A 72089-nucleotide genomic window follows, 5' to 3' on the forward strand; every position below is an offset into this window, starting at 1 on the left:
GTCCCAACCCATGGACAACTCTAGTAACACACATATGGCAAAGTTATTGAACAAGCATTTAATAAGTAGCTTTCGTAATGGTATATAATAAGGGAGAACTCAGTCATGGTACTTTAGTAGGATGACTCTACGACTAATAATGTTGTAATTAATAGACAAAGAGCTGGAACTTAATTCTAATTATTTGAGTCTTAATTATATATATTCAATCGATCTGTCCTGTAACTCATTCTGTAACAGCTCGATTTTGGGTCTAGTTGAAACTGTGGTTTCGGGACCACAAATCCAACAAGAAAAATTTTATTTTTATTATATTTTTATGGTCTAAAATATTATGGGATTATTCTGTGAAAATTTCGTACAAAAATTTTGACATTTGGGCACTCAATTTATTCAAAAGGACTAAATCATAATAAGTGCAAAACTTGAGTTCTAGAAGCTACAAGTATTAAATAGCTATAGAATTTTTAGTGGAAGTCCTTATGTGAAATTAGCCCATCAATAAGTTAGTGGAAGATATTTGTTTGGTATTTTTTAAAATTAGTTTGAAAAGAAAAGGGCAAATTAGTAATTAAGTTAATAAAGGTATAATAAGACAAAACTTAAAAGCTATCATCTTTTTTTCTTTCTTCTTCAACCGTTTATGAAGAAAATGGGCAGCCACAAATGATCAAACATTCAGCCAAGCTTCTATAGCCCATCTAGGTATGGTTTTTGTCCTGTTTTTTTTTATTTTTATGATTTCTACGTTTTTGGAGTCGTGGTAATTCGATTTAGCTATTCCGTACCTTTGTTTTTCAAAACTGTTAAAGTTTAAAAAATTTTCTATTGATGAATATATGTGTATTTTGATAATTGATGATAGGAAATGCATCCTTGTTGTTAGATAAACAACATTTGTAAAGTGATTTTTGATAAAAATGTCGATTTAGGACTAAATTGAGAAATGTGATAAATTGTGTGGTAAAAGAGTGAATAAGTGAAATATGTGGGCTACTATACGCATTAAAAAGGTTCAATTAGGCATGGGTAGTAAAGAAATTGAAAGAAATTCATTTTACGAGCCTAGGGTAAAAAGTGTAAATATGACAAAGTTTAAGGGTAAAAATGTAATTTTACCAAAAATGTGAAATTGAGCTAATTTGAATAGCACGATGAATAAATAAGTCAAATGTGTTGTTATAGATCAAGGAAGACGAGATTCGGACTTAGAAAGGGGGAAAAACAAAAAAAATATGACGAATAAGTCCTTTTCACCGATTAAGCTACCGAGGTAAGTTCGTGTGTAAATAATGCAACATCACATTATTATGAATTTAATGTTTTCATATAGCATGAATTGTATAATTGCTTTGTGAATTCGATTGATGATGTTCCAATATCGATTTGAGATCTCGTATAAGACCATATATGGGATATTGCATCAATTTGAGATTTTGTGTAAGACCATAGCTGGGCTATTGGCATCGATTTGAGATTTCGTGTAAGACCATAGCTGGGGCTATTGGCATCAATACGAGATTTCCATGTAAGACCATGTTTGTAACATGACATTGGTACGATACATTATGTATGAGTTTTCTTGAGTATCCTTACTATTCCAAGTGGTTCAACAGGTAATCCAAAGATTATGTTAAAGAAAAGACAAGGTATAGTCATGTTGAAAGGATACAGGTATGTACGAAAAATTCATGATTAATGAACTCGATGTATATTGGACATTTTGGCAAGAATGTAAATGAGTAAGTCATACTTATGAGAATGATCTTGTGATGACCTTGTGATTGTAGGTCTATACTTATGAGGTATAAATATGTGGTAAATTTGATTGATGATTGTGTGAGGCTTTTAGGGCAAATTAAATCCAGACATGATATGTTTAAGTCTTTGTTGTTGATGTATAGGTGAAATTGGTCAATGAATGACATGTAAATACATGATAATTATTAGCTATTGGAATAGCTAGTTATGGATATGTTTTGGTATTATGTGTGTCGAAATAAATGTTAATACAAAGAAATCATGAAAGAGTAAAATTTGCAATAAAACAGTTTTGGATAGCATCAATTGTATAAATTTGAAAAATCACCAAAAATTGTGGGAATCATATTAGAGGTTTAATAAAACTTGAAACTAAATCTTATTGAGTCTAGTTTCACATAGAAGAAATGGTGTAAGCAAAAGAATCTCATATTATGAGATATTTGAATTTTTTGAGATAAGGTCAGAATGATCTCAGAATCCCCTGTTCTGACTTTGGAAAAAAATTAAAAATTGTATAAAAAGAATTATGGGTTATAATTTATATGATTAAAATTCTTAATGAGTATATTTTCGGGAGAAACAAACGGGAACATCATCCGAATCCCATACTAAGAGATAATTAATTTTTAGAGAAGAAATGCCAGAACTATTAGACAGCAGAATTGGGACGACTTTGAAGAATTAACTGTACTTATTGGCTAAACCAAAAATTTTGAAAATTTTATGGTAAGAAGATATGTGAGTCTAGTTTTAGGAAAATCAAGCAGATCTTAATTTGGAGTTCCGTAGCACAATATATAAATAATTTAGTGACTATGACTCGAGTAGACAGCTTGAAGTGAAATGAGTAAATAGTAGAACTATGTGTAATTATAATTGTATTATCTTGAGAGCATATTGTGAGGATTGGTAAAATCATGTTAACAGATTGCTTATTATTTACATACCAACTTACTAAGCTATATAGCTTACCCCCTTTCTTTCTTTTTCCTATAGTGTCACAGATACTAGCTCGAGTTGGAGATCGTCGGAGATTCTATCACACTATTAAGCTATTGATCGGTATCAACATATTCAATCATTTTAAGTTTATGGCATGTATAGGGACTCAGTCATTTTGTGTATGAGTTATTATGTTTTGGCCAAATGTTTTGGCTTGTAATGGTTAAAGGTTTGATTTATGTGTAGCCACGTAACTTGGCTTATATTGGCTAATTGGTTGTAAGCCTATATATATATATATATATTAATTATATGTCAACGTCTTGTGATGTGAGTTGTGTTTGCATGATACACGATGAGTTGTGGGACCCTCATTTGTTGATGACATCATAAGCAGAGAGTTACACAGGCTGAGGACACGGGCGTGTCCCAAGCCACATGGGTGTGTGACCCTTCAAAACATGAAATTTTTCTTAGTGTTCCAAAGTTTCCGGTTTAGTTCCGAACCACTTTCAACGTATGTTTAGGGCCTTGTAGGCCTTTATAAGGGACAAGATGCATGTTTATAAATAGTTTTAAACCACTGTGACCCCTTTAACCTTTCTTGGGAATTAATTTAATGTAATTTGTTAAGAAGAAGTTTTCTAATTAAGACTTAATTTTTTTTAAATTTCATTTGTTCTGTTTAAATTTTAAATTTTTATGTTAATAAAGGGGGTCAAATTTGGCCCAAGTACTAATCATTTTTTTTAAGATACAGTTTGAGTTTGAGGCTCAAGACAGTAATAATGAGGGAAAAATTCATGCCTTACCGTCACACCCATTGCTTGCCGCTCAAGTAACCCTAATAAACTTTGCTGAATTTTTGGGAAAAGATACCATGTCTCACAAAAGAACCAGGTCTTCAAAGACTACTCCTAAAACCCAATTTTGATCAATGAAGAAGTGAAAGAGAGATTTGATTCAATCTTCAAGCATCAACCTATGATGCTGGAAAAATGTTTTGACTTGAAGAGTAATGATTTGATGGTTGTTCCTATACCGATTAGAAAGAAAATCAATGCTCTCAAGTGGGACGATTTTATAATGCTTGTTCACTTCCCGATGATGAACTAGTTTGAGAATTCTATGCTAGTTTGACTACACAAGATGCTATTAAAGTTATCGTTCGAAAGAAAAATGTACCTCTTACTTCTAAGTTCATCAATGATTTGTTTGATTTACCTGATGTTGAAGAAGATGAGTACAACCCTATGATAAACAATATCAATTGAGATTTTCTTCAACAAGTGTTTGATGTTGTGACAAATTCGGGATCCCAATGGATTATAAGAAAGTATGGATGTCATTCTTGTCGAAAAGAATACTTAAAACCAGTAGCAAATGTATGGTTTTATTTTGTTCGCTACAGTTTTATGCCTATCTCACACAGTTCCACCATCTCGATGGAATAGATACTCTTGTCATATGCAATCTTGACAGAAAAATCTATTAATTTTGGGAAAATTATTCTCAAGGAGATTTATGACTGTGCTAAAAAGAAGGCAAGAAGTGTTTATTTCCTATCATTAATCACTTCACTTTGCTTAAGGACCTGTGTTAAAACACAAGCAAATCTGAAGGGGCAGTATGTCCAAGGGTGCATTACAAGTCATGATCTTGAAAGGTTAGTAGAGAGAGTGCTCGCCTTGGTTCAGCTCATTAAAACTGAAACTGAAGTTGATTCAGTTGCAAACACTGAAGAAGAAGAATCTGATAAGGAACCAAATAGTCTTCAACCAACTAAAGGAGCTAAAAACCCTGAACCTAGGGTTTATCTAGAAGAAGAACCAATCAAGCTAAGTGTTGAACTAGAATTTACAACTCCAATGCCGACTCCTGCAAGTACTTCAAAGAAATCAGAGCTGTTAATTATGATGGACTTGTGCAAGTTCATGCACAAACAACAACAAACTTACTTGAAATATGCAAAAATTAGGGATGATTCAATTTGAAATACTTTTAAAAACATCTCTAATACTTTTGTTCCTGAGTTCCCAGATGCTATCCTTGAGATGGACGAAAGATACTAACGATGCAAGCGAAGATGGAGCTAAAGAAGACAAGGGGAATGAGTCAGAAAAATAAAAGGGAAGATTCTTGTCTTGTTATTTATTTAATTGTTTTTAGGTCTTTAGGAATTTATTTCTTTAGTAATTAGGATTTAATTTCTGCAAAATAAAACATAGCAAGCATGAATAAATACTTCTTTAGAAAGAAAAAGACTAAGTGATGTGGCAATGGGAATGAACATGTTTAGGATTGGGTTATAAGGAAAGACTTGGTATGTAAGCAGTCTTATTGACTCACCTCTCTTTCTTTACAACCCTACCTGGTGTTCTTTTTTCATTCATTACTTTGTTCTTGCAATGAGGACATTGCTTCCTTTTAAAGGGGGTAAGGCAAATATGCTCAAATTTTTAAAGTTTTCAAGTATGTTTCAAATCATTTCTTTCATAAGTATGTTTTAATAAATGAATGTTTAGAGAAATTCTTTTTAATAATATAGCTTGTATGCAAGCATGAATGATGATTTTATCTGAGTGATTGTATGTTTTCATGAAAAATGGAATGTTTTTATGATCTTAGTCTTAGGTAATGTTTGCCATGAAAACTTAGTTTCTCTTGAGATTAGACATGCATGAAGGTTTATATCTTTAGAATTGACTTAGTAACTTTCTTGAGGTGAAATCCTAGGAGACATAAAAATCTAAAATGACATAGGCACCATTTTTCTTTGGATCGTTTGAGCCTTTTCAAACCCACCTTATGATATTAGACCCTTGAAACTATAATTTTGAGCTTAAAAGCCTGTTCACTGTAATAAACTTACATTACAAGCCATATCTCTATTTTTTGAAGCTATCCTAATTTTGTGCACTGTCTTAACTAAAGTTGTCTTGGGAATCAACATTTGAGGAAATTTTCATAAAGATGTATGTGTTCATGCTTAAAAAAAAGTGAAGAAAAGTTTGCTCAATCTCCAAAAAGGAAAAATGTATGAGCTTGAGTTCAAAATAAATTTGGGGGTGTTCCAAAGGTTCACTTAAAGGAAAAGGAAAAGGTTGTATTACGAGAAAACCAAGATAAAGTTAAAGGTTAAGATTTTTAAACCGAAATATCCCATCTCTTAAAATCCCTACCTTTAACCAAGCTCCATTACAACCTTATAAAAGACCAGTTGATTTGATGATTATGTCACCTACATTAGTGGAGAGGAAGTCTTAAGTTCAACATATGAAGATCATAAATAAACCTTGTGATTGTTTGCTTGATTGATAGAAAATTATCTTGAATGAAGAATATTATCTATGACTGTGACATTCATGCAAACAATGATTCATGTTGGCATATCTTGAAACTTAGAATAAAATTTTCAAAATGCTTGTATATGAGTTACTTGTTAATAAAGAAGATCTATGAGCATGAATTTATTGATGCATGATTATAGATGAATATTGATGCTACTTACACTCTTAGCTAAATTTGCCTTAGCAAGACCTTGTGATGTGCATGAACATTACTCGAGACGAGCAATGATTTAAGTTTGGGGGGTGTAAACTGAAAAATATATAGGATTTTCCTATATAATTCATCACCTTTTTACTTAAATTTGTTGTTAAAACTAAGTAATTGTTTAATAAATTAATGAAATATGCGAAAATATAAAATTAGGATATAGAAATTATTAAAATGTGATTTTATACTTTATTATATAGTTTTCATGCATAAAATGGCTTATTTTATATTAATTTAAGCTATAAAGTAGGTCATGCATGATTAAATTAAATAATAAAATATAAAGTTATATTTAACAATTCATTTTAAATATTTCATTAATAAATTGGGTTTTAATTAATTAAGTAAATTGATTAATTAATGTGGTTAAATTATATTATTTGGTCTTCTAAATTATCTACTATTTTTGGACAAGTCTGAGAGTTTTCTTCTAATTGCAAAATCGTCCAAATTGGGGACCAAGTCAACCCAATTTTCAACTGCACATGGCTGGCCATAAATCAATTTTTGGTTTAATTACACAAGGTCCTTGAAGAGTTAAAGAAATCAGAGATTTTCCCTAAGATTTGCTGGTGATCGAGTCTCAGTCCTGAGTTGTTGTGGCACCCAAATTAACCAAAAAATAAAGGAAAAATCAGCCACATTTCCTCAATTCATGGTCGGCCACCCTTGAAAGAAATTTCAAAAGATAAACACTCCTATTTTTAGCAAACTAGCACCCTTGCCTCACCTATAAATAATAGTTCATTTCTCACTTTTTCAATCATCCCATGACCCCTCACTCATTCATCATTCTCTCTTCTCTCAACTCTCTTAGTTGTCTTTCCCCTCATCATTACATAAGGATTTTTAGAAAATTAGCCTCTTAAAGAACCCTTGGTCGGCCACTTTGGAGAGCCATTAGCAAAGGAGCAAAGCAAAGGAACGAATGAGCCTCTTCAGTCAGAGTTTTGGGAGACAGCCATTCTGAATTGGGTTTAATCTTCCTTTTCTTTAATTTAATATAAAGATGTTTGCTATGTGTTATTTGTTCTTGTTTACAACAATGATAGCTTAATTTTATTTAAGCTAGGATGATTATTTTGATCAAATAATATTTATTTGATTCATACTTATAATGTTTGTGCCTCAATCGATCATGTTTTCAATTAAAATCAAGTATGTATTTCGTTCATACGTGATTGAAATGCACTTGAATTAGCTGAGCGATCCTGAACAGACGACGGCTAATGGATGCATAATTGAAATGTGCATGCTCAATTTAGATCTTGACCTGATTAAATTGTAGGCTGCATAACAACTCTGACTAAGCTCTGCTATCTGCATAGTTTTTAGATTTGTGTGATTAAAATGTCTCAAACCTGACACGTCCCGGTTACCTCACACGAATGCTAAGAAACCCTTAGTAAATAAGGATTAGTAAAATGCGTATTTACTAAGTAAAAGATTCCGAAATGACCTAATGTGGTTTCCAAATTCATGAAAGATCGATTGCCATGGAATGTTTTTCCGAATGTTATTAAGCATGTTGATAACATTGAATTTAAATTAAAGTAATTTTCCTAGTTTATTTATGTTATAATTGTTACAAATTGTGTTTAATTTGACTAAAATCTATTTCATTCATATAATTTGCATACTTAGAATAATTTGCATTAGGGATCATTGGATTTAGTTTAATATATTTTATCACCACTTCTCAACTATATTGTGTTTTTATGTTACCAAAATTTTAATATAATTTTACAAATTAAGTGACTTAGCACAAATACAATCCCTATGGAGACGATAACTTGATACTTACTTACTTGATAACGATTTTGTACACTTGCACAAACCTACACGTTACACATGTATCATTTCATATGTGGTACCTAGCACATAGATTATGATCTTTAAATTTTGTAAATCTATTTCATTAGCAAATTGTCGAACGTACATTTTACATAACTATGCACATTCGAATTATTAAGTCAAAACAAAACACGCCATACGGCTTAAATAACATCCATACATAAGACATTATCAAACATTAGCAAATGATTAAATATGATCTTGAACTTTACTAATTCATGCGCAATTTACCATTTATGTCCATACCTAGATAACCATCCGATAAATTATAAATCATACCAATATGTAAGCAATCACTTATACATAACTTAGCTTATGGGAACATATGCATTATAGTAAAAACACATCCATCAACTAAATCAATCATGCTTTTCTAGTCATTTCACATATACGAATCATGCTTCAATGTTCAACTATATCAATACCATTTATCTAATCAAATTACTAACCAACCAACAATCATCAAAATCATAGTGCACGTGCTTCATAAATACAAAGTTCGAACCATGTGACCATTAATTACATGGCATTCGAATACCTAAATCATAATCAAACATAATTCATCTCATATACCAAGCATACATTAAGACATCCTTTAGTACAATTTCATGCCTTTAACTAAATACTAAATATACTATTTTCATATGCTAAGCATCATGCCAAAATTACATATTCACAGCCAATTCGTTTATCATTTATTCGGCTAGCAAATTAGCCTCAAAATTCATACCAATTCCACCATTCAATATTAAGCTACACATAATATTTCATAACCTAATACAAACATCAACATGTCACTTATAATTATATATATATAACTAACGAAACGAACCTAAAACATAGTCATTATTCACCATATAGAATCGTACCTAAATAACCAATACTCAATCAATATATATGTTGACCATTTACCTCATTACTCAAACCAAAACATATAATCATAAAACATACTTCCCAAAATGAACTTTTACCATAACTAAATATACACAAACATTACCATCATTATCAAGCCATTTTCTCATGGCTACAAATATACAGATCAAAACGAACCATATCGAAACTAGCCTATACATGCCATATGTCAAAAGTACAAACTTTTAAAATATTGAAATAGCGATCGATAGTGTGACGACGTTCCTTGATGATCCCCGAACTCGAAACTAGCTTTCAAAATCAATAAAACAATGAAAAGACGCACAAAGTAAGCTTTGAAAGCTTAGTAAGTCATAAGCAATTAAATTATCACAAAAAACAGTAATAGTTCAATTCAAATAGGTCAAATTTAATCAATCTCATACATATATAAAATAATCTTACTTATATAATTACATATTACCACATTAAATATTACACCTACCTTAATTTTTAATGAATATATAAACTTCTCACATACTTGAACCATTTAGCACAATTTCATCTTTGGTCTCGTTTTATTAATGCCCGATAAACCATTCAGAATTGTTAAGGATACACAGAAATCTTATAAAACTCATACAATGCCATATCTCGGATATAGTCTTACATGTTAACACATTTCGATGCCACTACCCCAGACAGGGTCTTATAAGACTCATATACGATGCCAATGTCCTAGACATGGTCTCACACGTTTTCTCACTTCGATGCTAATGTCCCAAACATGGTCTTACACTAAATAATATTTCGGAAGTCCTTATGTCATGACATCAATATCCTATACATTTTGCAAGGTTTGTACGGTGCTTTCGACTTCGTGATTAAATCAATTCATGCTTGAAACCAGTCATCCAATGCTCAAATCCTATACAATTATTTAACAACTTTCGACTTTTCCCAATCTAACTCCGATTTCTTTCCTTTTTGATCTAAATCAATTCAAATTTAAATTATTTAATCATATATCCATTTAATTTCATCCAAAAACACATAAATGAATATTTTACACTTTAGCCCTTAAAATTTCATATTTTCTTAATTTAGTCCCTATTTCAAAAACAACACAAAATATACAAAATTTCATCATGCTCATGTTAGGCCGAATTTCCCCTAGGTCCCTAGTAGCCCATTAATTCCATTTATTTTAAATTTTGACCCCTCAATTTATAAATTTCACAATTTAATCCTTAATAAGCATTTTTATCAAAAACTACTTAATAAAATATGATAATCTATCAACAAATATTTATTTTTCATCATTAAACAACAAAAAGCTTAAATATTCATCAATGAAATTGCACAAAGTCATCATCAAATTCGAAAATTAAAGCATAAGCTAGCTAGAATACAAAGCAATAATATTAAAAACGTAAAAATTATCAAAAACCGAGCAAATAACATATCTAAATCAAGCTTCCAAGTGAGTCGTGCGAGATGAAAGTCTCATGCACGGTTTTGAATGAGAGAGAAGTGAGGAATCCTCTTTTCGACTCTGACTCTCCCACTCCAGTCGTTGCTTTTCTTTCTGTTACTTCGAAAGTAGTTGCTTCGGCTTCAGCCACTCGAATTTTTGATATTCCTTTTTATTTCTCATCAAACGAATGGCATCTTCTTCTGAAAATCCTAGCTATTCTTAGCATGATATTGGGGAATCTCATTGCTATTACTCAAACAAGCATGAAACGTATGCTTGCATATTCGTCCATAGGTCAAATCAAATATGTAATTATTGGAATAAATGTTGGAGACTCAAATGGTAGATATGCGAGCATGATAACTTATATGTTGTTCTATATCTCCATGAATCTAAGAACTTTTAATTGAACCAAACAAAGCAACAAGCAATGAAACCAAAATGGATAAAACACCTAAACTATAAGACCAGTAAGCCTCTCCCGACCATACAAGTGCACGGCGATCCCATGCAAAAGGTTTGGTTAAGATATGCCAGATTCCACCAAATATACAAATGAAACCTACCATACATGTCCTCCAATTATATCTTACAAATCGTCCACACTAACAATCCACCCTTCGCCTCCAAAGGACGATTTTAGTAAATAACCAAATATAACACATGGGCCAAGAGTAAAGTTGGTAATTCTTCTTACATTCCCCCTCCCGGAGCCTAGGTATCGTATACGCCCACAAAATAAAGAGCTTTGAATACTAGAAGAAAAGCACCTATACCTAGCAAAATTAAGTGAATACCCAAAATTGTGGTCATTTTATTTCTATCTTTCCATACATAACCGAAAAATGGATAAATTCTTTAAGACTTTCAGGTCCTAGAAGTGCATGATAAATACCGCCAAAACCCAATACAACAGAGGAAATTAAGTGAAGTACTCTAGATACAAAGTATGGAAAGGTGTCTGGGGCTAACCAAAAATAAGGGACCGAAGAAAATACTTCTTTTTTTTCGGAGGAAGAGGTGTATCCGAGCAAAATTGACGAAACAGAAAAGCTACGAGTGACTGGAAAGAAAAAAAAGAAAGGGCGAACTCCACTTTCGTTTTAAAGAGAGATACTCTAAAAATAGACCGGTTTATGAAACTTCTTATCTGGATGGGAATCAAGAAAGTTCGAAGTTAGAAATATTAAAAAAAAGAAGATAAATATTTATTATGGATTGAAAAACCGAATCCTTAAAGCTTCAAATGATTTTATTTTTCTTTGAGTTTCGACCAACAAGATGAACATGCATGATGTTTTATGTGTTCTTTTATTTATTACATATTAATATATAATTTACTTATTTACCCTAAATGAATAAACATAGAAATTTATAATGGATGTCCATTAATGTCCATTAATACTATCAATGGTATAATGTCATCACAAGGACTTTTAATTTAATTAATCATAGCAATTGAGCAATTTAAACAAATAGTATGCAATTTTTGTATTTTATTCGATTAAGTCATTTTATCAAATTAACTAACCAATCGGTAAAATTAAATCACGAAATTTTCACACATATCAAATAACATACTTTAAATTCCAAAAATAATATTAAAATAATTTTATGACCTCGGATTTGTGATTTTGAAACCACTGTTTCAATTTAGCTAAAACCAGGCTGTTACAAGGTAAGTCTGATTAAGGTAAATGAGTTCAATTCAGATATTTTGTTCCCTTGACCTAATGAAATTGTGAGGATCTTTGGCTAGCATGTTATGGGAATTATAAAAGATTATATGTTCGATTTGTTTAACAGTTTGAAGAAAGAAGTATTTTGATATGTATTATTCGATAGTTGAGATCAACTCAGTTGTTTTGTCAGAGCAAGCTGGTCCGTTGAAATGTAATTTGAGTTATATGTGTGTAGAGTGTCCTTAAGTATGATAATGAATTTTGGGTATTCACGAGTGTGTAGACTGACAGTCTAAATGAAGAATTGATAATCTTGAAGGCATGATGCTGAAACATATCTATCAGATTTGTTCTAATTGAATGATGTTATTATTATGGGTTAAAATAATTCTAATTGATAAAGTTATCACAATTGTGAAAGTTTGAATGGTTGGTTGCATAGTAGCAAAGTTGAATCAGTTAAAGTTATTATTAACTGAAGCTTTAGTTCTAGGTTCAGTTTGAATTGAATAAAGAATTCGTGATTTTTTTCAGTAATGTACTAATGAACGGATTAGAATATGTGTAGTTATCAATTTACCTTTGAGAAAGTAGATATAGTTACATATAATTGAACGAAAAATCCTTATTTATTTTATAAGTGTTGGTTACATGAGTCACCCTATCTAATGGTGGTCTAATTCTAGTTGAATTAAAAAGGCAAAGTGATGTTTCCTTTACGAGTTTGAGAAGCTTATAAATGTGTTAAGGAATGTTAGTCTAAATTAGTTCAGATCAAATCGACTTCGATTTTGAATTTCAGAAGGAACTCGATATTTCTGATTCTGTGTTTAGATGCTAACTTGTCAATAGGTAAAAGCCGAATATCAAAAGTATTCAGGACTGTTACAGTCAGTGATGACACTAGAGTGAGAATGAGATAGAGTTACTATAGATTTCATAACTGAATTTCCTTTATCCCAGAAAAGGAAGATGTTGTCTTGAATGTGCTTGATCGTTTGACAAAAAAATTCGTATAGTCATTTCGGTATGTACAGGTTTCTTATTTGAAAGATCAGCTAAGTTATATGTTTTTTGTGTTGTTAGCTCTCATAGAATGCCAATCCCTATTATTCGAATTGAGATCCGAGGGTTATATCGAAATTATAGAGAAAACTATAGAAAACTCTGAGTACGCAGTTGCATTTTGACACTGTAATTCATCTTTAAATTGATGGTTAGTCTGAAAGAGTACTTCATATCTTTGACGATACGCTCCGGCATTATGTTATAAGTTCAAAGGTAACTGTGAAAAAGGGATTTATGAGGTTGAAATTGATTTGTGATTCTGGGAAATAGTGAAAGTGATTCATGAAAGTTGAAAGCAACTTCAAACCGACTTATGTGGTATACCGACTTGAAACATAAGGGCATTGAATTTCAAATCGGAGACAGAGTGTTTCCGAAAGTATCACCTCGAAGAGGATTCTTCGATGAGGTATAAGAAATTTCAAGTAAATGATATCCAAACCTAAATTCTGGTAAGATTTTCAGGGATAAAAATCCTTTAAGGGGGAGAGTTGTAACAACCCGATTTTGGGTCTAGTCGGAACAGTGGTTTCGAGACCACAAATTTGACAAGGAAAATTTTATTTTTATTATATTTTTATGGTCTACAGTTTTACAAAAATATCTTATGAAAAATTCGTACGAAAATTTTAACGTTTGGGCACTCAATTTAGTCAAAAGAACTAAATCGTAATAAATGTAAAACTTGAGTTCTAGAAGCTAGAGGTATTAAACGACTATAGAATTTTTAATGGAAGTACTTATGTGATAATTAGCCCATTAATAATTTAGTGGAATATATTTGTTTGATATTTTTGAAATTAGTTTGAAAAGAAAAGGGCAAATTAGTAATTAAGTTAATAAAAGTATAATAAGAAAAAATTTAAAAGCTATCATCTTTTTTTTCTTTCTTCTTCAACCGTTTATGAAGAAAATGGGCAGCCATGGATGAGTAAGCATTCGGCCAATCATCTATGGCCTATCTAGGTACGATTTTTGGCCCCCTTTTTTTTATGATTTCTACGTTTTGGGAGTCGTGGTAACTCGATTTAACTATTTCGTACCTTCGTTTTCAAAACTATTAAAGTTTAAAAATTTTTCCATTGATGAATATATGTGTATTTTTATAATTGATGATAGGAAATGCATCCTTGTTGTTAGATAAACAACATTTGTAAAGTGATTTTTGATAAAAATGTCGATTTAGTTTTAAATTGAGAAATGTGATAAATTGTGCAGTAAAAGAGTGAATAAGTGAAATATGTGAGCTGCTATACGCATGAAAAAGGTTCAATTAGGCATGGGTAGTAAAGAAATTAAATGGATTTCATTTAACGAGCCTAGGGGTAAAAGTGTAAATATGACAAAATCTAGGGATAAAAATGTAATTTTACCAAAAATGTGAAATTGAGTTAATTTGAGTAGCATGATGAATAAATAAGTCAAATGTGTTGTTATAGATCAAGGAAGACAAGATCTGGACTTAAAACGGTGGAAAAACAAAGAATATGACGAATAAGTCATTTTCACCGATTATGCTAACGAGGTAAGTTCGTGTAAATAATGCAACATCACATTATTATGTATTTAATTTTTTCATATAGCATGAATTGTACAATTGCTTTGTGAATTCAGTTGATGATGTTCCAATATCAATTTGAGATCCTGTATAAGACCATATCTAGGATATGACATCGATTTGAGATTCGTGTAAGACCATAGCTGGGCTATTGGCATCGATTTGAGACTTGTGTAAGACCATAGCTGGGCTATTGGCATCGATTTGAGATTTCGTATAAGACCATAGCTGGGCTATTGACATCGATACAAGATTTCCATGTAAGACCATGTCTGGGACATGGCATTGGTACGATACATTATGAACGATTTTTCCTAAGTATCCTAACTATTCCAAGTGGTTCAACAAGTAATCAAAGATTATGTCAAAGAAAAGACAATATATAATCATGTTGAAAGCATACAAGTATGTACGAAAAATTCATGAGTAATGAACTCGATGTATATTGGACATTTTGGCAAGAATGTAAATGAGTCATACTTATGAGAATGATCTTGTGATGACCTTGTGATTTTAGGCCTATACTTATAAGGTATAAATATGTGGTAAATTTGATTGATGATTGTGTGAGGCTTTTAGGGCAAATTAACTTAAGACATGATATGTTTAAGTCTTTGTTGTTGATGTATAAGTGCAATTGGCCAATGAATGGCGTGTAAATACATGATAATGATTAGCTATTGGAATAGCTAGTTATGGATATGCTTTGGTGTTATGTGTGTAAAAATAAATGTTAATACAAAGAAATCATAAAAGAGTAAAATGTGCAATAAAATATTTTTGGACAGTAGCAGTTGTATAACTTTGAAAAATCACCAAAATTTGTGGGAATCGCATTAGAGATTGAATAAGACTTAAAATTAAAGCTTGTTGAGTCTAGTTTCACATAAAAAAAAGGTGTAAGCAAAAGAATATCATATTATAAGATATTTGAATTTGTGAGATAAGATCAGAATGATTTCGGAATCCGCTGTTCTGACTTTGAAAACAAATTAAAAATTGTATAAAAAAATTATGAGTTATAATTTATATGATTAAAATTCTTAATGAGTATATTTTCAGGAGAAACGAGAATATCATTCGAATCCTGTACTAAGAGATAATTAATTTGTAGAGAAGAAATGTCAAAACTGTTAGACAGCAGAGCAGGGATGACTTTGAAGAATTAACTGTACTTATTGGCTAAACCAAAAATTATGAAAATTTTATGATAAGAAGATATGTGAGTCTAGTTGTAGGAATATCAACCAGATCTTAGTTTGGAGTTCCGTAGAACAAGATATAAATAATTTAGTGACTATGACTCGAGTAGACAGCTTGATGTGAAATGAGTAAATAGTAGAACTATGTGTAATTATGACTGTATTATCTTGAGAACATATTTTGAGGATTGGTAAAAGCATGTTAACAGATTGCTTATTATTTACATTCCAACTTACTAAGCTATATAGTTTATCCCCTTTCTTTCTTTTTCCTATAGTGTCACAAATACTAGCTCGGGTTGGAAATCGTCGAAGATTCTATCACACTATCAAGCTATTGATCGTTATCAACGTATTCAAGCATTTTAAGTTTATGACATGTATAAGGACTAAGTCATTTTGTGTATGAGTTATTATGTTTTGGCCAAATGTTTTGGCTTGTAATGGTTAAAGGTTTGATTTATGTGTAGCCACGAAACTTGGCTTATATTGGCTAATTGATTGTAAGTCTATATATATATTAATTATATGTCAAAGTCTTGTGATGTGAGTTGTGTTTTCATGATACATGATGAGTTGTGGAACCCTTATTTATTGATGATGTCATATGCAGAGAGTTACACGGGCTGAGGAAACGGGTGTGTCCCGAGCCATATGGGCGTGTGACCCTCTAAAACATGAAAATTTTCTTAGTGTTCCAAAGTTTTCGGTTTAGTTTCAAACCACTTTTAACGTATGTTTAGGGCCTTATAGGCCCTTATAAGGGACGATATGCGTGTGTATAAATAGTTTTAAATTGAATAAAATTTTATGGCTCGATTTTGTATGGTTGCTTATGTTAAGATCGATAATGCCTCGTATCCTGTCTCGACGTCGGACACGGGTAAGGGGTGTTGCACAATCCAACTCTGAACGGTTTGCAATTGAATATATGTGATATATGAATGAAAACAAGGAGTTAGAGAAATAGATCACAAGCATTGCTATCTGTAGTAAATATGTTTTCTCACCATATGCAAAACATGACTTAGAGAATAAATTAATTTCTTCAAATTATTATTTAATTGTTTGAAATTAAATAATTAAAGTTTGAAGTGAAAATTAAATTAGTTAGTCACTGCGTTTTAGTGAACAAGCTAATTAAATTCATTTACTCACAGACTATAGTACGACAAAGTCTTCACGACTTTAATGGAATTAGAATTAGATTAAAAAATAATTTAATTAGAAATTTAATTAAATTAAATAATATTTTTGAGAAAAAAATTATTATTAGATTGATAAATTATATGAGTTGAATTAAAAACTAGATAACAAATATAATTAATACCTAATATGAAAGACAGGCCTAAAGGCTCATCTCAGTAATAAGGGACAGCTACCCCAAATTCTAAAAATGGGTGCAATTGCCCTATGTATTCCCATGAGAGAATATGTGTGTTTTTTTATTAAAATAATATTATTTATTTACCCTTTGTTCAACTAAGACTACTACATTTTTCTCTATATATAGAGACCATTGTTTAGGTCAAAGGCACTCCACTAAAGTGTTGATACTCTGTAACGATCTGATTTTTGTTAGTGTTGAAAAATTCGATTCAAGGTCGGTTTTAATTAAATTGATTTTATCATAAATTAGAATTAAATAATTACATGTCAGATAAATGATTGTCGAGTCGAACTATTAAGTAAAATTAAATTAGATAAGTGATTTAATAATAGTACAAAGACTAAATTGCAAGTATCATTATTAATGATATATGCTCATTATAGATTTTGATCATATTTGCTCCTTTTTGACACAATGCTTAAAACTACCCATAGCCCCCAACCAATAAATAAGAGGATAATGTGCTTCAGCGCACTCGAACCTATGTCCTCCTACATTGGCAACAATGTCCATGACAATCGAGTTTGTTGGTCCCTGGTTTACATGAGAATGGGGGAACTTTGTTCATAACAACATCTAAAAGAGGTTGGATAGGAGGTTGCCAATTCAGCGTGATGGGATCTTTTTCTGACTTTTTCACTCAAGCATTTGCCTAATTCCATTTCGAATCACTGCCCTTTGTTGATTAATACTGTGTACTCATTATGCTATAGTGTAAAGTATTTCGATTTGAGGCTTGGTGGATTTTGGAGGAGTCTCGTGAACTGGAAATTCGTTGTCTCTGGGAGAGCAATGTGGATGCAGTTCCCCATCGACTATCATTGTTTTGTTAAAGATTGAAATAAAGGGCCGCAAGTTTGTGCACTAGTCGGAATGGTGATCTACGTCGCATGCGCTCTCATTTAACAAATGTTAACATGGTAGACAAAGATGATGAGACTTTACTCGAGCTTTTGAGCACAAAAATTGAGTTGAATTTGGAGGTTAACAAGAAAGAGTTGTATTGGGAACAAAGGGCTCGAGTTAATTGGTTGAAGTTGAGGGGATCGAAATACAGGGTTTTTTTATAAATCCGGCACCCAGAGAAAGAGGGATAATAGAGTTGGTTGTTTAATTTAGGAGGATGGTCGGTTGGGTGATCCGAGCCGTGTCTTGGCGAGGTTGCTCATTGTATTACTGTTAATATGAATGTTGCGTTTATGGCTTAGTTTATGAGTGCGAATATTCTTTTTGCTTTGAAATTTATGGCTCCAACGAAGGCCTCACAATCGGATGGGCTTCCTATTTTGGTTTATAAAAAATGTTGGCATATCGCTTGTGTTAATGTTGGTGAATATTGTCATGGCATCTTAAACAGGGCATGTCTTTTGCGGCAATTAATATTACTCACATTGTTCTGATTTCGAAAGTTTTGAATCGAACCTGCAGACAACAGTTTCAATCTATTAGTTTATGTGTTTTCTCGTATAAAATCAAGTCAAAAGACCTGGTCAATATATTTCAATCAGTTTTGCACTTGTGTGTTGATGAGGTTTAAAGTGCATTCATTACTAGGAGGTTGATTACGAATAAGCATTCATTCCTAGGAGGCTGATTACGAATAACATTATTTTGGCCTATGAAATCTTTAATGTGTTTTGATGAAAAAGTAAGGGGACAAAAGGTCACTTTGCCTTAACGTTGAATATGAATAAGGCTTACGATAGGGTGGAGTGGGATTTTTTGAAGCAAATGATGTTGAAAATGGGGTTTTCCAACCGCTGGGTGAATCTTCTTCTTCATTGTGATCACTCTATTACTTACTCAGTGACCATGAATGGGGAGGTAGGCCGTCAGTTTTCCCCAGGGCGGGGACTTCGGGAGGGAGAACCACTTAGTCTATACCTTTTTCTTATCTGCTGTGAAAGGTTGTCCTCCCTTATGCAATAACTGCTACGTGATAATATGGTTCATGGGGCTCGAATTAGTCGTGGAGGCCCACTGATTTCGCACTTGCTATTCGCAAATGATTGTATACTTTTTGAGGAGGCCACGATTGGGGGTGCATTAGTATTAAAACAAATTCTTTCCATGTATGGGTGATCCTTAGGGCAGTGTCTCAATTTTGACAAGTTCGTTATTTATCTCAACTCCAATGTTGAAGAGTTTATTGCAGCTTCTATTTCTACTTGTTTAGGGGTCCGAATCTATACTGAGCTTAAGAGGTATTTGAGATTGCCTAATATGGTAGGGTGTGTTAAACAATAAGTTTTTCAAGGGTTGAAAGACTATATGCGCTCCTAAATCAAAAATTGGTGTGTCACGCCGTTGTCTAAAGGTGGGAAGGAAGTTTTTATCAAGAGCGTCTTTCAAGCTATCCCTACTTTTACTATGTCTTGTTTTCTATTACTTGCATCTTTTTGCACTAATTTGGAAAAAAATAATTAGTCAATTTTGGTGAAAGCAGAATGGAGGTCAAGGCGGTATGCATTGGTGTGCTTGGCCTAAACTATGCGCTTTGAAGCCCGATGGTGGCTTGGGATTCCAGGATTTGGAAAAGTTTAATATTGCTCTGTTGGAAAAACAAGGTTTGTGTTTGATTAAAAACCTATTTTCTTTGTTAGCTTGTGCCATAAAAGCAAAATATTACCCACGTGATTTTATGCATGCTAGTTTGAGAGCTTACCCTTCTTACCTATGGAAGAGTATCTGGTCTACGAAGGGGTTGTTGCATATGGGCCTTTGTTGGCGCGCGGGAACAGGATCCAATATATGGATCTTGGATGATGTTTGGATTTCGGGCTTGCCTGATAGATGTTTGCAACAAACTGGGGTTAGTTCCCCATATTTACTTTTTTCGGAGTTCATTAGTCATTATTCAAGGCAATAGGACGAGCAAAGACTTACCAGTGTCCTGGGCTGAGCCATTGCAAATAGGGTGTTATGTATTCCCCTTGCTCAGGATGCCCATGAAGACTTCTTAGTTGGGGGGATGAGCTTTCGGGAGAATTCTATGTCTGTAGTGGTTATAGACTCCTTATTCTTCGAACTATTTTGAGACTACAGACTCTTATAAACTATTTTACAACAAATTATGGTAGTTGTAACTTCCGACAAAAATCAAAACTATAGTATGGCGAATTTTCAACAATTTTATTCCTAACTACTATAACCTATATAACAGAAGATTGGGGGCATCCACTATGTGCCCTTGTGTCTCTGCCGAGACTCTGGAACATATTTTTCGCAATTGCCCTTCGATTTTGGATATTTGGGAGTCCCTACACATTACGTGGCCAAATGAATTATCGGATGTCTCATTTCATGATTGGCTACTGTATGTTTTCACTGTGTCTACTGGTGCGGTTATTTGGGAAATGGTGTGTACTTTGTGGTTTATATGGCATGCGCGGAATTGACAGATTCATGACAATGATATTATCCAAATGCATTTAATTGTTCGTAGGGTACAGGTCTATCTATTGGAATATGACGCGGTGAATGAGAAGTTACCTGGTTGACTGATCGGTGTTGAGCGGTGGCGGCCTCCGAATCTAACATGTGTAAAAGTGAACTTTGATGTTGTTTTCCATGCGTCTGCAAAGACTTCCTGTGCGAGTATTGTCATTAGGGATCATTTGGGCATGGTGATGGGTCCACAATCAGTGGTCATGTACCTTCGTCTTTTGCTGCAGAGGCCCTGGCTTGCTATCATGCGATTTGACTGGTTCTGGGGCTGGGGTTGCATGAGGCTATTTTTGAAGGTGATTCTCTCATGGCGATCCGCAAGATCCTATCTCCTTATCATGATATGTCGGCCCTTGGGCCTTACATCAAAGGTATCAATGCAATGGCTGTGTAGTTTCGTTGGTGTTGATTCGTGCATGTTCCCCGAGCTACAAATCAGGTGGCCCATCTGTTGGTAGCTGCGAGTCTCCCGGGAGGGGATCATGCTTAATAGGCGGGAGGGGTGCCTCTCTTTGCTTCGACAATAGTGGATAATGATAGTTGTGCCTTCCGATCGGATGAGTGTGGGAGATGAAGTATCTTTTTACAAGGATCTGATTCGGGGGTGGGGATTGGAGGTGGGAGGAGCTCAAGAGTTTGTGGAATCCGCGGGGTTGGGGAAGAGTTTGATCGTCTCTGTTGGGGTACAGGTTCTCGTTCGTTAATCAAGCCTCTTGGATGTGGTAGCTAGTGGTTCGACGATCTCTTAACGGTTACCGGAGAAGATGTTCTGATCTGTCGACATCAGTGGCGTCCCTTCAGCTTTTTTTTTTCTTTCTAGAAGGTTTAGATGACAACTCAAAATTAGGATTTGGCATTGCTGTTTTTGCCTTTTGTTTGGGGCTGTTTAATCTGGACTTTTGTTTGGGTTTTTAGGGTTTTTTTTTCTTTGTTTTTGGACTGTTTTCTGTACTAGTTTCGTTTTTAATCAAAGCCCAGTTTCCTTTAAAAAATATATATTTCATCAACTATTTGGTCATCCTATTCCTTTCTTAAACTCTCCTTTCTCATTCGCAAACAGTTGATTTGAATTAAATGTTTGTATTAAATTTTCATTCATTCAACTACAACTAGAGCAACCCACCCCTCCCTCGTGTTTCAGCCATGTTGGACCATTTAACTTTTCTTTATTTATTAGTATTATTAGGAATTTTTTTGACAAAGCTACCTAATTCTACCATATATAAAATTCATCTAGAAAATAAATAAAAGAGTCTTTATATAAAATGACAAGTTTAGCACATGTTCTTGGATAGCGGCTGCATCATCATATTGTCTATTCAAATTCCTAGGGCTAAACTAATATCTAATCTTTAAATTTAGTTTCTTTTTTTAATTTCCATCCTTTAGTTTCGGGATTGAGAATTTTTTAAAAAAATTTGATAATGTGGTACTTCCATGTAAATTATAAATATATATATAATCTAAAATAATATAAATATAAAAATTTATTGTAAAATTATAATTTTAAAAATTAAAAATTTTAAGTGATGATATGATTCAATTCCAAAATGTCTGGTCATCACACTTTAATTAGCCCAAATTTAGAGATAAATTTGAGAAAAATTACCAAAATTTAAGACTAATATGAATTAAAAATGTTCAAAGACAAATATGATAAAATTGCCAAGTTTAAAGACTAAATATTATTTTATCTCTTTTATGTGTTGACATGCCAAGAGCAAAGCCCTTTTAAATTAAATCTAATAGATTTAAAAGTCTAGTTTCAAGAAGTTTATTTATAAGTCAAATTTCAATTATTGGTTATTATAACATCTTCTACGTGTAAGTTATAGACTTTTGTCTTTACACTCTAATTTGGAGTTCAAAATTACTTTTTATAAAAATTTTATGTGATAAATATATTATCACATGTATAATATCATGTCACCTTATTATTTTCATATAATATTCACGAAAAATTTATATCATTTTAGTTAATGGATTTAAAATTATTGTTTTGGACAAGATTAAAATTTTAAAATTTGAAAATATATGAACTAAAATAACCAAATTGAAGAATATGGAGTAAATTCACAACTAATGTATAGTGCAAGGCTAACAACATAATTTGATCCTAATGAGTTTAACTATTATTGTTGTTAGGACTGAAATTGCAAAAATAAAAAAAAGTATAAAGGCTAAAACTGACTAAATTAGATTACATGGACCAAGGCGGTGACAAGGGACGGTAGGGCCCGACCCCCTAAAAAAATAAAATTTAACTTTGGCCCTTTAAGTTTTACAAGATTTTAATTTAGTAAATGATAAAATTACATTTTGACCTAAAGATGATAAATTATGATTTAATCATTTAAAAACTATAAAGATATGAAAAATTAGAATTGTGAAGTTACATTTTAACCTACATAAAAATATACCGACGGAAAATTTTCTGGCTTCACCTTTGACAAGGACTAAAGCAGAGATTTACAAATAGCATAAGGATTAATAGCAGAATTTGACCTAAATAACATCATCATGCTTAGGAGATAAGACTTCTTTGTAATTAACCGCTTCAGCAGGGACCAAAGCATATTTCTATTTTCTTGAACTGAGAATTTATATTGTCAGATACTGCCCAGAAACTGAAAGTAAACATGGAAGTCAGGCCCCCCGCCTTTACTATCAGATTTGGCAAAGCTTCAAGGTTCTAAAGATACTTGCCCCACTTACCCAATCATAATCATCCACGTGGCGTTTTCCTAGTTCCGTGCGCCCTTTCTTTCCACACTTACGTGGTCCGTCTCCTCAATTGCACCGTCGCCTCACTTTGAATTACATCGTTGTATTCATTATTTCCCAACCATCGTCGATGCCGGCACCATCGCGTTAGATATCTCCTTAGGCTCTTCCCTATTTTTTTAAAAATTAATTTTATTTTCGCATATTTTGTATGTATATAAATAATTTATATTAAAAATTAAAATAAAATGTTATCAGTTCATTGTTTCTGATTTCAAAATTCGCTCTCTATTGTCTTCTTCGTCGTCGTCGTCTTCTTCTTCTTCATAGAGTTCAAGTCACCTCTGAAGACTTTACTTGATCCTACTTACTGCTGTTCCTTCTTTCCATTTAACTGTTTTTTATTGCCGTTTTTTTTTTTGTTATTGCTTCATCGTAGTATACAAAATTAAATTTCTCTTTTTGCGGTTCTCGGGTTCACTGCACTGTCGAAATTGAATCCTGAGACTCTTCCAATTCCAAATTTGAGAATTAGGAATTACCGTTTTCGCGATTTTGACGATAAAGTGAGGGACGACGAGATATCAGAGGACTTAGGAGTTGGAAATTCTATTGGTGGTGGTTGATTTTGAGAGGGCAGGAATGTCGAAGGTGGTGTACGAAGGATGGATGGTGAGATATGGTCGAAGGAAGATCGGACGATCCTTCATACACATGCGATATTTCGTGCTCGAAAATCGGCTTCTAGCTTACTACAAGAGAAAGCCACAAGATAGTCAGGTTTTTAATTATTTTTGTTTGAAAGTTTTTAATTTTTCTTAGGAAATCAAACATGTTTTCGAAGTATTTTATGGTTCGCTTAGATTTAATTCGCCTTCTTTTTGGACTGGAGAAGGGAGAAAAGTAGCTTTTAGAACGGTAAATTAAATGCAGTTCCGTGGATTTAATTTTAATTTTAGTAATGGAACAGCCGATGCTGCAATTCTTTATATAAAATCAGGAGCATCTTGTTGATAAAAGTATTCGCTATATGTAGATTCTTACAGTTTAGGGAAAGAAAAACAGAGAAGTATTATTTCTTTTTCTTTAAGGATTCTTTCTGTTTCTTTTGACTGTTTGCTTTTCTGCAGTGTGTGCATTCCATTACTAAATGAATCCACTGCTGTTAATGATTAAAAGTTTCCACGTTTTCCAAATTTAGGTTCCTATCAAGACCTTGTTGATAGATGGAAACTGTAGAGTGGAGGATCGAGGTTTGAAGACCCAACATGGACATGTGAGATGTGTCTCCTTGTGTATATTTGTATGTATGTAATGGTAATGGCAGTGCAAAATGTTGCTGTTGGTAGCTGAGAGCTGAGACTGTTGACCACCATATATAAATAGATATAAAATATATATGTATTTGCATGTGTATATATAAGCATATCGTCAAGTTACAACTAACTAGCCATTCTCTTGTCAATGATTACTATTGTGTGTTCTATTCTTGTGATCCAGTGACTTGGGAGTGTCCTTTTTCACCAATTTAATGTTTATATTTTATTTCATACATTTACTGCTTCCTTCCAGTTTCCTTTTCTTTCTTTCGTCAAGAGACTATGCAGGCCCTTGCTTATTGTATCAGTTTATGATTGACTGTCCATGTAATCCTAATTACACACTGTAATATTCAAGTAGCACTTATCCTCTGGTACACAGTGAAATGTATTCCTTTCGATAGAACTGTCATTTATGTTTCATTTTAATTTATGGTCTATGTTTTGCAGATGGTTTATGTTTTGTCAGTTTACAACAAGAAAGAGAAGTACAACAGAATCACGGTTTGTACTTTTTGTTTTACTCTATGGAATAGTAAATGAATGTGTATTCTTAATGCATAATAATCTAAGCTTGCCTGGTTAGTTATTCAATTTGGAGAAACATGTTTTGGCATCTTCTCTCTTATGCTCTTAGCTGCCACTATGAAGGAAGGCTGTAGGAATGGACCCTTTGCTGTCAGTGAATTACTTATTGCATGTACTTTGACAAATGTACAGTGCTCCTACTGTTATTTGCTGAAGGACTTAAGTCAGATTAGTATAGATTGGTTTTGCACTTGGTTTTACCATGTAGACTATACTTGGAGTCAACTTTGATTGTTCTTGATGGTTTGGTTTTTCCTAATTAAGTTAGCCTCACAATTGCAAGGATATAATTGTTGCATAGCACTGAAAACTTTTCGTGATGGAACTAGAGTGATATCTGCTTTTGAAGTGATACTGCTATCCAGTGTCACTCTCCCATTGTGCTAGCATATCTTACACTGGCCTCGTTGAGCCATGTGTTTCTTTTCACAATCGTTGTGTCCCGTACATCCAGTTGCAAAATCTTATGCCTTTGAATTTTGGGGACCTAAAATAAATCCATGCCTGCATTCTTCTTTTTAGATGGCAGCATTCAACATCCAGGAAGCCCTAATCTGGAAGGAAAAAATAGAGTCTGCGATTGATCAGGTGCATCTCTGACTCTTTAACTTAATTTCTGCTTTCCTTCCATGTTCTAGATTGGTGTTTGAAGTTGATTCTCTTTCACCAACTTCTGTTGAATGGTATAGGGTCACAATTTTTGTGGTGAACTAAATACACTGTGTCTACGTATTAATCTGTTACCCAGACTATTAAAATTGGCTAGTCACATTTTGTTTTCTTATTCAGCATCAAGATTCACAAATGGCCAATGGCAACAAATACGTTTCTTTTGAATATAAATCTGGAATGGATAATGGGAGGAATGCTTCTTCATCAGATTATGAAAGTCAGTAAGTAGCAATTTTATCATTATTTTTCTATTTGCCATTGGCTAGGCATGTCGATAGAAGTGAATGTTTATTATTTTAGTGGTGAGACAGGCTGGCTATAGGCCAGCTACCTCAGTGCCTTGAAGTCTTTGGATCAAATCCTCTGGGTAGAGAGTAACTGTCATAAATGAATGGGGGAAGATCAGAGTAATTAGTTGTGATAAAAACAGGTATTATGTTTTATTGGATTTCACACATCTTAAATTGTCCCAAGTTTTATTTGCGACTCGTAGAAGCATAGATAAATTATAAAATATTTCATGGTTGGAAGTTGGAACAGGTAATACGTTTTCTTATTTTAAATATCATCTCAGGCCTTTTAAGTAATCTGCTGGACATAGATGATTATAAAGTGGTTAAACATATCCTGTATCATAAACGGATATTGTACATGGGTACACCATGGCACAGACATGTGGACACATCAATTTCCAAAGTAAGAAAACAACACATGGATATGAGACTTAAAAAATAATAAATATATAAATATACATATATATTAAGTAATTTTGTTATTTTTTGAATGAAAACTAATATGTGCTAAAGTTCTTTCAAATGGATAAAATTTATTTAAAATATGAATATTTTATAGTAATATAATGTATTGGATATTTAGAACAAAATTTTTCCAATAATCTTTTCATAAGCTCAAAAACCTTTTACTTAATAAAATTTTAAGTTCATCTAACCAAACACCCATTTGATCATCAACCCCATATTATACTTAAGTTCCATCAATTTTATCCATGAATTATTCTCTCTTCCTAATAATGTGGTGTCTGAACAGCCTTGTTGAATAAAACAGCCACTCATCTCCTTTCACTTCTTCCATAGATAATTTTTTATCCAACTTTTCATAAATAAATGGAGTCTCACCCACACAGATCAGATCCATCTAAGGCGAAAATACTGAAGATGGTTTTATTCTCCAAGTTTCAGTTTTTGGTTAACAATAAGAGAAGTGATTACTGGTCATTGGCCAAACTTTTGATTTCTTAATTTTTTTCCCTTAAGGTTCAGTGCCCAGGAGGATGAAGATGAAGCTCCTCCAAAAACTTTGCTTAGGAGAACAACAATTGGAAATGGTTCTCAATTGATTTCCTTTTCTCTTCTACTTTTCACTATTTTGGTCAATTTTCTGAAACTCAACATTTCTATGAAAATGCCAGGTCCTCCAGATTCAATATTGGACTGGACACAGGAATTTGACTCAGAATTATCAAATCAAAATGCCAATTCCCAAGCATTTTCTAGAAAACATTGGCGCCTCCTTCAATGCCAGAACGGTTAGTTTTTTATTGATTATTCCATTTTATTGGCTTTAAAGTTAAATCCAGGTACAGATATCTCAAAAAGAAATTTGTGGTGGAAGGGTATTTTAATTATCTCAATACTGCAGAGGTGTTGATGGATCCTGCTGAATCCGATCCTTTTCTTTGATATGACAGGACTTCGCATTTTTGAAGAGCTTCTTGAAGTCGATTACCTTGTACGAGCCTCATGCCTTGTATTTATATATATTTTATTTTTTTCCGTGTATAAAGATGTTTTAGGTGTTAAGAATCACTTACATTTTCTTTATGTAGCCAAGGAGCTGTAGTAAGGCTATGAGGGCTGTAGGTGTTGTGGAAGCTACGTGTGAGGAAATATTTGGTCTTGTAATGAGCATGGATGGAACTCGATTTGAGTAGGTTTCTTGAGACAAAAATGCAAAGCTTTATTTATCAAAAGAATTCATGGGACTTCTTAATTTTAGATATTTTGTGAGCTTGCCATTTTTCATATTTATAGTATCTAATTTCCGCAGGTGGGATTGTAGTTTTCAGTACGGTAGTTTAGTTGAGGAGGTAGATGGGCATACAGCTATACTTTATCACAGGCTTCAGTTGGACTGGTTCAGCATGTAATATTTTCTCTCCAATTTAAATTGTTTATTTTTATGCTTTCATTTTATTGATAATTTGTCTTTTGAAGCAGTGGCAGCATATTGTTCTGTTTTGGAACCAAACTTGTTAGGAGTACACAAAAGGACTTCCTTTTGGCATATTTCTTTGTTGTGATACTAACCTTGATTGTTGCCAATATATTTTATCTATTCAATGTATTCAGAAAATCCCCAAAATGGACTGGTTAAGTCTAGTATTGTTGGATGCGTATAAGCATCAGAAGAAATCGGAAAAGATGAAACTTCACTGCATCAATGAAATACAATGAAAAGAAAGAAGAACAACCGAGCAAGCAAGAACTGAAGTAAGAAAAAGGATTGAGTGAAGAGAGACAAGGATGTGCTGTTGTGTTTACAAGAACTGAAGATTTTTGCATTAGGGGTGTTGCCCCTGTAGCTTTGGTACTTTGCAGAAGTATTGGCTTGGTAATCTAGTATGAGCAGTCAATAAGATTGGTGAAGACTTAATGATCTTTCCATCTAAAATTTATTCTTCATATAAACCATGCATGGTACTTGCATGTATGTATGTACATAAATGGTTGTTTCTAGATGACAGAGAAGGAAGTTTTGAAAATTTACTGTTATTGGAGTGAACCTTCTATTGGTCTTGTCCAAGGTCTATTACAACTTTGTTCACTTCATTGAGGATTACTTATGCAACCTTGTAAAATGTTTCTAAATATTATGCTTCAGTTTCCAAAAGGAATTTTTATTTTTTCTTCCTTCACTAAGTATGGCAACTTTTTTAGTTTATGGCAACTTTTTTTGCAGGTTTGTCTGGCCCCGTGACCTTTGCTATGTGCGTTATTGGCGCCGAAATGATGATGGAAGTTATGGTAAGTCTATTTAGATTTACTTACATATTGAACTGCATGCTTATTTGTCTAGCTTCTGAAATCTCCCTTTCCTTATCTTGTTTTTGTTATTGTGCAGTTGTATTATTTCGTTCTAGGGAGCATGAGAATTGCGGTCCACAACCAGGATATGTGCGGGCTCATGTTGAGAGTAAGTTCTTTGCGAATAAACTGGTTGTGCTGAGACTAGAGAGATGAGTATTTGATTTGTTTCTAATTTTCTCAGGTGGAGGGTTCAACATTTCACCCCTGAAATCTCGAAATGGGAAGTCCAGAACGCAGGTGCAGCATCTCATGCAGATTGATTTAAAAGGATGGGGTGTGGGTTGTATTTCGGCATTTCAGCAACACTGTCTTCTTCAGATGTTAAATAGTGTTGCTGGTGAGTTCTTTTTTTTTTTCTTTTTTTCTTTTTTTTATAAAAATTGCCTGTTAAAAATTCATAGTGTTCTGGCAATTTGACATCCATTGAAATACAGGATGCTTTTTTGTTTCCATGGTTTACTTCATTTTATTCTTGTTAATTCTAATGTCAAGAAAAAGGAAAAGATCTTGTTTTTTATTGTGATACCAGTCTGTTTTGCATCTTGATCTCCCACTCCCGTCCAAATAAACAGCTTGAAGAAGAAAAAAGAAATCGTGTGAGGGGTGTGAGGAGATTTTAAGAAAATTTCACTCCAATCATGTTTGTTTTAGTCTCCGTCCATCTACCCCTTTAAGATTGTTGTTTACCTCTTATGACAGGATTGCGTGAATGGTTTGCCCAAACAGATGAAAGAGGTGCCCCTCCTAGAATCCCAGTTATGGTCAATATGGCTTCATCTTCAGTTTCCTTAAAGAAAACTCGAAAGATAGATGAGTTATCTGTTCCCCCTGCCCCCTCTCTTTATCAAATGAATGCTGCAAGCCGAAACTCTTTGTTGATGGATGAATACTCTGATGAGGACGAAGAACAAATGCTTGAGGCAGAACAAGAGGTTTTGTATTACCACAATCATTTATATAATTTCTTTTTGACTTGTTCCTAACTACGGGTTCTTATTTCCCTCAAAATTTCAGCCATATCCTACTAGAAGTGACTATCATGTCAAAAGAACAGGTGGGTCCTAATAATGTTACATTGTTTCATTTTGATGTGATTAGATAAAAAAGTTTAAACTTATAGACTGACTTCTCATCTCAAGTATACAACTTATTTATTTAATAATTAATTAATTAAATTTTTTATGAATGAAAGCCCTGGAAGAAGAACCAATTGAGAAAATTGATTTGTCATGCTTTTCTGGTAATCTACGGCGTGATGACCGTGATAACTCTCGTGACTGTTGGAGAATATCAGATGGTAACAATTTCAGAGTTCGTAGCAAGCATTTTTGTTACAACAAAACAAAGGTTCGCATTCTTGTGTTTGTTTCTTCTGATTACTATTTTTACATCCAAATTGATATGTTAAGGTCTTTGTTATGTTATCTCCCCCCCCCCCCCAAAAAAAAAATGCAATGAAGATTCCTGCAGGAAAGCATTTAATGGATCTTGTTGCTGTTGATTGGTTCAAAGACTCAAAAAGAATGGATCATGTTGCCAGGCGTCAAGGTTGTGCTGCACAAGTGAGTCTGTTACCTATTTAATGTTGTCTGCCTGTGTTTGTATCTGGTCGGTATATTAAGTGATTCCTGCTCCATTTGATATGCATGATTTGTCAGTTCTGCAATGTCGTTCAAGCCTTTACTAGGAATCATGTTGAGCATATTATTACATATGGAATCTGGTTGCACTGGAACTGATTGGTTTACTTTTTATTTTTTGAGTTGCATACCTTGCTGTAGTAACTCCACAACTTGCATAGTAGTTATTCAAATTGTATTCGGGTATGCCAGTGGCATATCAAAAATTACTTGTTAGGTCAATTAGTTAGGTTGCAAAATCGTTCCTTTGGCCACCCACTCTATTAGCATATTGGGAATAAAATCCACAACATATAAACACATCCGCATTCTTGAATAGATAAATTATACATGACAGATTCTGTACAAGCTAAACAGGATGCCTTTTTTGATGGAAATGATAAGGATAAACTTGAACCAGTTATCTACTATGAACATGATACCTTTTTCTAGAGGAAATAGGGAATGAGTAGGGAATCACATTGAACTTACAAAACCATGTTTGTCCCTGACCAAGTTTCTTTATTTGGTTGTGTTAAATCTAAACTGACGGTTCACCTTAGTTGCTTGTGAGAGCCTAAGCCTCACTTCTTCAGTTCTTGTTTTGTCGCTATAAACATTATTGATGTAGGAAATCCAATATGGAGTGTATTTTATGGGTCTTTGATTCCTCGTTGTTTCTGTCTTTGTAGGTTGCTTCAGAAAAGGGGTTTTTCTCTTTGATCTTTAATTTTCAAGTAAGCCTTCAAAATGCAGGTGGTATTGTATCTTAGACTAATGGTAATGTTGAGTGGATAATGTTGATCTTGTTTCAGGTTCCTGGTTCGACACACTATAGTATGGTATTCTATTTTGTGACGAGGGAATTAGTACCTGGATCTCTTTTGCAGCGATTTGTTGATGGTGATGATGAATTCCGCAATAGCAGGCTGAAGCTTATTCCATCAGTGCCAAAGGTATTTTTCTTCATTGTGTTCAGATAAATGTTAAAATCATGGTGATTGAGACAGTTGGAAGCAGTCTTCATTCTAATTGTGCCTCTACAATTCTTGTCTTTCATTGACGTTTGTCTATTAGGGTGCCACACCGGACTTTGTCATCTTAGAAACAATTAGTACTTTATTCAAAAAAGCTTCTGTACTTCATGAACACTAAGAATCTATTTGAGAACTTGAATTTTAAATAATAAATTTGGATCGTAAGAATAGTGTAAAATGTGTAGAAATTGCATTCAAATATAACCTTCATGATTATTTTTCAAATTTAAGGAGTTATTGAATGTCTATTTAGTATTGAATTTGTGAATTCGAAGAACATCTTCTATCTTTGAAATATATTATTATAACTAATTCATACATAGTGTGTGCATTTTATTCTCACAATTTATTTAGCAAGTGGAATCCAAATCCATAAATACCTTTGGCACTGATGCATGTTAAAATCAATTTCATGTTCCCCGACCTGGCATTATTGAATGCCATGAATCCATAAATATGCATCGGTTCCTATTCATGTTCTCAATTTATTCTCAAGCTTTTTTATTTCCTTTTATGTTTGCAAGCATGAATATGTATGCATTAAAAGACATAACAAGGTTCGTTGGTCATATTATATGTGCTTTTGCTTTATAAAAGTTTCAACCCAACCACATCGGATTTGCCTGTGTATCATACTTGAAAGCGTGTATTAAAAATCGGTCAGTGTGTTTCCAGCATAGCTGCCTTAAATTACAGTTTGGCATATTATTGTCTTTTGAAGTAGACCGTTGCTTATACAGGTTCCGTATCTTTAAAAAGTGGTCCTGCTAATACTTCCATTTGAAATAACATTTTATAAATTATTTTGTTTGTTTATTTGAGGATATATCCGGGTTAAGTACTGTATCATTACCTGAAGTCCCATTCTGATTTTACTTTTCCAATTTCAATTTTAAGCCAAATTGAGTTTTTTGGTTTTTGTTTGTTCTTTAGTTTTGGCCGGGGCAAAGTTCTCTTTAGTTGACCAAACCTGCCTTTGGTTTTTAAAATTGTCCAAAGTTGCGTCATTCCTATTTGCTTTAATGCCTTTGCCCTATCATAAATGTGAACATGGGAATTGTTTATGGATTAAATGGTGGGATTCTCTCCAGTGAGGTTAAGTTTTTCTGAAGAAAAAATGTGAGCGTTAGGCATTGCCTTAGTTCTATTTCTCTCTTTTCTCCTTTGAAACTTGTTCTCAAATCGTTCACATCGAATCTTGCAGGGATCATGGATTGTGCGGCAGAGTGTTGGTAGCACCCCTTGTTTGTTGGGTAAAGCAGTTGATTGCAATTATATCCGTGGTCCCAAGTACTTAGAAGTAAGCATCCTTAAGAAATTTTTAGTACTTCAATGTAGCATTAAATAAATGTCTTTTTTTTCCCTCTTCTTCTTAATACAAAAAAGGCGACAACATGATAATTAGTGGACTTGTTAGTGTTTGTTACTGATATGGTTTTCTTGTTTCTTTCTCACTGTAGGTTGATATTGACATAGGCTCTTCTACCGTTGCTAATGGAGTTTTGGGGCTTGTAACTGGTGTAATTAGGACATTGGTGGTTGACATGGCTTTCCTTGTACAGGTATGGTTCTAAAACATCAGTTGTCTCAAAAATCTTTATCAGAAAATTTGTTGCTTTATTATTGATTGCCAGAATATATGCTGGCTTGCAAGCAAAGAGATTTAATAGGAAACAGCACAAGCTGAAGCAATCACTGTTGCAGTACACATTGTATTCATTATTAATGGCATGTCAAAGGGCTGTCTAGGGCCATTGCTTATTGTAGCTAGAAATTAGGCATGAGGCATTAACTCACATTTGTGATTTATGGTTCACTTGGTTTATATATATGCTGGTTTAAAAGTAGTTGCATGTTCTCTTCTTTCCCCCCCTTAGGCAAACACAACGGATGAGCTGCCAGAACGGTTAATTGGTGCAGTTCGTGCTTCACATATAGAGCTATCGTCGGCCATAGTTCCAAAGCTTGATGTGGATCCATCATGATTATTTTGACCACAGCTGATTTTATAGGAATCGTCTGTTCTGATATATTAATCTCTTTGGCATTCTGTCATTAACAGTTACAGGAAGATGTCATACTTTTTTCCAAAGTAGTGAAAGGAAAATGGAATTCTGACGTCAGGAAGCTTGTTTATTCTCTCTGGTGGGCTATTTGTTAAGGAAAAAATAAATCCAAAAATATCTTCGGAACAAAATGGAAGATGATGAAGAGGATAAGAAAGGATGATGGGATTGTTAGTCATCATTTAATGTAATATATATCAAGCAAATATCAGTTTTACCCTTCTTCCAACTCTTTTCTTTTAAAGATTATGGCCATATGGGAATGTAGTAGTATCATATGTGCTGAAGAAGAAAGAGAGAAGAGGGTAACTTATTACCTGAACGAATGATGTTTATTAATAACCAGTAGCCAGTAGGGAGGCTAGATGAGGCTGCTGTTATTTCCCAAAATGAAGTTTTCAACTGTTTTCCTCTTCCAGAAAAGAAATTAATTTATTGAACATTTTCACCGTCATATTTACATCATGCTATGCTTGCTGGAGGGATACGTGTAGTGATGGAATCTGGTGGTAATAGCTGGTGGAGGGTGTAATTGATGCCACATGGTAAGCATGAAATTCCCAAATCTCAAGCAGCAGGGAGAATATCCAAAGCAACTTCCTTGAGGGATGGCATTTTCTCCTGCTGGTGCACACAAAAGTACTTATTCCCCATCCTTCTAAGCACTCTCCAAGGACCTGGATAGCACCTAATTGAAGAGAAGCACCAGTTGTTCCATTTAGCCGTGAAAAAGCTCAAGACAATTCAGTCAGCAAGAAAAAAAAAGGTTATGAAGCAAACCTGAAAAGTGTCCCTCCATTTCGTCCCTTGAAGTTATGTATGTAATATACAGTCTCCATCATGGGCAGGAGGGATTTGGTCAGTGCTGCCAGCTTAGGATAGAAAAAAGATGGATAATCTTAGCTCATTCATTCAAGGACAACAATTTAAGCTATCATTTGAAATCTAAATGATTGAAAAACTATGGATGAGTTGCCAAGGAAAGGATACATCCAGATCTGATACGGTCGAGTTCTCCATTGAATATAATCATTTTCCTGTTGGTGTTCATTACAGCTTCCTTGTAAAGCTCTTCCACCACAATCATTTCTGCATAATGGATTGCATACCTTACATAAAAGCATCATGGAGTACACATCGAAAACAATTCAGGGTGTTCGATAAGCTACCATTGACGTTAAAATAAGGATAACCAACAAGGAACAGTTCATCCCCTGGCTTTACCCTGTCTGCCATTTTCACTTTCTCACCAAAACCGAAATCCTCGAAGAAGGATGGTTTTGTTAGATAATCTAATTTGAAAGAAGCTCCTTCAAACACTTGTCTTGCAAATTTAACTTCATTTGCCTCTGGGAAAAACTGAAAACTTAACAGCAGACATAAATTATTATGAATTATATAAGCAATAAGTTAGGCCTTACAGTTGTTTTGTGCCTCCCTCTTCACATTAAATACACTTTGCTATTGGCACTTACTATTCTGGTTCGTGTAACTTTCTCTGGAGCTACCAAAATGTCACAAAATTCACGAATCAACTGCATACTTCCAGTCATTTCATTTCCTCCTTCACCGTCACCTTGTATGTGTAGTTAACATATAATATATATAAGTTCAAAAATAAAAGAGAAAAGACACATGGGAAGGGGAGAGAAGAACCTGGTACAGATCCAAGTCCAGCTGTTGGGAATTCAATCTCCTGCAATAGATATTTGTATGTCACGAACTAGATATTGAGACTGAAACATGTAATTTGCCTTTAAACTCTCCAATTATTACACAGTGCTATCTATCTCACCATCAACTGTTTGCCATCCTTCAAAGCCAATTCTGTTGCCCTTTTTGCCTGTTATTTGACACTCATATTCCAAAGGAATAATAAGATTTTACAGCAGCGATAGTTGCAAGAAATTATCTTAGAAATTGCATGACAGATTATTCTATATATATGTAAGATACAGTATTAAAATAAGATACCCAAGGCTTACTTGTTTAAGAAGGTCAATGTAATCATTGGGGAATGGAGTATCATATTCAGTCAAGGCTTCCCCCTCAGAAACTGAACGACTTATAAACTTGAGATTCCTTCTAGAACCTACTATTTGGTGCAAACCAATTTTCCCTTTTATAACCGCATTTGCGTTGGCTTCTGCTTCAGTCCAATGGCTTCTGGACTGAAAAACCTACAATTTGGTGGTTCAAACTAATTAACCATTACGCAAAAAAGTCCACATGATTTGAGAGGTATTCATCTATATACATCAAGAAATGGGATATTTCTCTAAATCAATAACCAATCAAAGAGAGTGTTACAGCTTTTCGTAGGTAGTGAGTTAATTCGAGTGGTGTGGGGGCATTGAACATTAATATTCGAAGAAACATAAAAAAAGAGATGAAGAAGCGAGTCGTTTACCATCCGATGTGGGGTTGAAGACACTGCAAAAGCAGGATTGGATAGCAGCATCTCTTTTGGTTTCGAACTACAAAGACCGTTATGTTCGTTGTTAGACGAACAACATTCTATTTTATTTTCTCATCGCCACACTGCATTCTGTATGACGTGCCGTGTTGTGCACCACTCGGTATTGTTTTTCTACTTCCTGCATTATCCTCTTTTAATGCAAGTACTCGTTTAAAGTTTATTTAATTTGTTTTTTTTAAGTTCAAACTACTTAAACTATTAACAAATTAACGTTTTGGTTACTCAATTTTAAAAAATTACAAAATGATTATTGAAAAGTTTTCATTTAATTCATTGAACTATTCAAAAGTTTTTATTTAAGTCATTAAGCTGTTAAGTGTCTTGTTTTTTTAAATCTAGTTAGCGAGCTCCAAGCAAAGATTATATGATTGGTTAAATGGATCAATATCCATCAATGAGTAAAAGAACATATCTTAGATTCAAATTGATTTGATGGTCAATGTTAGAGATTGAAAAAGAAAACTGTTTGGATTTTGGTTCGTAGATTCGTAACGTATAAAACTGTTTCATGAAAAAAAACCAAATTGTAGAAGAAAAGGAAAAAGAGAGCTTTCGATTAGTGCAGGCGATGCAAAAAGAAAAGACCATACATCAGTAATTTTAACAGCCCAACAACTTAAATGAAGACTTTCCAATAATTTACTGATTATTTTTTTAACTTTTTAAAATTGAGTAATAAAAATGTAAATTTACTAATAGTTTAGTGACTTTGGGTGTAGTTTATCCCTTTTTAAATGTTAAGGGTTAAATTTATAAATGTTTGAAAATTAAATTGTTAGCTAAATTTATTGAATTATTTAAAATTAAAGTTAATTTAATAGAATAGGCAAATGTTGAAGACTAAATATGTTATTATATTAAGTAAAAAGGTCATCTCACCATTTCCATTAACAATTTAATGGGATGTGATTAAAAGAGAAACAAAATATATTGTTAATGACAAAATTGAAGACTTTTGTAGTTCAATGACCAAAATAGAAACACGCTAATACTTAAGCGATTAATTGTACAATTTATCTTTTTTTATTAGAACTAGATAAATGCCTCCATTTCATTGTGAAAATATTCAAAATAACATTTTAGAAGATAATAGTTACATTTAGATTTAATAATATTTAAAATTAATTAATTAATTTATCATTGAGTTATTTTAATATGATTCACTAATAATTTATCAGTTATCTAGATGTGGTGAATTAGAGTCGATAATGTTAGCCATAATATGGATATGGGATATGATCATAATATAAAATAATTAAATAAAAATAAAAACTAATAATAAAAAGACAACGTTGCATAATTATTATTAGTGAGTCAAAATTATATAATATATAGTTTATTTTAAATATAATTATAATAAAATAATACGATGATATTTTCCGTAGAATCCTGAAAGGTAGATATTTTTGACATTTTGATTTCCTTGAATAATCCCTTATTTATGGAGGAGTATTTTTTTTATTACAAAGCATCTGCTTTTTAAAGGAGTATAACAGAGATTGGGTGATGGGCGGCATTTCATAGGTTCCCATGATAATAATTTTTTTATTGATTCAGAGCCTTTATCGGATATGAAATGTTTGCGAGTTAGTGATTTACTCACGGAGAATGTTAAGGCTTGGAATGTTACCCTTGTTGATGGTCTTTTATCGCCTTACGATGCACCGAGGAAATTTGGCAACATGATTAGCAAATTTGGCACTATAGTAAGAATGGGGTGTTTGATGTTAAGCCCTGTTATGCTCTTGCGGTACATGTTGTGGATTTTTCTTGGCAAACGATTTGGAATGCTAAGCTGCCACTAAAGGTGAAGGATTTCTTGTGAAGGTGTGTTTGCAATTTTATATCAAAGGCCGATTGAAAGAGAAAGAGTGCATCACTAAAGACAATTGTATAAGATGTCTGTGAAGGATTTCATTGCCTCTGTTTTTTCATTTGCTGGTAGTCTGCAATGGAACCATATTCTGGTGGTCTTGTGGAGTTTATGGTTCTATAGGAACCTATTAGTTTGGAAGAATCAGGAACACCCTCCATCGAAGATTGTTGAGTTCTATTGTGGTTATCAACAACAAAAGAAAGGAAAAATGAAAGAAAAGAAACTAAAGAAGATGATCAAATGATCTCTATTACTGAATTTCATTAAAACAATGTTCTTAAGTTACAAAGAGTTACCAAATACATAACTACTCTCACTAACAACATTGAACTAACTTATCAGATAAATCAACACCTAAACATTACTACATTATCAAACTAATCAGCTAACTAGTCTTTGTGCATCAACAAGACTGATTACAAAGTGAACTAGACTAGTTGCAAACAAGAAACAAAATAGTTGATATGGCAAAGCTCCAAAACATCTTTGCTGCTGCATTGCTAGCCATTATTCAACACTCCTTCTTGGCTTTTATGCAGCAAACACCAATATTTCTTCTCAAATTCTCGAACCTTGTAGTCCCAAAAGGCTTGGTTAAAATGTCAGCAAACTGATCTTCTGATTTGCAATGGATCAAGTTGACTTCCTTTGGTTGTTCAACTTCCATAACAAAGTGATATATGATTTTAAAGTGTTTTGTTTTGCCATGAAACACAGGATTTTTTGCTATGGCAGTAGCTGGCTGATTATCCACTTTGATTTTAGTTGCTTCATCTTGGCTCTCATTCAAATCACATAAAAGCTTCCTTAGCCAAATGACCTGATTAATAGCTGTAACAGCTGCAATATACTCTACTTCTGCTGTTGTTGAGCCACAATTTGTTGCTTCTTTGAACTCCAAAAAAATAGTACTCCTGACATATCTTAGGACCCTCTTGAGTTCTCACATCTAAGTATCCCAACAGAGCCTCTTGACTTATCAACAGAGCTTGGCCAGCCACTATCTAAGTATCCCAATAGCTTGAGTTCTTTAGTTCTCACAAACCTTACCCCAAAGTTACGAATTCCTTTTGTTAGAGTATGCCCAAAGATCAATCATGAGATGGTTGTAATAACATACTTGATTTATCATGTTTATTAATAGAAGGCGTTATCATTATTATTTCAGTTTCTTTTCTGTGTGTATAAATAAATTGTTTTATAATAATGTCCTGAGAATAATATGATTATTCTTAAAAGGTCCTAAATCAAGTATTATTGTTGGCTAGGACAACAATAATGCATTAAGACTAACATGTAGTTGATTTGATGATAAAGAGTTGCCATTGATATGGAGAATCAAAATCAATGCATGAATATGTATGTTAGCGAACAACATATTGGACTGACCCGTTATGAGTATGTTTCTTGGATTATTATGTAATTGTCACAACATTACTCATAATGATTAATATGTATATGATCCTCAGACTTGAGATCATCATTATCCCAACATAGTGAGTTGTATATTTTGATACAGTCAAACGTACACCGTAACTGGTTGTTCTATAAAGGCTGATGTTGGATATACCACGATCTATGTAGAGGGATATGGTTGATCAATATAGGATAAGTCTCTCCTACATAATAAGAGTAATATTTTAGGCCACTTGATTGAGTGAGACTAGAAATGCATGGCCGTACTCAAATAAGCTGATATGAGATGTCATACTTATTTGTATATCATAGTCTACTCAAGATATCAAGGAACATGGGTTGGACTATGCAAGTGTGACTATTTCATGACTTGTGTCCAATCCAAAGATAAAGGACTTAAGGATTAATGCATGAAAGGTTAATCACAAAATGTTATGTCGAATCATGATTTCTTGTAACTTAGGTAGCAATGATGCATTGGTAGATGCCACTCATTGTTTGTAACATTAGAATATTTCTAGTATTACTGCTAATGTTACAAGAACCTATAGGGTCACACCCTATGGTTGAAATGAGCGGAATAAAACATTGTTGGTATTGTGTTTGGTTGTCACATGAATTAAATTAATTATAGAATTAATTTAATTGGGTAATCAAATATCGAACATATCATATGTACAAGGTTGTTGTACATAATGAGAACATAGTTCTATTAATATATGAATTTGGTTCAGATATAAATTCAAATAAATATAGTTTACCAAAATCATTATTATAATTAATGTAATTATAATTTTTGGTTTAAAACATTGTTATATTTATTTAATTTCAATTATGATTATTATGTTTGAATAAATATTTAATGAATTATGATTCATTATATATATACCAATTATAAGAGGGTTAGGTGTGCATGTTTAAAAAAAACCCTAAAATTAAAAATCTCGTTTTTCCTTTGCTTAAAAAAGTCTAGCAGCCGTCAAGCAAATTTTTTTCTCCAAAATAGTTTTGGGGATTTCTTCCGTTCATTGTCAACTGGGTGGATTACGTAGAGGCCGGAGTCACTAAGGCTGTGGCTTGGTTCGATAGTAGATCAGAATACTCGTTGTCGAGGCGTCACTGTCTACTCAGTATAAAGATTCGGTAATTTTGAAACCTTATTTCACCCTGATTTGTTCCTCACACATGGATCCATGGTTTGGATCGCCGGATGTATTAATTTTTGTTGCGCCGTGGGGGTGTCGGCGTTCCAACACCTTTGACATATCTTAGGACCCTCTTAGCTGCTTTGACATGAGCAACATTACAGTAGTGCATGAACCTAGATAAAAGGTTGACTAGAAACATAATTTCAGGCCTTGTAGCTGTCAAATAGAGCAGGCAACCTACAAGACTTCTATACCCTTTCTCATCCACTTTTTCTTGATTATTTTTGCTGGAGAGTTTCTCATCTTGTGCCACTAGAGTGTTAACAGGTTTGCAATTTGTCATGCAGAGTTTGTTCAAAATTTTCAAAGCAAATGCTTGCTGACCTATAAAGATGGCATGTTGAGTCTGATTTATCTCCATACCAAGAAAGTAAGTCATCTCCCCTAAGTTAGTCATCTCAAACATATCTTGCATCTGCTTCTTGAACTCATCTATCAACTCATTTCTACTACCAATTACTAGTAAATCATCCACATACAATGATACAATCAACAAGGTCTCATTCTCAGATTTCTTCACATAAAGAGTAGGTTCACTGATGCTCTTTTCAAACCCAAGGCCTTAACAAATAGGCATCGATTCTGTTATACCAGGCCCTTGGATCCTATTTTAGGCTATACAAGTCCTTCATGAGCTTGTAAACTTTGTGCTCTTCACCAATCACTTTGAACCCTTTTGGTTGTTCAATGAAAACTTCCTCCTTGAGAAAACCATTCAAGAAAAGAAGATTTAACATCTAATTGGTGCACTTTCCATTACTTTTTAGTAGCTAAGGCAAATAAAAGCCTTATAGTGTCTAACTGTAACACCCCAAACCCATATCCGTCGCCAGAATAAGTTACAAAGCATTACTGGAGTTTACAGAACAATTACAATTAATTCATGTCATTTACTATTCATATATCAAATTAATTATATTTTATTATATAGTCTCTTTAAATGGGCCCTCAAGGCCTAAAATAGGTATTAGAAACAAATCAGGAATAAACCGAAAACTCAAATAATTTTTTGTGAAATTTCAAATTTTTTCCCAGATGCAAGGGACACACGCCCGTATGGCCAAGCCGTGTAGCTCACATGGCCAGGAGACACGCCCATGTCTTAGGTCGTGTGGGCATTCTATGTGGGACACACGGCCGTGTCCCAGCCCATGTCCCAGCCCATGTCTTACCCATGTAACTCTCTGACTTGGGTCACACGACCAACCACATGCCCGTGTGAAAGGTGCAGGGGTCACATGGTCAAGCCACACACCCATGTGCTAGGCCGTATGCAAATACCTGGGCATTCTATTTTGAAATTTCAAGGTGCAGGGGACACACGGCCAGACTACACGCCTATGTGCATGGCCGTATGTCATATACGGCTGAGGCACACGCCCGTGTCTCTGCCCGTGTGGACGAAAATAGGTCATTTTAAGGCCACTTTTCTCACCCTTTTTGACATCAACCTACACACAACATTTAAATACACTAATATATCCCTACCATGCAATCAAAACCAACCAATACATGTTCTAAACATCATAAAACATTACATATACATCAATTACTTATACTTACCCATTTAACTCATTTCATTGATTTATCAAATTCTACTACTAATTACACCCATACAAATATTTAATATTCATAACCACAATTCAAACTATTTCATTGCCAAACCAACACTATACATGCTATGTAAACCAAAAATTACATTTTAAAAACTACTGGATTAAACTGGATAGTGTGGCTTGATGTGTTGATCCAGTCTCCCGATCACACGTTAATCTACAAGAACATGAAACAACACGAGTAAGCTTAATGAAGCTTAGTAAGTTCAATAGATTAAACATTGATCTTACTGAACTTAATATAATAAACTAAATTGTAAATAAATCATACATTTTCCCTGTCAAATACAACATAACTCAATGAGCACAGTTCCTTTAGATCAATATCTTTAATAATCAATATATCTTTCAATTCATTCACATAAGTCTTTTACCAATTCTTACTGAATTGATAAACGACTTACGGATATGAGTACATCATTTTCTTTATGCCATAGTTCAACTATGACCTTACACATGCATTACCATGGCCCAGCCATGGTCTTACATTCTTAGTGCCATAACCCAGTTATGGTCTTATCATCAGAATGCCATAACTTAGCTATGGTCTTACTTATAAATACTGTCATGGTCCAACCATGGTCTTACGTTCAAAGTGTCATAACCTAGTTATGGTCTTTTCATTAAAATGACATAGTTTAGCTATGGTCTTACTTATAGATACTGCCATGGTCCAACCATGGTCTTATCCGTCAATTCATCCTTTGCTATAAAATGATTGTACTCTATCCTGCGTTTTACTTCTTTTAAGCATTCATTTCAATTTCATGCTTTAACAATAAGTTTTAATTTCAATAATCAGAATATGAATAAATACATTATATCATTCATAAATTAATAAATAATCATGAAATTTTAACCATACGAACTTACCTGGATTGAATTGTAAAATTGGTAGTAGTTCAAGGGCTATTTAGTTAATTTCCCTTTTTCTCGTTAATCTACGAGCTCATGATCTAAAATGTAATTTTTTCATTCATTAGCATATATTTCAATTTCAGTCCACTTCACAATTTATACCCTTCAAATTTTGAAATTACATAATTACACCAACTTTTATAGTTTTTCAATTTAGTCCCTTACCAATTAACTCATCAAAAGAGCAAATTTTCTCAATTAACACATTATCTAAATATTATAAGCTACTACACAACCTTTGATAAACAAACTTTAATACCAAACCCTAATATTTAATATCTTTCGCTCCTAAAATCAATTTCATTGAAATTACTTGATAAAATCATCGTATAAAAAATTAAAACTTCAAATCCATGTTCATTCATCTTAAACATCCAGCACTCATCAATGGTAACTTTTAAAATTACCCATAGAACCAAAAACTAATAAAAATAGATAGTTGGACCTAGTTGTAAAAATCTCAAAAACACAAAAATTTCAAGAAATAAACAAAACTTGAACTTACATGAATAAAAATTATGAAAAACCAGCTATTAGAAACCCTTCTATGGCATTTTGGGACAGCAATTAGGGGAAGAAACATGTAGATTATGCTACTTACTCTATTTTATTTGCATTAATTTTTCCTAAATGACCAATTTGCCCTTTACTCACTTGATTTTTGTTTTTCTTTTCTACTTAAGCCATTTCAGCCTTTTCAATTAGGCATGTTTACACTTTAAGTCCTTTCATATTTATCTTTTAAACTATTTAATCACTATTTCATCAATTAGCTAGTTTTGCACCTTTTGCAATTTAGTCCTTTTTACTAAACGTTAAAATTTTCTAACGAGACTTTAATACTAACTCAATGACACTCTGTAAGTATTATAAAAATATTTACGGCCTATTTTATAAAATCGAGGTCTCGATACTTCAATTTAGAAACCAATTAGTTTGATAAATATTTCTAAAGCACAAATTACTAATTCATAAGCCTTACTAAAATCATAATTTGTTCACAAACACTAAATAATAAAATTTTTGAACTCACTAGTCAGATTTAGTGGTCTCGAACCACTATTTTCGACACCACTGAAAATTAGGCCTTTACACTAACCTTGCAACTAGTGCAAAGGTTTTTGAAAAGTCAAGACTATATTGTTGGTTGTACCCTTTCACAACAAGTCTTGCTTTGTGCTTATTCAGTGACCCATTAGCATTGTATTGGTTCTGAATACCCATTTTACACCAATAATTCTTTTCTAGACTAGCCTATCAACCAGTTCCCATGTGTCATTCTTGTGTATCATCTCAATTTCTGCTTGCATTGCTTCTTTCCAATAGTCTTCTTTAGTAGCTTCATCAAAGATTGAAGGCTCTAGTATAGCCATATCACACCTTTGATAAATGTTAGTGATAGTTCTTGTACCTCTGACAAGCATATCATCGAACCCTTCCTCAATGTGAGCTTCATATTCAACTGGCTACAAATCACTATCTTGCTGGTCTTATTTGAGCAAGTTTGCATCAGTACCATCCCATCTCTATCCACTACATTTATTGAATTTCACATCTCTACTCACAATAATCTACTTGGTGGAATGATTCAAAACATTATACCCTTTCTTTGTGCAACTATAACCAACAAAGATTCTTGACATTAACTTTCTTTCAAGCTTGCTTCTCTTCTTGGTTGGGACAAGTGCATAGTAAATGAAGCCAAACATGAAACAGATGGCTTCTGTCCAACCAAGCTTCAAAAGGTGTTTTTCTATTGACAGCATTTGTTGGCAGTTTGTTGAGTAAATACACTGAGGTATTCACTACCTCGGCCCAAAAGTTGTTTGGCAATTTGCTTTCGAATAGCAGACATCTAGTCATATCAAGCACTATTTAATTCTTCCTTTTACAAACACCATTCTGTTGAGGTGTATAAATTGTTGTCAGTTGATACTGAATTTTAGCTTCTCCGCATAGCTTATGAAACCTTTTTGACTAGTACCTAGTGCCATTGTCTGATCTCAAGGCCTTAAGCTTACAATTTGCTTGATTCTTAGCTATGGCTTTGAACTTGCAAAAGAAATCAACTACCTCTGATTTTTGTTTCAAGAAATTCACCCAACAAAAACTTGTACAATCATCTATAAACAGTACAAAGTATCTTCTGTCACTTAGAGAAGAGGTTTTCATAGGTCCACAAATGTCAGTATGGACCAATTGAAGCTTGTCTTAAGCTTTCTATGCCTTGTTAACTGGAAATGGCAATCTGACCTGCTTCCTAAGCCGATAGACCTCACAAACCTCATCCTTGACATCAACCTTAGACATGTCTTCAACCAGATCCAACTTATGCAGCAAACTAAGTGATCAGTAATTTACATGCCCTAACCTTTTTATTCCAAAAGCATGATTCATCAACTAAACTAGCATAAGCTTTCACATATAATTGATTTACATCCAAAATAAAATAGCTATCAGTCATAGCTATTCTTACTAGCTTTTGACCAAATGAGTCCTTAATCATACAGGATTTGTTCATAAAATTAAGAGAATAACCTTTTTGTATCAACTGGCCAACACTAAGCAAATTTTGGTCAATATCATGTACAAAAAGGACATTTGAGATTGTCTTATTACCTGAGTGTGTGTTGATCACAACCTTGCCTCTACCTTTGGCCTCAATAAAGTTTCCATTCCTAATTCTAGCTTTAGAGACAAAACTAGTGTCAAGCTCTCTGAACATTCCTTCATCAGATACCATATAATGAGTGCAGCCATTGTCAATCAGATGCCATATAATGAGTGCAGTCATTGTCAATCAACCAATCCTTTTTAACCTTGCTTGAGGTTACAAAACAATAAGCAGTGAAAACATGCTCCTCCTGAACTTGAATGTCCTCAGCGGCTTGAGCTTGGTTTTGCTGCTGTGGTTGTGTCTTTTCTTTTTTCTTTTACAAACCTTCTCTATGTGACCAAGTTGCTTGCAACTCTTTCACTGGATATCAGGCATGTACCAACAGTATATTTCCAAGTGTATAGACTTCTTGTAATGAGTGCATGGTGGGAACTTCTTCTTTCTAGCATCATTCTTTGGTTTCTCCCTTTTATCTAACCAAGGTTTCTTTCCCTTGTAGCTTGAGCTTGAGCCTTCTTTTCTTTTGGCTTAAAAAGATCCTTTAGGATACTCCTCCAACTTGTTGGCCCTTCTCTGCTCTTGTGCATAAAGATCATTTATCAACTCTAATAGTGAAATAGTTGATAAATCTCTCGAGTCCTCCAATGAGGAGATCCTTGACTCGTACTTTTCTGGAAGAGTTGTAATAACCTTCTCAACGATTCTCCTGTCATTGAAGTCATCTCCAAGCAGCCTAATGTTTTTTACTGTGGCCATCATCCTATCAAAGTACTTATTAATAGATCCAGACTCTTTCATCTTCAAAATTTCAAAGTCCCTCCTCAAGTTGATCAACTGTTGCTGCCTTATTTTATTAGACCCTTGAAAATCCTCTTTCAGCCTATCCTAAGCCTGTTTAGGAGTGTTACAAGCCATTATCCGAGTGAAGATCACATCAAAAACTCCATTTTGCAAACAAGACATAGCTTTGTATTTCTTAGCATGGTCCTCACTGTGCTGTCTGATTTGAGCTATGGTTGGATTAACTCTCAATAGAGGTGGCTCTATTTCAACTTCAACCAAATTCCACAAATCATGAGCTTGCAAATAGGTTTTCATTTTCACTACCCATATGTAGTAGTTTTCACCAGCAAAAATAGGTGGTGATGGAGGTGAAAAAATCATGTTTTGTAACAACAAAAAACAATTTATGATTCTTTCTTTTCAAACACACAACAAAGAAAAAACAATAAACAACAAAAGCCCTCAAAGATGACAGGCTCTTGATACCATTTGTTGAGGTTATTAGCAACAAGAAAAAGGGAAATGAAAATAAAAGAAACTAAATAAGATGATCAAATGATCTCTATTACTGATTTTCATTAAAGCAATGTTTTCAAGTTACAAGCAGTTACCAAATACATAACTACTCTCACTAACAACATTGAAAATTACAAAACTTAACTTGTACACATTAACAAGTTAACTTATCAGATAAAATCAAAACCTAAACATTAGTACATTATCAAACTAATTAGCTAACTAGTCTTTGTGCATCAACAAGACTGATTACAAAGTGAACTAGACTAGTTGCAAACAAGAAACAAAACTTTTGATATGGCAAAGCTCCAAAACATTTTTGTTGCTGCATTGCTGGCCATCGTTCAACAAGTTTGTTGTCACGTTTCTTTGAGATTGGTAGGATGCGAAAGTTGTTTTTCATTAGCTCCAATATCGTCCTTCCACTATTGCTACTGTCTTGAATTGGGCACGACCACTGCTGAGTGGTTGAAGTGCAATATTGATGCCTTCGTCTACCAATGGTCGAATACTACAAGTTTTGTGATCGTCATTCATAATGCAACAGATGAATTCGTAAAAGCCTTCCGGGTCATGTTTCTACTGCCTATGATCAATCCTTAGTTGAAATTTTCTCAATACGAGAAGTACTCCATTGGTTGAAGGCACAACAATTTGATAGGATAATAATTGAATCGGATTGCCTTGATGTTGTTAACGTGTTGATCTCTTCTTCTGTTAATAATTATGAGTTTAGTATTATGATTAGTGGTTGCTTAATGTTGAAAGATTTGTTTCAATGTCTATTCTTTCTTTGGACAAAATGGGATAACAAGAAAGATCACTTTCTTTTTAGAGTAACTCTGTTTTATGCAAACTAGTTTTATTCGGATGTTGTTCCCTACGCAATTTCTTCCATTTTGACTTCTAATGCTTCTCTTAGCTTTATCGTTGAATTTTAGGGATTATACGAATAGATGTATCAGGAAAGCATGTTGATTTGGGTTATCGTAATTCTCGAATTTTATTGATGATTTATCTATTTTTTATAAATGAAAGTTTTACGCTAAAAATATGATGATATATGACACAAATTTAAAATTTTTAATTAAATTTGATAAAATTTAATACATAGCTATATAACATAAAACGAGATAAGAAAATTAATTAGAATATGATAACGTTAATATAACACAAATTCACCAACACATAGAGATATATTTTTAACTTATAAATTTGAAAAAAGATTGACAAAATTTATATAAATATATAATAGGCATAGTTGCAAAAAAAGCCCTCAACCTTTGGGGGATTTGGATATATACCTCTAACTTTTTTTTTTTGAAATCAACCCTTCGCGTAACAGATTTTTTAAACATCAACCCAGTTGAAATGGTAATCGTCACCTAGCCATTAGTCAACAGCCGATAAAAAAATTAGTCTACGTGGCATTCCAGTTGACTGATGACGTCGCTGACATTAAAATAAATAAGCCGATGTAGCAAAAGAATTAAACAAATTTAATAATCATTAGAAAAAAACCCTAAATCCCTAAACCACTAAATTTGATACTTATTTCCCAACTTTTAAAATCCCCAAATCGTGAAATTCCCCAAATCCCTAACCTCCGAAATCTTCATTGAATCCTTAAAATCTTCAAATCCCTAAATCGTTAGCATTTCAAAATATTCTTGAAATCCCTAAAACTTTTACGAATCAAATCACTGAATCCCTAAAACTATTAGGAACTAAAAAGCTTCAATAATCGTGAGAAGTTTCTGTAACCCAAAAACGAAAGGTATGTGCTTTCTTATTTGGTTTGTTGGGAAAATAAATTCCATTTTTGGTTTGATTTGTTGGTTATTTGTGATTCATTATTACAATTTCAGTGCCACAATGTAGTGTTTGTTTTGTCGATTTTTGATGCTATAGTGGTCCCGATGTTGTTGATAAAATTGTTGTCAAAATTGTAGATGGTTAATTGTGATTTATTATTGCAATTTCAGTGCCACAATGTAGGGTTTGTTTTGTTGATTTGTGATGCGACAGTGGTCCCGATGATGTTGATTTCTGTTATCCAAGCAAAAAGATGTTAAAATTGTAGTTATGTGTTACTATCTTGTATTGTATTCAAAGAAGTGGTCCCGATGTAGGCAGTGAGTTTTTTTAATGTTTTTTTCTTAGAAAATTTTCTGTTTATTCAAAGAAATTTGTTTTTGCTCAGAAAAGATGTTAAAATTGGAGACTTCTGTTACTGTTTTGTTTGTTTTTTAATGTTTTTTTGCTTACAATGTGTTACTGTTTTTTTGTAGATGTTATCAGATGATGAATATTATATTATTTTACATGTGGGTGGGCACTTTGTAAAGGACCCATAAGTTAGATATGTAGGTAGGGAAGTGATTAGGCTTAGAGAGGACCCAGACACAATATCTTAATTTGAATTATGTAAAATAGTGAAAATTGGGTTAGGGTTTAACACTGTCATGTTAATATATTTTCATGAGCCTGGTACAGTAGGGTTAGAAAATAATCTAAGGGTGATTTATGATAACACTTCCACTATAGCTATGTTAGACTTTTGGGTCAAGTTTAAGGAGATTGAGTTATATGTTGAACATGAGGTTGATAACCCTATAATTGTAGATGAAAATTTTATGTTGACTACTGAGGAGGGTGATGTTAAAGGGGTGGAAGTTGATGGGGAGGGTGATGATGAAGGGGTAGAATTTGAGGGTGAAGGTGATCTGGAAAAGGTAGAATCTGGTGAGGAGGGTGAAGTAGGATAGGTACAAGGTGATGGGGAGGATGTGTCTGCTACTGGTATTGAGGTAGATGAGGATATTGGTATGGAAAGTGGTGGACATATTAGTTTAGGGTCTACTGTTGGAGAGGATAATGATAGTGAAGTTGATGCTGATGAATATGCTGGTGATTTTGTAACATCAGATGGAGTGGATAATGTTGCTGATGAATATATTGATGATTTGCAACATCAGATGGACTAGATAATGTTACTGCTGCACGTAGTGGAGAAGAGGAGGATGGGAATGAAACTGAGGTATGAGACTCAGATGAACATGGAAGTTTGGTTGGGTTTGATGAAGATGAAGAGCATGAATATGGTGAGAGAAGGAGGAGTAAGTTTCCCTTATACAATAATAAGTTAAAATTTAGTCTGGGAATGCTGTTTAAGGATGGAAAACAGTTTAAGAGCGTAATTTGAAAGTACTCCAAATAGTGTAGAAGACAACTAAATTTTATTAAGAATGAACCGAAAAGGGTTGTTGTGAGGCACATTGCTTCCCCTAACTGTCCATGGAGAATTAGGGCTAGCTACAGTCCTGTTGCGAAATGCTTGCAAATAAAGACGTTTCAAGATAAGCACCATGGTTCCTTTAATTTTAAGAACAAAATGGTGACTGCTGCTATGATTGGGCTAGAAAGCGAGGTGTAGGCCACTCATTGGGCTAGATGGTTGCTTCCTAAAATGCCCATTTAAGAATGAATTTCTTACAACTGTTGAAAGAGACGCAAACAACCAAATGTTCCTTATTGCATGGGATGTGGTTGAAGTGGAGCGCACTGATTCATGGCCTAGTTTCTCAGTCTCCTATCAATTGATTTGGGCTTGGAAGATGGGTATGGGTACACAATTATCAGTGAACAAAAAAAGGTTAGTAAATATGCAAATTTAAGCTTGGTATTATTTTTTAATCTGTTATTTGTATTTAACTAAAATTTTCTAACAATCTCTCTCGTTCATTAATTTAGATTAGGGCCTTGAGATTGCAATTTCTGACATACTACCAAGGGTGGAGCATAAGAATTGTGTGAGGCACGTGTTTACAAATTGGTCAGGGAGGAAGTTAGGGAAATCTTATGAGTGTGATTTTTGGCAGATTGTGAAGTGCACAACTGAGAGGGACTGGGATGATCTATTTTCAACACTGGAGAAGAAAGATAAGGATGCTTATAATAATTTGATACGAGCCAAGGAGGTGACACTCAAGGGGTTGTTTTTCCTAGTGGTCCAATTACTCGAAGCAAGGCACGACAATTAAAATTAAAGATGAATGCTTTTGTCCAAGACTTTGTTGCTACAAATTTAATTCATCCTGTTCGTGACATTGACAAATACGAGAATGCAATTCACTAGACCAATCTTGGAATAGTGAAAGCCCATAAATTGGTGGATTAATCTTTTATGTATATTATTATTATTATTTACTTAATTCTCATTGGTTGGGACACATCATTTATGAGTTAAGTAATTTTATTGGTTAGGTTATTATTTATTTATTTTCTTAGATAATTTTAAAGAGTTTTATTAGGATTCAATTACTCTTTAAAGAGTTTTTATTAGGATTCAATTACTCTTGAAAGAGTTTTATTAGGATTCAATTACTCTTGTAATTTGCCTATAAATAGGCTTGTTTTCTACACATTGGGAGGAGAATAAAAAGAAGAGTATTTGTTTTCTTTCAAATTTGTGTGAGGTAAATTTTTTGGGAGTAGAGTGATTCTTCTCTTGCTATTTAGTTTGGAGTTTGTTACTTTCGAGGGTATTTCGGAGTTGCAAATATTCAAATTTCTTTCCCGTTCATCGGTGTTTCTAGAGGTTATTCTTCTAGGAGTTTCGTAGGGAGCCGCTCAATCATTGGCGTTTTTGGTTACAAGTTAACCAAGGGTTCCATAGGGCAAATCTATCCTTTTTATTATTTATTTATTATTATTATTTTAACTAATTTTATTTATTCTCGTTTTATTTCTAATTTGTGTTTCTCTTGTGTCTAGATCCGGGATTTCGTATCAGTTGGTATCAGTTTCAGGCCATTCGGTGTTATTTTCGAAGCTAAAATCAAATCCGAAACGAGTCAAAATACCTAAAACACTTTTCATCGGTTTCTTCGATTCTCTTTTTTGTGAAGTTTGTGTTTATTCTCCTCTTATTCTTTAAAAAAAAACAAAAAAGCGCAAAAAAAAAGAAAAAAAAAAGCAAAAAGCAAAAAAGCACAAAAAAAAAGTTGCCTACCTTTCATACGTAGGTTTCTTCTTTTCCTATTATTGTTATTATTTTTATTTTATTTTTCCCAAAATTGAATTTTTCCCCTTCTTTTCTTGACTCAAGTATAATTAAAGCTTCAATTTTTGAAAATCTTAAGACACCAAACGTTTCCGATTTTTTGTTTTCCTTTAAATTGGGTAGATTTTTCTTAAGTTTTCTTCTTATTAAAGCTTTTCTTTGACTCTAGAGTTAGGGATCGTTGCAGGTCTACGTTTTTTTTGTTTCTCTTACGTTTTCTAACACTTTGTTTCTTCTTGTGTTAGCAGATATTAAAGGCACGCACAATTCCTTCATCCGTGTAGCCTCCATTACAAATTGCTTCGTCAGGTTTATTGGCCTCTTAAAGCAATTAGGATCTTCATTGTTTCTTTGAAGTTTGCACCTCCATTATTTGATCTTGATTAGTAACCCTCTCCAAATATATTTACAAGTTTTGAATCATTCAGAGAGTTATTCTTTTGAGAGCTAACAAGTGAGGTTATTATTATTTTTTCTTGTTCCTGTTTGTGTGATTTTTTTCACAGATACCATGCCGATCAAGAGATCCCAAACTAGTAAAATGAAGAGGATGAGCAAAAAGAGATAACGATCCTTTGGTCGAGTTGTTACAAAAGAGATGAAAAGTTGCAAACTCAAATCGAACATCGCATGACCGAGATGATACAAGAGCAAAGGGAGTATCTTGATGCAAAACTTACAACTCAAGAGAGATACATTGCCGATAATTACAAGAAGTTGAACGAAGCCTTTATAAGCCGATCAAATTCAAGCGATCGAACTTTTAAACGAAGGAGGACCATGTTTTGATGATGACTTTGAGTCCGAGTATGTACCTAGAGAAAGGGTGGAACGAAACAATGACACCCCAAACCAAAATTTCCTTCTTTCTCGGGGAAGAATGATCCCGATGCTTACCTTGATTGGGAGGAAAAGATGGAAGCGTCTTTGCTTGTTACAATTACTCGATGAGAAAAAGGTAACATACTGTCGTCATTGAGTTCATTAATTATGCACTAACATGGTGGAATCAATTATGTAAAACCGAGATTCTTTATAGAAAGCAACTTTGTTACTACTTGGGTTGAAATGAAGCGCATCTTACAAAAACGGTTTGTTCCACCATACTATTATCGAGAACTCCATCAAAGACTCCAACATCTTGTTCAAGGAGATAGATCTGTGGATGACTACTACAAAGAGATGGAGACTATTGATTAGAGCCAATCTTGTTGAAGAGGTGAGGTGACTATGGCTAGATTCCTTGCGGCCTAAAGCACGAGATTGCAAATCGAGTTGAGTTACAACACTATATGGATGTTGAAGAGATGCTTCAAACTGCACCCACCATTGAAAAGCAATTACGAAAGCATGGGACACCGAGGGGTGCTAGTTCAGTTTCTAATCCTGCTTGGAGAGGAAATTGGCAAAAACAAGATGATAGATTGTGGAATGGGAGAGATGCACGGTTCAAGCCAAATGAGCCTAAAACTTACTCCAAAGATAGAGGTATGCCTAATTCATTTAAAGGTTCTACTTCTACTAATCGAGCTCTATCTTCTTCTTCTACTTCTCCTAGTGCCATTAAGCAGCCAAAAGATATTACCTGCTTCAAATGCCAAGGAAGGGGTCACTATGCTCGAGAATGCCCTAATAAAAAGTCTTTGGTAATTCGAGAAGATGGCGAGGTTGATTTTGAGTCTGATAATGAAGATGAGATGCCTCCTTTGGAATATGCTGATGATGTGCATACTCATGATGAATATGAAGAATACTTGGAGTATGGTGAGAAAACACTTGTTGCTCGAAGGGCTTTAAATGTCCAGTTTAAAGAGGAAGGGCGTGAACAAAGAGATAACATTTTCCACGAGATGTTTGATTGGTGGACAACCTAGTTCATTGATCATCGATAGTGGAAGTTGCACCAATGTGGTGAGTTCTTCCCTTGTTGAGAAACTTGGCCTACCTTGTGTGAAGCATCCAAGGCCATACCGCTTACAATGGCTGAATGATAGTGGGGAGGTAAAAGTATCTAAACAATGCTTAGTTTCATTTTCTATTGGTAGATACTCTGATAAAGTTTTGTGTGATGTTGTTCTAATGCAAGTCAAGCACATATTACTTGGGCTGCCATGGCGGTTTGATCGACGAGTAAATCATGATGGTTTCCTTAACCAATATACTTTTGTGTTCCTTGGAAAGAAGTTTACTTTGGCTCCACTTCCTCCTCAAGAAGTCTACAATGATCAACTCAAACTTGCTAGTGAGATGGGTAAGGGAAGTGAGGTAAAATCATTGAAAAAGGCTGAGAGTAAAGAGGCCCTTAGTGTTAAAAGCCAACTTAAAGGCCCAACATTGGTGAGTGATTGCACACACAAGTCACGAGATGAGAAAGTGAGTTTATTCGCTAGGTTTGAGATATCAAATTTGCTCTTTGTACAAAACAAACATTTGTAATTATTAGGTTTAGGAAAATTTTATTTTGACTAACCCTAATACACATTTGCCTAGTTGTTTTGTTGATCTTTTGCGAGATTTTGAGGATGTATTTCCTTCGAAATGCCTAAGGGATTACCTCCTTTACGAGGATTGAACATCAAATTGACTTTGTGCTCGGTTCGAGTATTCGAATAGACCGATCTATCGAAGCAATCTGAAGAAACTAAGGAGTTGCAAAGGCAAGTTGAAGATCTCTTAGAAAGGGTTAATTCGTGAGAGTCTAAGCCCTTGTGCGGTCCCTGTACTTTTCGTCCCAAAAAGATGGTTCTTGGAGAATGTGTGTTGATTGTCGTCTTTGTCAACAAGATTACGATAAAGTATCGATATCCAATTCCTCGATTAGATGATATGTTGGATGAGCTTAATGGTGCATGCATTTTCTCTAAAATTGACTTAAAAAGTGGTTACCATCAAATAAGAATAAAACAAGGTGATGAATGGAAAACTGCTTTTAAGACTAAGTATGGCCTATATGAGTGGTTAGTTATGCCATTTGGCTTAACTAATGCTCCTAGCACATTCATGAGATTAATGAACCACATACTTAGACATTTTTTAGGAAAATTTGTCGTTGTGTATTTTGATGACATACTGATTTATAGCAAAACTTTGAATGATCATGTTGGGTATGTTAAATTAGTATTGGATGTGTTAAGGCATGAACGACTCTTTGCTAATCTTGAAAAATGCACATTTTGTATGGATAAGCTTGTTTTTTTGGGTTTTGTGATAAGTTCTACAGGAATCCATGTGGATGAGGAGAAGGTAAAGGCAATTCAAGAATGGCCTATCCCTAAAACTATTTCTGAGGTAAGGTCTTTCCTTGGGTTAGCCGGTTTCTACCGCAGGTTTGTTCGTAACTTTTCCACAATTGCTTCACCTTTGATTGTACTTATTAAAAAGGATGTATCTTTTCATTGGACAGATAAGCAAGAATTAGCATTTAATGAACTTAAAGATAAATTGTGTAATGCTCCTATTCTTGTTTTACCTAATTTTGAAAAGACCTTTGAGATTGAATGTGATGCTTCTGGTGTAGGTATAGGTGCCGTCCTCATGCAAGATAATAAACCAATAGCCTACTTTAGTGAGAAACTTGGTGGAGCACATTTGAACTATTCGACCTATGATAAAGAGTTGTATGCCTTGGTAAGGGCATTAGAAGTTTGGCAACATTACTTTTTACCAAAGGAGTTTGTGATTCACACTGACCATGAATCACTTAAGCACTTAAAGGGACAAGGTAAGTTGAACAAGCGACATGCGAGGTGGGTTGAATTTATTGAATCTTTTCCTTATGTTATAAGGTATAAGAAAGGTAAAGATAATATTGTGGCTGATGCTCTATCAAGGAGGTACACTTTACTTAGTACTTTGCATACTAAGTTATTAGGTTTTAAGTATCTCAAAGATTTATATGCAATCGATTCGATTTTGCAAGCATTTATGACGCATGTGAACATGGTGCATTTCACAAATTTTATAAGCATGATGGCTATCTTTTTCGAAATAATAGACTATGCTTACCAAAGTGTTCAATGCGAGAATTGTTGGTTCGAGAGGCTCATAGTGGTGGTCTTATGGGTCATTTTGGAGTCACTAAGACTTATGATGTTTTACATGAGCATTTTTATTGGCCTAACATGCGAAAACTTGTTGAAAAAATTTGCTCTACTTGCATTACTTGTAAACAAGCTAAATCCACTGTGATGCCTCATGGTCTATATACTCCTCTTCCTGTTCCTAGTTCACCTTGGACTGACATTTTAATGGATTTTGTAATAGGTTTACCAAGGACAAAGCGTGGACGAGATAGCATCTTTGTGGTTGTGGATCGATTTTCTAAAATGGCTCATTTCATTCCATGCCATAAGACTGATGATGCAACCCATGTTGCCGATCTATTTTTCCGTGAAGTTGTGAGATTACATGGAATCCCTAGGACTATCGTTTCCGATAAAGATGCAAAATTTCTTAGTCACTTTTGGAAGGTGTTATGGGGTAAGTTAGGTACTAAACTACTTTTCTCTACTACATGCCACCCTCAAACTGATGGTCAAATCGAGGTGGTAAATCGAGTTTTGGGATCTTTGCTTAGAGCCATAATAGGTAAGAATGTTAAATCTTGGGAAGAATGGATACCCTATGTTGAGTTTGCTTATAATCGTTCTGTTCATTCTTCCACAGGTTTTACTCCTTTTGAGATTGTATATGGCTTTAATCCACTTACTGTTTTAGATTTGCTTCCTTTACCTTTGAATGAGATTGCTAATTTAGATGGTGAAAGGAAAGTTGATTTAGTGAAAGAGATCCATGAGAAGGCTCGTAAAGCCATTGAGAAAAAGAATGAGTCCAATGCACATCGAGCTAATAAATGGCGAAAGCAAGTCTTGTTTGAACCTGGAGATTGGGTATGGGTACATATGAGGAAGGAACGATTTCCTTCTAAGAGAAAGAATAAACTTGATGCACGAGGAGATGGACCATTCCAAGTACTCGAGAAAATAAATGACAATGCTTATCGCATTGATCTTCCTGGTGAGTATAATGTTAGTGCTACTTTCAATGTTTCTGATCTTTCTCCTTTTGAATTTGATGCAGGTTCAGATTCGAGGACGAATCTTCTTGAAGAGGGGGAGAATGATACGAGCCAAGGAGGTGACACTCAAGGGTTGTTTTTCCTAGTGGTCCAATTACTCAAGCAAGGCACGACAATTAAAATTAAAGATGAATGCTTTTGTCCAAGACTTTGTTGCTACAAATTTAATTCATCCTGTTCGTGACATTGACAAATACGAGAATGCAATTCACTGGACCAATCTTAGAATAGTGAAAGCCCATAAATTGGTGGATTAATCTTTTATGTATATTATTATTATTATTTACTTAATGCTCATTGGTTGGGACACATCATTTATGAGTTAAGTAATTTTATTGGTTAGGTTATTATTTATTTATTTTCTTAGATAATTTTAAAGAGTTTTATTAGGATTCAATTACTCTTTAAAGAGTTTTTATTAGGATTCAATTACTCTTGAAAGAGTTTTATTAGGATTCAATTACTCTTGTAATTTGCCTATAAATAGGCTTGTTTTCTACACATTGGGAGGAGAATAAAAAGAAGAGTATTTGTTTTCTTTCAAATTTGTGTGAGGCAAATTTTTTGGGAGTAGAGTGATTCTTCTCTTGCTATTTAGTTTGGAGTTTGTTACTTTCGAGGGTATTTCAGAGTTGCAAATATTCAAATTTCTTTCCCGTTCATCGGTGTTTCTAGAGGTTATTCTTCTAGGGGTTTGGTAGGGAGCCGCTCAATCATTGGCGTTTTTGGTTACAAGTTAACCAAGGGTTCCATAGGGCAAATCTATCCTTTTTATTATTTATTTATTTATTATTATTTTAACTAATTTTATTTATTCTCGTTTTATTTCTAATTTGTGTTTCTCTTATGTCTAGATCCGGGATTCCGTATCATAATTTGATGAAAAAGTCTCCAAAGATATGGACTAGGGCATTTTTGGGGACTACTTGTAAATCAGATATAGTTAATAACAATTTGTGTGAAGAATTCAATTCAAGCATTGTTGAAGCTAAGTTCAAAAGCATTATCAGAATGCTTGAGGATATTAGGACCAAGATGATGACTAGGATAGTATAAAAAAAGGAAGCTATGTAATGGATGGAAGCAAAATTATGGTCCATTAGTGAAAGCTAAGTTTGATGCCAACAAGAAGGACTGTGTAGGGTGGCAACTGATATGGAATGGTAAAAATGGATGTGAGTTGAGGATAGGAAGTTATCAGTATATAGTGGACCTAAGTCAAAGGATATGTAGTTGTAGAAGTTGGCAAATTAGTGGGATTCCATGTTCCCATGCATGTGCCACCATGTATCACTTAAGGCTTCAACCAGATGAATATTTGCATGAATATTATCACATTGATACCTACAAGAAAGCTTACTCTTTTCCAATACAACCCATAAATGGGCTACATGATTGGGAAAAATTTGGTATTCAACAGTACTACCTCCTATTGAAAGGAAGATGCTGAGGCCCAAAAAAAATAGAATGATGGCCAAAGATAAACCAAAAAAATTGAAGCTTGGTCACTTGAATAGGAAAGGTCTACTCACGACATGTACTCAATATGGCCAACATGGCCATAACAAGCAGTCTTGCACAAATTCAAAATAGGTACAATGTTATTCTTCGGTTAAATATATTAAGTAACATTTTTATTTTATTTTGTCTAACCAATAACTATAATCCATTTTTTGTAGCAAGATGCACAACCACCTAAACAAAAGAGGAAATCTTCCATTAAAAGGTTAACTACCTTAGATAAATATAAGGGAAAGCAAACATTTCGTGTAAGTTTCTTCCTTTTACTATTGATATGAGTTATTTTATATATTGTTAATATTAATATAAAATGCTCTTGTAGTCTAGTAGAATCACAAGGAGCATGACGAGAACTTCATGCCAAGATGGTAGCGGACAATCTTATTCAACACCCAAGTCGCGAAATAACAAGCGAAATGCTCCTCTCGACCACCTAGGAACACAAGAATCAGTTGCGGGAAACATGAGTAAATCATCATTATTTTGTTTTGAATGACTTTTGCTGTTTGTCTTGTGATTCACTATGATAACTTGGTTTTGAACTTGTGCCATAACTCATTTATCTATTTGTATCTATTTTCTATTTCACAGGACCATCTCGCGACAGCTCGTGATCTAAAAAGTACGGTGAAAGATATTTTGCCTACAACATTCTGGTTTTGGAATAGAAAATAGTAGTCACATTTTGAGCCTACAAAATTTTTGGTTTTGGAATACACCATTATAGAATGTTATTTTGTTGATTTGAAAACCAATGTGTTGGTTTTTTTTTTTTTTGGTTCATGTATAGCTCACTCACATTTTGGTTTTTGGCTAGTATAACATTGATGGTGTATAGGGTAAATGGTGTATAGACTAATCATATGCTTTTGTAAAGTACATTCATCCAAATTGCAATGGGGAAATCATATGCATAAATGATCAAATTTGTTCTTTTAGTCTTATGTTTATTGTCACTGCATTATTTATTAAGCTAAATTAAATTAGGCATAAACAACAAATATTGGTCATTACTTCTAAACATAATGTTAAATTACATAAAAAAAACAACCAATATTTGTCAGTCAACATTTGCAACTGCTAGTTGCATATGCCTCGTACCACTACTGCTAAAAAAGAAACCTATAACGATGCATACAATACATAACATAAAGCAAGAAAATAATATCTTATACATTGACTTTTCTTTCTTGATAAATTTAACTTTTTGCTTCATGGTCAACATTTTCTTCCTTAGTGCTACTTCTCCTTCAACACCACAAATTCATCTACCTCCTTCAACCTCAATGCCAGCAGCATTACTACCACATTATGGTTACCATCAAAAGTAACCAAATCCATAGCATTCTTTCTAAGTGCTAAATTATCCTTCAAAAGATTTCGTTCACTATCACGCAATTGACGCAGTAACTCAGTTGCACGGTCACACATTTTCCCATCGTACCACTTGAAGAAATCACAGCCATCGTCCTACAAACAAATCCCAATTCGGCCAAATTGAAATAATCCAAAATGAAAATAAAACAAATACCAAGATTTATGAAATCATCAAAATTGAGCTCAAGCTCAATTTGCAAATAAAAACTCTTCACTTACCCAAAAATTTGAACAACCATAAAATCTCCTCCCCAGTTTTAAATCACTCCATGAGGCATCTCTTGGAGCTAACTTATTGCTATGACATTTTACTGCTGGTCCATCGTAGGCATACTCCTTCCGTGATGAAGTAATAACATTTGCATATGACGATTTTTCCTTCGAACCATGCATTACCCAACCTCTAGACTGACTATTTGAACTACGTGAATCCATGATTTCAAACAACAAGGAAGAAAAATAAAAATTTTCGGAAAGATTAAGGATTTCACGATTTGGTTCTAAGGGATTTCATGATTTTGTTCCTAATAGTTTTAGGGATTCAACGATGTGATTTGTAAAAGCTTTAGGATTTCAAGAATATTCTGGAATGCTAACGATTTAGGGATTTTAAGATTTAGGGATTTGAAGATTTTAGGGGTTCAATAAAGATTTTAGAGGTTAGAGATTTGGGGAATTTTATGATTTGAGGATTTTAAAAGTTGGGGAAAAAGTATCGAATTTGGGGTTTTGGGAATTTAGGGTTTTTTGTTTTATGATTATTAAATTTGTTTACTTTTTTTCCACGTCAGCTTATTTATTTTAATGTCAGCCACATCATCAGTCAACTAGAACACCACGTAGACCAATTTTTTTTGACCGGCTGTTGACTAACGGTCAGTTGACGGTTACCATTTCAACTGAGTTGATGTCTGAAAAATTCGTTACGTGAAGGGCCGATTTTAGAAAAAAAAAGGTTAGGGGCATATATCCAAAAGCCCCCAAAGGTTGAGGGCTTTTTTGCAATTATGCCTATTTAATATTAGTTTTATAGCTTCATGTTTCTTGGTTGGGCCACGTAGGATTTGAGTTTGGCTTAAACATGATATTAATACATTTTATGTTTGTCCAAATTCGATCCGGCCTCAAATATAAGTCTAAAATTTTGCCCAATTTCGTTCAAATTAGTAAAAGGCTAACCCAATCTCATTTTAAGTTCGCTCATATTATTTTTTAATGTATATTATATTTAAAATTTAAAATTTAATAATATATATTTTTCTTTTATTACAATTTTATATATAGATAACACTTTTTAATGTTTACATATAGTATTATATATAACTATAGATATATATTTTTTGTTATATATATAAATTGGGAAGAGATTCACTTACACCCATGTAAAATTTAAATGGTTTTAGATCATTCCATAACTTTTATACTATTAATATTTTAACAACCCAATAGTCATATTTCATGCTCTATTCATGTAGACCAGGCATGCCAATTTTGACATAAATTGAATAATAATAATTATTTGTTTTATGTAAAAAACTTTTAGCGTTAAATATCTAATATAGACAATTATATAGATCGATAAAGATATTTTATCAATTAAAAAATTTTAAGCATTATAAGTACAAATATATTAATAATTCAATGGTTAAATTATTAAAATATTAATAGTATAAAAAGTTACGAAATGGTAACATAATATAATATAATATAATATATGTATACAAAACTAGAAAACAGACCGAGTTGGCTCGGATATTGAATGTTCAAGCTCAAGTTTAGCTTATATTTTATTCAGGCCTAATATTTTTACTTAAACTCTCCCAAATTTCAAGTGAACCTTAAAGCTTAGGCGAAAAAAGACCTATGTAAAAATATATTTATAAAAATTTGAAATGGTTAAGTTAAAATTTTAAAATTTATTCTCTAGAAAAACAAAGGTTTAGAATTCATGTGACTTAAGTTCAAAACCTATCATGACACTATTATTTTATAACTTAAGTGTCTTGCTCGATATTTCTTAATGTCTTGGCTATTCACGAAACGTAAAAGTAGATAAAAATTATATCTTTTCAGAAGAAAGCAAAGAATTTATTGAGAATCCTGTAAGATTCATTTATTCTTTTCTTTTCTAATAGATTATTAAAACTTTATCTGAATTCCAACCTTACTAAAAGGCCTACTAAAAATCAGAAATTGTTGGGCTGATTATATCAACTTAGCAAGAAACGTAATCTAAATGAGATATTATGAAATTATTATATAAACCACGACATAAATTTACATATATTTCTCATGTTTTCATTTTTTTCGACTTTGTTTGAGGGCAAATTACACATAAAAGTCCTATTTTTTTAAAATTTACCGAAATGAGCTCGGTATTTTATTATTTACCGGAATGGGCCATTTTCCCCGAAATCGCGTCCACGTCAGCGCGATGTCAGGGGATGTGTCAGCAAATCGCTTCCACGTCAGCGCGATTACTTACGTGGCAACAAATCGCGTCCATGAAATCGCGATTTGCTGACGTGGAAGCAATAATTCATGAACAGTTTATGTTTTTTAGCTTGGAAAACTTTAAAAGGCCATAACTTTTGGCTCGGTTGTCCGATTGAGACGATTTTTTTTTTGATTTCGAATAACTTTTCGAGATCTACGCGCTGGCAAATAGTCGAAGGCGGTTTGCCGCAGTTTTCGTCGAAAAAGATCTTTTTTTGCCTCTAAATTTTGATTTTTTGGTTTAAAATTAAATTTTGAAACATTCAAATCATTATTTTCCTTATTTATTTGAAGTAAACACCGGATTTTTTTTACAGAATTGTTGTATTATTTTTTCTGATTTGACACGTGTATGAAATAGGTCCGATAAATTATTAGAACGTAAGTAATATAATTAAGATAATAACAGTATTTTTATAATATGTCAATTAATTAGTTTAGCTTAGTTGGTTAAGATGCTTGCTCTTAGGGGTGAGCAAAATTCGATTCGACTCAAAAAAATCGAAAAAAAATTTGAATTTCGAGTTAAACGAATCGAGTTATTCGAGTTAATCAAGTTATTCGAATCAACTCGAATTTTTTTTCGAATTTCGAGTTCGAATCGAGTTGAGTTTTCGAATTCGAATAACTCGAATAATTCGAATAATTCGAATATCAAACTATAATATTTTACAGTTTTACCCTAAACTCCCAAACTTTTTTACTTTTCCCTTAAAACTTTTACTCCTTCCCACTTTTCCCCCAAAACTTTTACTCCCCTCCCCTCCCAACCCCCCAATCTACCCAAAATTCATTTCCCACCAAAATTTTACTCTTCCATTCATTTTTTTTCAAAATTTTACTCTCAAAACCCTCAAAACTTTTTATTTTCCCCAAAATTTTTACTCTCTCCACTTTTCCCTAAAACTTTTATTCTCTTCCCATCCCACCTCCCATCTACCCCAAACCCTCCCCCTCCAAAATTTTTTTAATATTTTCCCTCCAAAATTTTACTCTCCTATTTACTTTCCCTCAAACTTTTATTCCCCAAAACTTTTATTTTCCCCTAAACTTTTACTTCTCACCCTTTACTCTCAAATAAAAATCAAAATTATCCAAAAAATCACTAAACATAAATAGTAATAATTTTATTTATATATACTATTTATATTATTAAATTAAATTTCACATTTTATATTATTTATATTATTGAATTGTTTAGTCATATTGAATATTTATATTAAAATTGAATTCTTAATTATGCCATAAAATATTCGTGTTAAAATTTTATATTGGTATCAATTTCAAATTTTATTTTAAAATAAATTTTATTAAAAATCATATTTTTATATTTAATATATTTTAATTCCAAAATACATAGTGACAAGAATCCAAGATAATTGAAACAACTAAGCAAACAAATAAGCTAACCAAGATATAAAAAATTAATAAATAAATTATGAGGTGATGAAAGTTAATAAAAATTTGATTAAGGTGGACAAATTTTATTACGATGGGTGACAATGGTTACAAGGACCCAAAATTATTTTTTAAAATTTAACTCGAACAAATATATTCGATTCGATTCGAATTCTATCTCACTCGACTCGATTCGAGAAAACTTCAAATAAAGTTAGGATGATAAAATGAGATTCGAAAACTCGATTAACTCGAAAATTTTTTATTCGATTCGATTCGATTCGATTCGATCGAATGCTCACCCCTACTTGCTCTTTTCCCTTAGTTACTTGGTTCAAATCTTGTTGGTAATAATTTTGAATCTTTTTTGTACTTGTTGCATTTATTTTTTTAATCAATTAACTCTTCAATATTGCATTAATATATATTATTAGTACAATAGTATAGATGAATTGACAATTTGAGCTACAATATTATGAATATTAACAATAATACATAATTTGAGCTACATATTACAGTAATACATTAATATGTATTATTAGGGGCAAAATACCAAAAAAAGGGGCAAATTACACATAAAAGTCCTATTTTTTTAAAATACCGAAATGGGCCCGGTATTTTATTATTTACCGAAATGGACCATTTTTCCCGATATCGCGTGTACGTCAGCGCGATGTTAGGGGACGTGTCAGCAAATCGCGTCAACGTCAGCGCGTTTTGCTGATGTGTTAGAAAATCGCGTCCTCGTAGGCACGATTTGTGTCCACGTAAGCAAAGCGCGCTGACGTGGACGCGATTTGTTGACACGTCCCCTGACATCGCGCTGACGTGGACGCGATTTTGGGGAAAATGACCCATTCCGATAAATAATAAAATACCGGGCCCATTTCGGTAAATTTTAAAAAAATAGGGCTTTTTTTTGGTATTTTGCCCTTTGTTTTCTTCTCTTTATATTGTATATATCAAAATTGAATGACCCAATTACCCTTCACATCTTTATTTATTTCTAAGCTTACTCGTCCACTAACAATTGAAGTTGAGAAATCTCATTGTTTGGGATAACTTTTATTATCGGTCTACAGATTGTAGATAAGCTTACTGCACTCTTGGTTTGTTTTTCTTTTATATATATAGCTTGCTGCATTTTTTCTTTTTCTTTTTCTTTTTAAGTTACCTTTGGCAAACATAATGTATTAAATGTTGATGGCCTATAAGCACAATCTGATTTAATTTAAGATAAAAAAATTAAATCATAAAAAAGGGGCCATGATAGCAATATTCCAGCTTAAATATCACTCCAAATTGGAATATTTTACACACACACATATAAATACAGAAATTTATATCAGTATTATTATGGACGAGAAATAAAGAAGGGGCAGGGTAGTTTATAAATAACGGGTCATATACTCCTCAACCGTTGTGTACTTGACTTCAGGGTAAAGCTTGGAGGCTTCTTCGGCTCCATCACCTATTTCAAAATTGGCAAGGCATCCCTCGTAACACACGTGATAGTAATGTGTTAATCCAACTTGCTCTGCATAATCTTGTTCTGCATATTAAATTTCATTACTATATATTCACTATTAATTAATTAATTGTTTAAACAATACCCACAATAATCACCTTTCATAATTGCTAGAAACTCTTGTTCTGAAATGGAAGACTTAAGCAGCTCTTTCCCGATGAGTTTCTCCCATATTTGGACCACTTCCCTTTGAGATAGTATGTTTTGGGGTGGCCTTATATACACTGTTTTGTTTAGGGTTCGAGGGTCGTCTATTGTTTTGATGCTATACGTTGCTATATCATCTTCATCAACATAAATTGCTGCATATATGCCCAATGTGTTAAAAGAATTGTTTGTATGGTGAATTTCAGCCTTTAATTATAATATTCTCCAAACCCAGAAAGGAAGAAATTAGTTGTAAATGCATGGACTGGCTTACCCTTTTGATTGCCATCTCCAAGCAAACGAACTTGTTCCCTTGAAGGAAGGATAAAACCTGGTTGGCACAGCCCACCAAGGAAGTAACCAGCGAAGCAATTTGCAGAGATATATGTGAAAGGAATTCCGGCTTCTTCAATTGCTCTTCTCACCACCATTTTGTCGTCAAATGTAACCCTTCCAGGTTCCATTGCATTCTCCATCCTTGCAGGATCAGTTCCAAATTCCGAAGGCAGGAATCTCTGTCACATTCATTACATCAAATCCAAACGCCAGGAATCAATGTTCACATTCATTACATCAAAATTAGCTAATAATAGTATAATACCTTAACATTCCCAGCCTCCTTGATGGCATCAACAAGCTTGAGTTGAAGCAGTATTTGGTGGCTACGGATATGAACACCGGATATTGCACAAATAACCACGTCTACTAATTTCACCACTTTCACGAGGCTTTGGTGGTCGTTAAACGAACCAATCACAAGATGAGCCCCTTGCTGCTTAAACGATAGCAACATTTGCACCTTCTCAATATCCACACCTATCTCCTCCCTGTGCAGCACGTAAGTTTCATGGCCTTGTGCTAAACTTGCCTTAACTAGCCTCTTCCCCAAGTAACCGGTTCCCCCAACGATAAGCACTTTGCTTTTCATTGCCATGATTATGATCTTTCTTCTCTCCTTTTTCTCACTAATTATTGATCTCTTGCATGACTCCTCTGATATCTGCTTTACGGTTTTTATACAATAGTGAAACTCTTTTGTTTTTGTTTCTTTTAAATTTCCTTTAACTTTGGGTTCTCACATTTATGCTTTTGCTTCAATCCATTCATGTCTTCGTTTTATTAATGTACTCTAAATATATGAGGCTGTAGTTTGGCGTAGCAGGTAAGAGGTAACCTTTTCATTTTCGAATAAAATAGTTGAATCGACTGTTTTCAGCTGGTAAGCCGATGAGGACTATATCAGACTGGAAACTTTTAAGAAGATACGGCTCGCTTTTCTTCTAAATTAAGTTATCTCTTTGTGAGGGACTGAAAAAGAATAAGGAAAATTAGTATTTCTTATTTGCATTTGCCATGAAGGTTGAACTACATATGGAAGAACATTCATAAAGACCTACGTAATAAATCCAAGATTAGTTTAACTACAAAACACAATAATTCTTGGACGTTCTTATATGTCCTATCTGTGCTGAAATCAGCTGTAATGTTTTTCCTTCTACGTCAGCTACAAAGTCTATCAATATTTTCAGATATCTTTTTGTCATGTTTTGAAGAATTATTGCAGGTTAGTTGCCTATTAATGACAATGTTCCTTGTTTAAAATAGGATGGTTTTTTTTTTTTATGTTTATGACTTTGTTCCATGTTGGGATATGAAATTTATTTTGATACCACAGGATTTTTACCTCTTTATATTTTATAATATTAACCTATTGTCGAGAAAAAAAAGTTAAAATTTAAAATAAAAATGCATGGGCGAATGATGAAACATATTATTGGATTATTCGGTTGATTAGAGATCTATATATTTACACCATGTTTAGTTGAGGGAATGGAATAGGGTTGTAATGGAATAAAGATATAATCAACAATTCAGTTGTTTGGTTGAATGGAATGGAATAGAGTTGTAATAGTATTCTTGTTTTTGGTTAAATGAAATAAATGCTGTAATAGCATAAGGAAAAAGACTTAAATGACCAAACACACTTAGCAAAATTTTTGTAGATAGATGATTATTGTTATTAAAATTTAATAGAATTATTTAATATTTAATAATACATAATTTAATCATATTTTAATATAATTATTATTAAATACAATTTAATAAAAATAATAATATATAATTTAATAATATTCTTAATATAATTTGGTTCATCTACAGGGGAAGGTTGTACTTTTGACATTTCGCAGGGGGGAATCTATGCAAACCAGTCCCCGAAAAATGCTACCCTCTCATTCCACACACACAGTTTGTCATATGGATGATTCCAACCATCAAATTTGACACAAATTCTTTTACCAAATCTACTACATCATCTTACTACATGTCTAATATGAAGGACAAAGCATAATCTCATGGAATGATAGTTACCAAAATTACAAAATATTTATCCAAAAACAAAAATTATTCACATTTTTATATATATGAAAAATATCAAACATCTATACACCAAACAAACTTAGCAGTAACATTAAAACATCTATACACCAAATATCCAACTAGCATTAAGCAATGTCCAACCCTATATACATGTTTGTAATGATTTCATAATCATACTAAAACTTCTCAAAGTGAAATAGTAACAGAACTAGAAATGAAATGTCATATTCATTGTGACATTTAAACAAACATTGTCCAATCCCAAACTTCACTTGTAATCTCTTCTATTATGACATTTCAAATTACTATCCCCATATCCCTCTTCTGGGATTCAAAAAGCATTCTTCCACTCCTGGGTTGAATTAATTATATCCAGCTCCAACAATTGCTTAATGTTGGATTCATCTCCACATTGTTTTCCCCATCCCTTCATATTTTCACATCTAACATCTCCTCACCAGATCCTTTAAATCTTTGCCTTTTCTGCTCCTTCTCATGGTTATTTTCCACCAACTCCCTAACACAATTCAAAGAGAAGCTGTTTTATTTGTTGCAAAACCCTCTTTGACATGGATGATTGTAACACCCCCAACTCGTATCCCTTACCGGAACTGGGTTATTGAGCATTATTGGAGTTTACCAATCAAACAGACAAAAATTTCAAACATTTCGTATCATATAATATTCATGTCAAAAACCAATCAAACACATTCAAATCATGTCAAAATAATCATCCTAGGTGTCAAACTAATGTACCCTAATTGGTACCAAATTTAATCAATTTATATTATTAAAACATCATTCAAATTCAAATTATAAACATGCCAAAATTCATCAATTTGGCCTATCTCATATATATACTTAAAACATTAACTTAAATTCACAAGCACATACCAAGCTTTTATTCCATTTACCATGCTATACTATGGCTTCAAACACAAGCACATGTTACATATATACTAAGCCAACATTATACTTATAACCTCATATACATTTCATCCACAAAATAACTAACATTTAGACACCCTAGGTACATGCCAACACAAAAGATAAACATCGTTGTTGGATGCTAAATCGCCGATCAAAATTAAGTAATTAACCTGCGCACGGAAAACAAAATCGTACACTGAGTAAAACTCAGTGGTATTTCTATAATCTGAATATTTAAAGACAAGATAATATAATATGCACATTTTAATTATAAGCACAATTGAATATTAAAAACCACATTTATTCATACAATGACATTAGTCATTCAATATTCAATTCATAAATACATCATTCATACCATACTCAATTCTCATCATTTGCTATATAATAGCTTTTCACAATATGATACACATATCATTTAAACAACAATATTGTTCATTCTATATCCAATTCATGAATATCATTTAAACAACAATATTGTTCATTCTATATCCAATTCATGAATACATAATTCATGTGTCTCAATCCATATTTCAATTCATTATCCCATTTTCATTTCACATACAAATCATCTGATATCAACCATAGTTCCATTTCAATTAATTACCCCTATTAACACGACTCGGACTCGGACAGATACACGGATCCAACCAACACACCAGTTTGGCACCCAATGCTTTATCGGATAATTCGAAGTAGTAAATTGACACCCAGTATCTCATTGAATAAATCAGAAGTAGTAAATTAACACCCAGTGTCTCATCGTTAAACCAAAGTAAATTGACACCCAGTGCCTCATCGACTCGAAGTCGAAGAAATCCCTAAACTCTTCTAATCCTATCGCATGCCATCTATATTCGACTCAGCCTGATACATTTAATAGGGTTTCAATTCACTTTCCATATAAAACAAATATCCAAATTTCACATTAGCACATTTACTCATATATATATTCATTTCAATTCAAATAATCAATACATTCATAATATATCACTTCAATCCATTCAATCAACTTTAATTCAATTCAATATCAAAGTATCAAATACTCACCTCAACACTTATCATATGCATTAAATTGAATTATAACAAATTAACAACTAAGTTCGGATTATAGAAATACAAACTAGAAATTCTGAGCTATTCCCGGTCGACTTTATCTTTCCCCTTTTTAGTTAAGGATTTCGGTACGACGTTAGCTACAAAATTAAAATAATTAAAATTTATCAATACAACACAATTCAATTCCATATTGCATATTTCAATTTTTTTCTTAATATTTTCCTAATTTTCAATTTAGTCCCTAAACCGAGACTAACTTTATTTCTTTACAATTAATCCTATATTTTCTTACAAATTTCAATTTAAACTAAATTTAACTCACTATTTTCACTTAAATTCCTAAATTTCAAAATTTTCACAATTTAATCCCTATTACTCAAAATTTACAATTTATTCTACAATTTAATCTTTTTCATTTCTAACTTTTAAATCTATCAATTTAATTCCTAATACTAAAATTATTCAACATCGACAACACTTAAAAACTCAATAATTTTTAAAATTTCGACATGGGTCGTGTAGTATTTAACACCGAAATTCTAAAAACATAAAAATAATAAGAAAAAGGGACTAATTTGACTAACCAATTAAACTTGTAAACTTTGAAACCCTAAAGCCCTTCGTCTCATTCTTTCTCCCTTTTCTTTCTTTCTTTTTTCCTTTCTTTTTCCTTCTGTTTCGTTTTGGTTTTCTATTTCTATTTCTTTCTATTTCTTTTATTTATTTGTTTTATTATTATTATAATATAATATATATACTTAAATATTAAGTAACATATTATAATATATATTTTAACTTAAAATTTTATAATAATTTCACCCTTGTGTCGCCTCATTTATAAACTATGGCAAAATTGCTTCTTTATTCCTTTTAATTTTTTCTTTAATCTATAATTTAACTTTCACCCTTTATGCAATTTAGTCCTTATACCTAATTACTCTTAATTCATGCAAATTCACCTAACCAAAACCTAATTAACTACACAACTAACTTCTTAAATATTTTTAATAAATATTTTTAATAAATATTTATGAGTCTGATTTACGGTAACGGAGTCTCAGAAATGCATTTTTCGACACCTGTGACTATCGGGTCGTTACAATGATAACCAAGAAGAAGTAGACCAGTGAGGCACTTTAAGTTGTTTGAATCCTACACACCTCAATTTTTCTGGTCTGTCTTGAAGAAGTAAATTCAAAAGCCAAGCTGACAATATTGAGTCCTCCTTTATTAGCTTAGACCAGAACAACCTTTTGTTGGAAACTTGTTTTCTTGTTGTTTTTTAACTTCAGGGAATTAGTAATGAATTCTAATCAGTAGGGAAAGTAATTGTGAAAGCTTATATCAACTTTAAATATACTAACAATTATCGAGCGGGCAACTGCTTGTTGAAGTAGATACTTGTTCTTCCATGCATCTCCATTCAAACTCTGTATCTGCAACAGCTTGTTTAGTTATGTGAGTTTCAACTAGAATCTTGCACCATTAAAAAGATTAAAAAGAAGAATTGATTCTTTTTACATACATTAGATGGATAAAAATAAGAAACATTATTAGCTTGTGCATAGCAACGAGCCATCAAGATTGCCTTTGCCAAATCAACTTTATATTGGCATGAATAATTAACAAATAATCAACAACTTAAGGCCAATTTTGTATAATAAACATACACAGACACTGCTTATGCAACTATTAGATGCTATACTTGGTAATGTTTGATACAATACGATTGTATGACACAAACATAACACAGAAAG

At 33.2% G+C, this 72089-nt stretch overlaps 4 protein-coding genes and 3 long non-coding RNA genes across 15 annotated transcripts in view; 3 read left to right on the forward strand and 4 right to left on the reverse strand.

Annotated features, from left to right (window-relative positions):
* Nucleotides 1-616: 616 nt before the first annotated feature.
* Nucleotides 617-3025, forward strand: LOC105791862 (uncharacterized). Its single transcript, XR_008198419.1, has 4 exons — nucleotides 617-705; nucleotides 1186-1273; nucleotides 1617-1674; nucleotides 2761-3025. It is a non-coding gene; the product is annotated as an uncharacterized LOC105791862 (long non-coding RNA).
* A 16876-nt stretch (nucleotides 3026-19901) lies between these two features.
* LOC128042907 (uncharacterized) lies at nucleotides 19902-21802 on the reverse strand. Its single transcript, XR_008198462.1, has 3 exons — nucleotides 20840-21802; nucleotides 20234-20607; nucleotides 19902-20133 (listed from the first exon to the last, which is right to left on the reverse strand). It is a non-coding gene; the product is annotated as an uncharacterized LOC128042907 (long non-coding RNA).
* A 1566-nt stretch (nucleotides 21803-23368) lies between these two features.
* Nucleotides 23369-33983, forward strand: LOC105791863 (protein ENHANCED DISEASE RESISTANCE 2). Of its 2 annotated transcripts, XM_012620131.2 has the most exons (22): nucleotides 23373-24298; nucleotides 24720-24794; nucleotides 25288-25341; nucleotides 25948-26013; nucleotides 26215-26318; nucleotides 27372-27442; nucleotides 27527-27643; nucleotides 27806-27846; nucleotides 27944-28044; nucleotides 28165-28260; nucleotides 29077-29141; nucleotides 29239-29310; nucleotides 29386-29541; nucleotides 29904-30136; nucleotides 30219-30258; nucleotides 30397-30551; nucleotides 30665-30766; nucleotides 31516-31560; nucleotides 31639-31779; nucleotides 33065-33160; nucleotides 33321-33422; nucleotides 33738-33983. In XM_012620131.2, exons 1-22 carry the CDS (start codon nucleotides 24161-24163, stop codon nucleotides 33843-33845), a joined length of 2178 nt encoding a protein of 725 aa, XP_012475585.1. In that variant the 5' UTR covers nucleotides 23373-24160; the 3' UTR covers nucleotides 33846-33983. The 2 variants fall into 2 exon arrangements, 1 of the variants encoding a protein (XP_012475585.1); XR_008198372.1 differs by lacking the exons at nucleotides 33321-33422; nucleotides 33738-33983 and having other exon boundaries at nucleotides 23369-24298; nucleotides 31662-31779.
* A 253-nt stretch (nucleotides 33984-34236) lies between these two features.
* LOC105791864 (protein LPA3) lies at nucleotides 34237-36503 on the reverse strand. The gene is made up of 9 exons (XM_012620132.2): nucleotides 36337-36503; nucleotides 35912-36106; nucleotides 35722-35769; nucleotides 35583-35622; nucleotides 35402-35502; nucleotides 35096-35285; nucleotides 34917-35015; nucleotides 34707-34824; nucleotides 34237-34614 (listed from the first exon to the last, which is right to left on the reverse strand). Exons 1-9 carry the CDS (start codon nucleotides 36385-36387, stop codon nucleotides 34494-34496), a joined length of 963 nt encoding a protein of 320 aa, XP_012475586.1. The 5' UTR covers nucleotides 36388-36503; the 3' UTR covers nucleotides 34237-34493.
* A 13401-nt stretch (nucleotides 36504-49904) lies between these two features.
* Nucleotides 49905-50342, forward strand: LOC105793379 (uncharacterized). Its single transcript, XM_012622293.1, has 2 exons — nucleotides 49905-50109; nucleotides 50170-50342. Exons 1-2 carry the CDS (start codon nucleotides 49905-49907, stop codon nucleotides 50340-50342), a joined length of 378 nt encoding a protein of 125 aa, XP_012477747.1.
* A 15214-nt stretch (nucleotides 50343-65556) lies between these two features.
* LOC105791865 (bifunctional pinoresinol-lariciresinol reductase 2) lies at nucleotides 65557-67089 on the reverse strand. Its single transcript, XM_012620134.2, has 4 exons — nucleotides 66566-67089; nucleotides 66239-66479; nucleotides 65916-66119; nucleotides 65557-65841 (listed from the first exon to the last, which is right to left on the reverse strand). The coding sequence occupies exons 1-4, from the start codon at nucleotides 66896-66898 to the stop codon at nucleotides 65678-65680; spliced, it is 942 nt and encodes a 313-aa protein (XP_012475588.1). The 5' UTR covers nucleotides 66899-67089; the 3' UTR covers nucleotides 65557-65677.
* A 1260-nt stretch (nucleotides 67090-68349) lies between these two features.
* Nucleotides 68350-72089, reverse strand: part of LOC128042976 (uncharacterized) — a 5501-nt gene continuing 1761 nt past the window's right edge. For 3 of the 8 annotated variants that reach the window (XR_008198627.1, XR_008198626.1, XR_008198623.1), the window contains 3 exons: nucleotides 71697-72089; nucleotides 71493-71618; nucleotides 68350-70469 (listed from right to left, as the gene is read on the reverse strand). The exon at nucleotides 71697-72089 is cut by the window's right edge. This is a non-coding gene — a long non-coding RNA (uncharacterized LOC128042976). The remainder of the gene's footprint in view (nucleotides 70470-71492; nucleotides 71619-71696) is intronic. The other 5 variants (XR_008198630.1, XR_008198629.1, XR_008198628.1 and 2 more) reach the window with 3 other exon arrangements.

This window comes from Gossypium raimondii, chromosome 8 (assembly GCF_025698545.1).
Source record: "Gossypium raimondii isolate GPD5lz chromosome 8, ASM2569854v1, whole genome shotgun sequence".
NCBI classification, from domain to species: domain Eukaryota; kingdom Viridiplantae; phylum Streptophyta; class Magnoliopsida; order Malvales; family Malvaceae; genus Gossypium; species Gossypium raimondii.

Excerpts from the sequence above, each read along its gene's own strand:
- LOC105791863 (XM_012620131.2), top strand. The coding sequence starts at position 24,161 with ATGTCGAAGGTGGTGTACGAAGGATGGATGGTGAGATATGGTCGAAGG. Across the intron at positions 28,261-29,076 it reads CAGTTGGACTGGTTCAGCAT|GTTTGTCTGGCCCCGTGACC; the intron begins GTAATATTTTCT and ends CTTTTTTTGCAG. Across the intron at positions 29,142-29,238 it reads AAATGATGATGGAAGTTATG|TTGTATTATTTCGTTCTAGG; the intron begins GTAAGTCTATTT and ends GTTATTGTGCAG.
- LOC105791864 (XM_012620132.2), bottom strand. The coding sequence starts at position 36,387 with ATGCTGCTATCCAATCCTGCTTTTGCAGTGTCTTCAACCCCACATCGG. Across the intron at positions 35,623-35,721 it reads AGGATGGCAAACAGTTGATG|GAGATTGAATTCCCAACAGC; the intron begins GTGAGATAGATA and ends TATCTATTGCAG. Across the intron at positions 34,615-34,706 it reads AATGGAGGGACACTTTTCAG|GTGCTATCCAGGTCCTTGGA; the intron begins GTTTGCTTCATA and ends CTCTTCAATTAG.
- LOC105793379 (XM_012622293.1), top strand. The coding sequence starts at position 49,905 with ATGTTAGACTTTTGGGTCAAGTTTAAGGAGATTGAGTTATATGTTGAA. Across the intron at positions 50,110-50,169 it reads GGTAGAATCTGGTGAGGAGG|ATGAGGATATTGGTATGGAA; the intron begins GTGAAGTAGGAT and ends GTATTGAGGTAG.
- LOC105791865 (XM_012620134.2), bottom strand. The coding sequence starts at position 66,898 with ATGGCAATGAAAAGCAAAGTGCTTATCGTTGGGGGAACCGGTTACTTG. Across the intron at positions 66,120-66,238 it reads TGGAGATGGCAATCAAAAGG|CAATTTATGTTGATGAAGAT; the intron begins GTAAGCCAGTCC and ends GCATATATGCAG. Across the intron at positions 65,842-65,915 it reads GTTTCTAGCAATTATGAAAG|AACAAGATTATGCAGAGCAA; the intron begins GTGATTATTGTG and ends TTTAATATGCAG.